The sequence below is a fragment of the Nelumbo nucifera genome, chromosome 3, assembly GCF_055504915.1.
Source record: "Nelumbo nucifera cultivar China Antique chromosome 3, China Antique-T2T, whole genome shotgun sequence".
In the NCBI taxonomy this organism is placed as follows: Eukaryota; Viridiplantae; Streptophyta; class Magnoliopsida; order Proteales; family Nelumbonaceae; genus Nelumbo; species Nelumbo nucifera.
Window position 1 is genome coordinate 83,100,038 of NC_142651.1, and position 72,089 is coordinate 83,172,126.

A 72,089-nucleotide genomic window follows, 5' to 3' on the forward strand; every position below is an offset into this window, starting at 1 on the left:
AAACACACCAGACATATCACAACAATCTACAGAGTTCTTCCTTGTTCTTGCTGCCCCTACCTAGTTCGATTTCCACTTGTGGGAGTGATCAAGAATTGTTCTTGGTATTGCTTTTTGGTAGAAGAAGCAATCTGAAGTTGTGTTCACCAGCCCTCTACTCTATTCTTGCTGAAGAATTCGGTTCTTGCTGAAGAGCCATCTTGCTAATTCTACTTCACCACACACTGTGTCATCTTCAGTGGAAGCGGGTTTTGGTTATCTCCTTGGGCGTGAACAGCTTCATTGGGAGTTACTATTACTTTTTATCAGGTATATCCCGCTCCTCCCTTTTGATTTCAGATCTGGTCCGGTATGGTTCAAGATTGATCCTTGAAAATGCAGTTTTCTAAAATAGGGATTGTGTTTCCCAAATGGGAGAGAGAAATGTTTGAAATTTCGCCCAACCTTCCTATAGGGTTCGGCCATCCATATGATGGATCTCTCATCCCTTCAAAGGTATCAGAGCTAGGTTCAAATCTTGAACCGAATTGAACCAGATCTGAATCTGCGCAAATGGGCAGAAGGCGTTCTACTCGATTTGCCCAGTTAGCATTTTTCTGGGAAATCGGTTCCTAGTTTTTGGGCAAATGATCTGAAATTAAATCTTTACTAATCTGATTTATATTTAGAATTGTTCTATATATTTTTCTTGGATTTTGGGCTATTCATATGGTGGAGATCAAATTCTTTTATTGGTCCAAGAAATCTGTGATTTCTTCTATTCATTCTTGGACTGTAATTAATTTTATTTTTTTTAATTTTAGACAAAATGTATAGGAATTCGAATCTAATGTAATATTAATAGAAAAAATAGGTTTTCTATTTTTATTTCATTCAAAGACGAAGCAAAAAGCGCAAAGGAGAAAATTTAGCAGATTTGGGTTCAGCGATCTGCAATTTACAGTTTTGAAAACTGCATACTACGAACTGATCTTTGTTTTGCATGGTAGCAGTCTTACAAACAACCCTCTTACTGATTCTTGATTGCCATGTATCAGTTATTTAATTTTAGATCATCTTCTTGAATTGAATCTTGAATTAATGATCAAACCCTAGACCCATTCAAACCAGATTGGACCGAACCTATGGTTCGATGGGGGCTGTACTTAGCCCTAAAATTTCCTATATGGGCCGAGGGATTGATGGTTAATTGCAAGATGCAATTCGGCCCACATCTGTAAAACCCAGTTTTAATCAGTTAAAACTACTTTAGCCCAATTCAGCATAAATGCTATATGGGCCGAACTACTCTTTGTAGTTCGGCCCATATACCTATATGATATTAATTGGTAATATTATGGAATTAAATGGGCTTTATTTATGGGTTCTACAGTTATTTAATTGATTGGATCAATTATGGATTTCATGCATGTGATGTATGGATGTGTGGTGTCCTACGTTCATGGGCCATAAGCACTTGGCCCATGCTGATTCGGTAGTGGCTCTTTCCCACACCATGGCTGAATGCACATCATTTCCATGGTTTCCTTAAGATCATTAGATGATCTCTCTACATGGTGGGCCCCACACCAGCTTCCTCCCCAAGAGGAACCGTGCAGAACCCTAGCCGTTAATGGCCCATCTAAATCTGGCTTTATGAAAGTCACTAGGAGCCACATTGGTTTGACCAAAATTAAACTAGGGCGTAATTATTCGTTCTCTCCTGAAAATATAAGTGCATGTGATAGGGAGATTTGTATGATGAAATTCTCTAAAGGCCTTCCACCATTAGTATGAAGGTTGGCTGTAATGGTGGGTGGAGATGCACCATAAAATTGGGCTATCCATCTGCTAATGCAGTTGGCTGGATTGCTTCATGAGATGATAGGGGCGTCACAAACCGATGTGGGAGGGGCCTATCCTAAAATGAAAGACTCTCTCACGGTACCTTGGCATGAAAGGTTTAACCTTAAATGGCTATGAATCTTGTCTGACAGAGGCCAAAGGGAAAGCTCATAAGATGAGTGGATGAGATCCTTCACAGAAGGTAGTGGGGTTTTACAGCTGAAACAGTTGGCTCCATGCACCCCATGTGGTTTCCCACATTTCCAGAGACACAACTGTCTTCGTCAATGAGATTGGAGGGAATCTCAGAGATGCCCAAAATGGAAATGGAACATAGATTAAAAGTCATATCTATGTGAATCAATTAGGTTGTGGACTTACAAATCTGCCTTGCCTTTACCAGAAATGGCAAATGGAAACTTCACCAAACTGTTGGATGATAACAAACTCAAGGGCCCTAATTATGCTGGCTGGTTCTGAAACCTTATGCTGGTTCTGACATCCGAGAAATTGGACAAAATTGCTAAGAACCCTGCTCCAGATCGTCCGGGTGACCGGGCTTCTGAGGATTGAAGAAGAGAGTATCAAGAATGCGAAGAGAAAAACTCTATTGCCCGGTGTTATATTATAGCATCTTTGGACAATTCGATAAGATCGAAGTGTCCAAGGATATATTGGATAGTCTAAAGACTATGTATGAAGAGCAGAACCGTTCTACTTTACAAAAGGTCTTAAACGGCACAGATGACTGAGAACCAACAGGTTCATGACCATTATCTAAAGATGATGGGTTATATTAATGAACTGGAGGCTCTCGGGTCAGGGCTAGATCATGACACCAAAATTGATGTTGTCCTCAATTCCTTACCTCCGTCCATCAATTAGTTTATCATGAATTACAACATGGATAAGCTAAACGTTAGCATTTAGGAACTCACCAATATGTTGTAGAGGGATGAAGAACTAATTAAGAAGGATAAGCCGATAGCCAAGCTTGTTGAAGGTGGAAAATCGGGTCAGAAAAATTGGAAGGCTAAAAGGAAGGCTTAGAAGAGGATAGCAAAGCTAAAAAGCAGAAGAAAGATAAGGCATTGGATTCTTGTGACTTCTGCAAACAGACCGACCACTCGAAGAGGAATTGTCCTCAATATCTGGAGACTAAGAAGCAAGGTAATTTCAAATCTTTTATGATAGAGACCAATTTGTTGGTCACTTCTACTTCCTAGTGTATTGACTCCGGGGCTTCAACTCATGCATGTAACTCACTACAGGGGTTCAAGATAACTAGAAGACTGAGTGACGGAGAAGTGACGCTCTACTTGGGGACTTCTGCAATAGTTGCAGCTACAATCATAGGAACTGTAGAACTAGTTTTTAGAGAAGGAAACAAGATGTGTGCGCAGACTACACATTATTTTTATTGCTTTATACATGGTTTCGATGATGATTTTCAATGGTTTTTACCCTAATTGAGCAGAATTTTAGGAAACTAGGAGTTTGGGACAGTCTAGGGTGAAGAGAGTGTGAAGACATGTTGATATGGTAGAAAGGGAAGCACTTCGGCCCATCAAGAAGAAAGGCCCAGCCAAAACCCTATGGGAGAACACTTCGGCCCACCAAGGAGAGAGGCCCAACAGTAGCCCAACGCAGCCCTAAGGGAGGCTCCAAAAGGCGGCTGACTTTAGAGAATTGAAAAAGGAGAGAGGAAGAGTATAAAAAGAAAAGAAAGAGAGGAAATTAGGGTTCGGACCCCTGAAGACAAAATCAAAGAGGAGAAGTGCTAGAGAAGGAGAGAAGGCTGCTGGATGCGAATTGAAGAGGAGATCGAAGATTGATGCAGAAATCTTAGGTTGTCTTCTTCTTTGATTCTGCAAATTCGGTAACCTAGATTCAATTAGGGTTTCATGGTTTTTCTTTGTTGAATCTTTCCTTCTTTCTCTTCTTAGAACCATGGTGGATGTTAATTCCAATATGCAATTAATATTTTAAGCAGATCCGATTGATTGTGATTCATTCTTGGGATTTCTTGATTAGGGTTTTCGATTAATAGAGTAATCTTGGCTGAATTATTCTTGTTTCTTGGATTACTTGAATTGCTTGAGAAAGGGTTTAGGTAATCAGATCAACTAATCATGAAAACAGATTGAATGTATCTTAGAGATAATATGCATGATTTGTTTGGCATTCATTCAACAATAACTGATTTCCTTCGAATTCTTTGTCCTTAATGCATGACGATTAAATTCTTGATAGTAATATAGGAATTGTTGCTCATAGATAGAGTGGGTTGTGCTCGAGAGAGGCTGCTCATACAATTAGGAATTAGCCAACCCATGACTGAATTCTCTTCGGTTGGACAACTTAATGATTTAATTGCTAAACCGGTTCTGCTAGTATTTGCATGTAGTAATTCTTCTCATCATTAAAGGTAGTTTGATCCGAGAATACTTAGGGTAGTTTTCTAATTAGGAGTTAAGTTTTTCTTTGTTTAATCTTTCGGATTATCAGATAACAAAAGGCTGATTCAGTACTAGTAGTTGTTGGATAAATCCCCATGGGAACAATACTCTACTCGTCATTATATTACTTTATCGGCTAGTGCACTTGCTAGTGTCTTCTAAACGCATCAAGTTTTTGGCGTCGTTGCCGGGGATTATCACAACAATATTAGGAACCATCTACTTGTTAGACAGTTTTTGTATGCCCTTAGCTTCAATCAGAATGATGTACATTATGGGTTTATTGTAAATGAATAAAGTACATATTTGAATCATGTTCCTGTGGTGTGTTTCTGTGCAATACCCTTAAACTAGACACTTAAAGAGACTCGTGTTAGTTTAGAATGTTCACAGCTAGTGGGTCGGTCTGCGGAGACCTATCCTGATAAGGCTGACACTGATGTGCCACCAAGTCAGTTGGGGTGGCCTGTCTCAGCCACTAGGGTGAGACCCAAGGCACATGTAGTGTAGGATTGATTGAATCTTTGAACCGAACCAGATTTTCAGTATTGCCCTGTACCTTGGAGATTGATGGGAAAAATTGGAAAGTTACACCTGACCCCTAGACTCGATTATGATATTGCACTAGGTGTCGGATTGGGCTACCTTTGATATGCCAATCAGTGAGATCTTTAGCGGGGGTCAAAATTGGGTATGTTGGGACAGTCTGAGAATTCATCTGAGTGGGTGATCATAGTGACAGGATCAGCCCCTTTGTCGAACAAAGGTAATGATCAGGGATGCACTCTCTCTGATGGAAACCAAGACTGCCGACAGCCGATTTCAATCGTTGAGATTTGTTTTGCAAAATATATTTTATATGAGATATAAAAGTATATATATTATGGTTTCTAAAATATTTGCAAAAGGTTTTAATTTCAGGGATCCATATAAGAAGAGAGTGCAACACTGTTCCTTGCAGCCGAGGGAGAGGTCCTCTCTTGTCAGGCAGTGTTTGATCATTATGGGCTGAGAGGTTAAGTTTAAGACCATTGAGGGTAATACCTGATAGGCTAATCTTGCATCTGCCCACAGTCCCTGGGTGTTACAAGGTGGCTTGGCCTAGGGACCACTTAGGGTAAGTGTTGGGCCCATAAAGCCCATGTGATGGGTTTCAGGGGGTGCACTATCCATAACAGTGTATTCGGCCAGGCCTTGTAACAAAGGCTGGGCTGAACCCATGTGGCTGATGTGTAGATCAATGTTTGGGTCCCACGCTATACAAGGAAGCCCAACTGGGCAGCAGTTTGGAAGGCAAAGTGAGCACATAACCTTAATGGGCCTAAAGCCCATTTCGAACTGGGCTGATTTGATCAGTTAAATAAGGGGCGAGTTCTGGGATTGGATAGGCAGATAGGATAGGGTCTTAACCCTATCCACTCAGAGAGTCCAGATCTGAATGTGATTCAGATCTAGAAACCTCCTAATGAGATTAGGAGAAGGCTGATCCAATCTGCAGATAAGAAAAGGGTTTACCCTTATCACTTAAAGGGATGTCTGATCCAAATATGATTTGGATTAGCAACTCCTAATGGGATTAGGAGCTGATCCCTTTAAGGTTACAAAAGAAGGAGGGGGCGGCAGCCTTTAGAAAAAAAAACATATTCACATCCTCTTCAGAGCTGAAATCACAGAAGGAAGAATTAAGCAACCCTGCGAAATTCTTTCTTGCCGCCTCCTTCCTGCCGCCGCCTCACCTGCCAGTTTGACCTCCAGTTCAATGGGAGAAATTCAAGATTCGATCTTGACATTAGTTCCTTGTGAAGGGACTGATAGGAAGCTGTGCTCATGTGCCATCCTGCTATTTCTTGCGAAGGATTAGGTTCTTGGAGAAAACATTGCTGATTCTGCTCCATCCTACACTGCGCCATCTTCAGTGGGTGCAGTCTTTGGATCCTTCCTTGGGCATGAACACCTTCGTTGGGGGATATTATTTCTCCATATCAGGTATAATCCACTCCTACTGCTTTTGTTCAGATCTGGTTCGATTCATGGTTCAAGATTAATCCTAGAAAAATATGATTTTTCTAAAATAGGGAATGCGATTCCTAGTTGAAGGGAGAGAAATTTTTGAAATTCGCCCACCTTATTCCGCAAGATTTGGGCGTCCATACGATGGATCTCTCATCCCTTCACTACTGTTGTTAATCTGATTTTGTGCAATATGTTCATGATATGTGTGTATTAGTATCTTTATGACTTTGACTTGTACAGTTTATGACACGCAGAAGTGAAAAGGAGAGCATCACATACGATCCAGAGATTGAACGAATTCTTTGCCGTCACATTAGAGCTTCTAGGCAAGAGAAAGCTGAAAGTACAAAGATGGCCGAGCAAAGGATCATGATGGACTATGCCAAACCAACCCTCACTGGGGCAGCCTCGAGCATTGTGAGACCAGCAATAGCTGCTAGCAACTTCGAGATCAAACCAGCAATCATTCAGATGATCCAGAACATAGTTCAGTTCTATGGCTTAGCTAATGAAGATCCAAACACTCACATCACCAACTTCTTGGAGATATGTGACACATTCAAGCACAACGGAGTTAGTGATGATGTTGTGAGGCTCAAATTATTTCCGTTCTCATTGAAGGACAAGGCTAACACTTGGCTGAACTCTCTACCAGCTGGATCGATCGCCACTTGGGATGAAATGGCCAGCCGCTTCCTATCCAAGTATTTCCCTCTGTCCAAGACTGCAAAGATGCGGAATGATATCACCACCTTCTCTCAGCAGGACGGGGAGTCATTGTATGAGTCATGGGAGCGTTACAAGGAATTACTAAGGAAGGTCCCTCATCATGGACTTCCCATATGGTTCCAAGTTTAGATGTTCTACAACGGATTGACCGAACAAATAAGACTATTATGGATGCTACAGCTGGAGGATCCATTAATAACATGACCCATGAAGTTACCCATGCACTCATTGAGGAGATGGCTGCAAACAACTACTAGTGGCATTCCGAGAGAGCCCAAGTTAGGAGACAACCCAGTCTTCACAATGTAGACACCTATACAACACTATCTGCACAAATCGGCACCCTCAGCAAGAAGATAGATGAAATGCAGTTGGCAGCCATGCATGTTCAAACCGTAGTCTGTGAATGGTGTGGGGGAGGTCATATCAGCACTGAATGTCAAGTTGGAAATTAGTTCATGCAGTCCCCCGAGCAAGTAGATTTCGTAGGGAATTTGCAAAGGTAGCAAGGTAATCAGTACCCTTGTGCATTCAACCTCGGATGGAGGAATCACCCCAATCTGACTTGGTCAAATCAAAATGCGATGAAACCCTTCCCTCAAAATTTCACTCAGCCAGAAAAAAAATCTAATCTAGAGGAGCTGATGACCAAGCTCATATCAAGTGCGGAAATGAGATTTCAGAACCAAGAGGCATCGATCAAGAACTTGGAAACTCAAGTGGGGTAGTTGGCACGAATGATATCTTCTAGAGTCCAAGGTACCTTACCTAGCAATACCGAAGCAAATCCAAGAGAGCAGGTGCAAGCCATTACCATGATGAGTGGTAAGGAGCTGCAAGAGGTGGAGAAGAAAGCAAAGGAAGAAGGTAAGATGGGAGCAACCCTAGAAACCAAAAAGGAGGAAGAGCAGTCTGATTCAAAGAAAGAGACAAGTCAACAGCTGCAAGTACCATTTCCCAATAGGCTTAAGCGACACAAAATGGAAAAGGAATTTGGTAAGTTTCTTGAAATTTTCAAGAGTTTACATATTAACATTCCTTTTGCAGATGCCTTAGCCCAGATGCCACACTATGCAAAGTTCCTGAAGGAAATATTGGTGAACAAAAAGAAACTGGGAGATGTGGCTACAGTTGCACTGAATGAAGAATGCTCAGCTATCCTCCTCAACAAGCTGCCTCAGAAACTGAAAGATCCAAAGAGTTTTACTATTCCTTGCACAATAGGCAGTTTAAAGATTAATAAGGCTTTGTGTGATTTAGGAGCTCTGATGCCCTATTCGGTTTTTAAGAAATTAGGGTTGGGTGAACCCCAACCCACTAGAGTTGCATTGCAATTAGCTAATAGGTCCATAAAGCATCCTAGGGGAATCATAGAAGATGTGCTTGTTAAGGTTGACAAATTCATTTTTCCAGTAGATTTCATAGTGTTAGACATGCAAGAGGACGTTGATGTCCCACTTATCCTAGGGCGACCCTTCCTAGCTACATGAAAGGCAATGATTGATGTCCAACAAGGGCAACTCAGCCTTAGGATTCAAGATGAGGAAGTAATTTTTAAAATGTCTGATGCTATGAAACATGCACCTTCTAGTGATGATTCATGTTATATGATATATGTCATTGATTATGCGATTGGTGGCTGTTTTCAGGTAAACAGGTCGGCTGATCCCCTTGAGCTATGCATACAAGAAGGAGAAGCCATAATGGGAGAAAACGAAGAAATTCAAAGCATGGTGGTGTACCTGAATTCCAATCCACAGTTTCAAGGGAAGGGGTTCATCAAGTTGGAGAACTTGGACAGACCCTCGATGCTAGAAAGCAAGCCTTCAATTGAAGAGCCGCCCACCCTTGAGCTGAAGCAACTCCCACCACACCTGGAATATGCCTTTTTAGAAGCACCTTCAGCCCTACCAGTGATCATATCAACAGACTTGACCTCTTTGTAGAAGGAAAAACTGTTACTAGTGCTACAGGAACACAAGACAACTTTGGCTTGAAAGATAGTAGACATCAAGGGTATCAACCCATCCTTATGCACTCATAAAATTCTGATGGAAGATGGAAGCAAGCTCACAGTTCAGCCCCAAAGACGCCTGAACCCAAACATGAAGGATGTGGTGAAGGCAGAAATCATCAAGTTGTTAGACGCAGGTATCATTTATCCGATCTCCGACAACTCATGGGTGAGCCCCGTACAAGTAGTTCCGAAGAAAGGTGGCATGACTGTGGTACCAAATGCGAAGAATGAACTCATACCGACAAGGACGGTTACCGGGTGGCGAGTGTGCATTGATTACAGAAGACTAAACAAAGCCACATGCAAGGATCATTTCCCTCTACCCTTCATCGATCAAATGCTAGAGAGGCTAGCCGGAAATGAGTTCTATTGTTTCTTAGATGGGTACTCGGGCTATAATCAGATTCCGATATCACCGGAAGATCAGGAGAAGACCACCTTCACATGTCTCTACGGTACCTTTGCTTATAGGATGATGCCATTCGGTTTATGCAATGCTCCAGCAACATTCCAGAGCTGCATGATGGCTATATTTTTTGATATGGTTGAGAAGTTCATGGTGATTTTCATGGATGACTTTTCAGTCTTTGGTTCTTCCTTCGACGCATGTTTACATAACTTGGAAAAGGTACTCAAGCGTTGCAAGGAAACCCATCTAGTGCTGAACTGGGAGAAGTGTCACTTCATGGTGCGAGAAGGTATTGTGCTTGGGCATAAGGTTTCACAAAGAGGGATTGAGGTCGACAGAGCCAAGGTGGAGACAATTGAGAAGTTGCCACCACCAACATCCGCTCGGTCTGTGAGAAGCTTCTTGGGACATGCAGGATTCTATAGAAGGTTCATCAAGGATTTCTCCAAGATAGCTAAGCCATTGTCTAATTTGCTACAAATGAATGTGCCCTTCGAGTTCACAAAGGAATGCCTAGAAGGGTTCACCATCTTGAAGGACAAGCTGATTAATGCCCCGATCATAATAGCACCGGATTGGACACTCCCTTTTCAGTTGAATTGCGATGCGAGTGACTCAGCAGTTGGAGCTGTTCTAGGACAAAGAGTGAACAAACATTTTCAGCCAATTTACTATGCTAGCAGGACCTTGAATGGAGCTCAACAAAATTACACTGAAGGGATGAGAGATCCATCATATGGATGCCCAGATCTTGTGGAATAAGGGGGCGAATTTCAAAAATTTTTCTCTCCCTTCAACTGGGAATCACATTCCCTATTTTAGAAAAACATATTTTTCAAGGATCAATCTTGAACCATGAACCAAACCAGATCTGAACCAAAAGGAGTAGGAGGGAGGATGTACCTGATACAGAGAAACAGTATCTCCCAATGGAGGTGTTCACGCCCAAGGAAGGATCCAAAATCTGCTCCCACTGAAGATGGCGCAGTGCAGGATGGAGTAGAATTAGCAATGTTCTTCCAAAAGAACTTGACCCTTCGCAAGAATCAACGGGATGGCTTGTGAGTACAGCTCCAATCAATCTTTTCCCAAAAGATTGGTATCAAGATCAGATCTTGATTTCTCTCAAGAACTGGAGATCGAACTGAAGGTAATGGCGGCGGCAGTAAGGAGGCGGCAAGAGAGTATTCGCAGGGTGCAGAATTCTCTCTTCTTGTCATTTCAGCACTCAAGAGGATTTTTGATTATTTTCTTCTAAAAGCTGCCGCCCCCTCCTTCTTTGTTAACCTAAAAGATCAGCTTCTAATCCAATTAGGAGTTGCTTATCCAAATCATATTTGGATGAACCCTATCTTTAGGTGATAAGGATAAACCCTTATCTTATCTACAGATTAGATTAACTTTCTCCTAATCCTATTAGGAGGTTTCTAGATCTGAATCACATTCAGATCTGGACTCTCTGAGTGGATAGGGTCAAGACCCTATCCTATCTGCTAATCCATCTCAGAATTCGCCCCATGATTAACTAATCAAATAGCCCAGTTCGAAATGGGCTTTAGGCCCATTAAGCTTATGTACTCACTTAACCTTCCTAACTACTGCCCAGTTGGGCTTCCTTGTATGGCGTGGGACCCAAACATTGATTACACATCAGCCACATGGGTTCAGCCCAGCCTTTGTTACAAGGCTTGGCCGAATACACTGTTATGGACAGTGCACCCCCTGAAACCCATCTTATGGGCTCTATGGGCCCAACACTTACCCTAAGTGGTCCCTAGGCCAAGCCACCTTGTAACACCCAGGGACTGTGGGCAGATGCAAGATTAGCCCATTAGGTATTAACCTCAATGGTCTTACACTTAACCTCTCAGCCCATAATGATCATACACTGCCCGACAAGAGAGGACCTCTTCCTCGGCCCAACGAATAATGTTGCACTCTCTACTTATATGGATCATAGGAATTAAAACCTTCTTGCAAACATTTTAGAAACCATAATATATATACTTTTATATCTCATATAAAATATACTTTGCAAAAAAAATCTCAACGGTTGAAATCGGCTGCCGGCAGTCTTGGTTTCCATCAATGAGAGTGCATCCCCGATCATTACCTTTGTCCGATAAAGGGGCAGATCCTGTCACTATGATCACCCACTCAGATGAATTCTCAGACTGTCCCAACATACCCAGGTTTTGACCCCCGCTAAGAATCTCACTGATTGATACATCAAAGACAGCCCCATCCGACACCTAGTGCAGTATCATAATCGAGTCTAGGGGTCGGGTGTAACTTTCCAGTTTTGCCCATCAATCTCCAAGGTCCAGGGCAATACTGGAAATCTGGTCCAGTTCAAAGATTCAATTAATCCTACACTGTATGTGCCTAGGGTCTCACCCTGGTAGCTGAGACAGGCCACCCCAACCGACTTGGTGGCACCACAGTGTCAACCTTATCAGGATAGGTCTCTCCAGACCGACCCATTGGCTTTGAACATTCTAAACTAACACGAGTCTCATTAAGTGTCCAGTTTAAGGGTATTACACAAAAACATACCAAGGGAACACGAATCAAATATGCACTTTTATTCATTTACAATAGACTCATAAAGTACATCATTCTGATTAAAGCTAAGGGCATACAAAACTGTCTAACAGCTCCAACTTGCACTTAGGTCTAATCAGGTACTAGCCAGAGTCCCATGCTTTCCACGTGTTTCTCAAACACTTTCTATGATAGTGGCTTCATCAATGGGTCTGCTACATTTTCCGCTGACGCTACCTTCTGAATCAAGACGTCCCCTCTACCAACAATCTCCCGCAGTACGTGGTACTTCCTCTCGATGTGCTTCGACTTCGAGTGGGCTCGTGGCTCCTTAGCCTGAGCAATGGCTCCATTGTTGTCACACAACAATGGGATGGGTGATGTGCTGGACGGAACTACTCCCAACTTGTGAATGAATTTCTTCATCCAGACGGCTTCTTTGGTAGCGTCACTTGCGGCAATGTACTCGGCCTCGGTCGTGGAGTCTGCAGTGGACCCTTGTTTGCTGCTTTTCTAGCAAACAGCACACAATCCTATTGTGAAAACATATATAAATGTAGACTTTCTATCATATGGATCCGTCTGGAAATCGACATCTATATACCCTTGGATCTGTAGTGAGCTATCGTTGAATACTAGACAAAACTCTTTTGTCCTTCGAAGGTACTTAAGTATGTTTTTCACAGCGGTCCAGTGCTCCTGCCCTGGGTTGGCCTGAAATCTGCTTACTACACTCACTGCTTGAGCAATGTCAGGATGAGTACACAGCATGGCATACATGATGCTCCCTACGGCAGAGGCATAGGGAACGTCTTTCATGCCATCAATCTCCTCAGAAGTCTTGGGAGACATCTTCTTGCAGAGAGTGACTCTGTGCCTGAAAAGAACATTTCCTTTCTTAGAGTTTTCCATGCTGTATCTTTTGACTATTTTGTCAATGTAAGCAGATTGGGATAATCCTATTATCTACTTCGATCTATCTCTATAGAGTCGAAGACCCAGTGTATAGGAGGCTTCTCCAAGATCTTTCATAGAGAATTGCTGTGAAAGCCATACTTTCACCGTAGTTAACATTCTTACATCATTCCCAATGAGTAGAATGTCATCTACATACAGAACCAAGAAGGTAACCTTATCTCCACTATATTTCCTGTAGACACAGGGATCATCCAGATTCTGCTTGAAGTCAAACGATTTGACAGCAGAGTCAAAACGGATGTTCCAACTTCTAGAAGTTTTCTTATATCCATAAATGGATCTATTAAGTTTACATACCATGTTTTCCCGACTTGCAGCAATGAAGCCTTGCGGCTGCTGCATATAGATATCTTCAGTAAGATCTCCATTCAGGAATGCAGTTTTGACATACATCTACCAAATTTCATGGAATGCTGCTACAGCTAGCAGGATCCTAATAGACTTAAGCATGGCCCACAGTCGAAAAGGTTTCCTCATAATCGATGCCCTCTTTTTGAGTGTACCCTTTCACCACCAGACGAGCTTTGAAGGTCTCAACCTTACCATCGGGGCCCTTCTTCCTCTTGTAAATCCATTTGCAATCGATTGCTTTTTCCCCAGAGGGCGGATCTACTGGAGTCCAGACTCCATTGGTCTCTATTGAGTCCATCTCTGCTCTCATGGCCTCCACCCACTTCTGGGAGTCTATGTCCAACATAGCTTCCGTGTAAGTCACGGGGTCCTCTTCACTAGTCAAGGTTTCCACCAGGTAACTATCCTGGTCATAACCATAACAGACTGGTGGCCTGGATACCCGAGTGGATCTTCTAGGTTGGTCACTACCTGGAACTTGTGGGACATCTCCCACTGCTCCTGAGCTCTCCTCATCAAGAACAATTTCCTAACGATGGGTGTCCAGGATGTAATCGGTTTCCAAGAATTGCGCATTTCGACTACAAAACACTTTCTGCTCACTTGGGTCATAGAATAGATAACCTACAGAGCCATTTGGGTAGCCTACAAATAGGCAATGGCTGGTCTTGGATTCCAACTTGTCTGCACTCGTTCTTTTAACGTGTGCTGGACAACCCCAAATCTTCAATTATTCGACACTTGGTTTCTTTCCGGTTCAAAGTTCATATGGAGTATTCGGAACTCGATTCAGCACATAAATTGCAGTCTCTAATGCGTAACCCCAAAAGGATGTGGGTAACTCTGAGTGTATGAGAAGCGACCGGACCATATCCAATAAGGTCCTATTCCTCCTCCCTAAAACACCATTAAGTTGTGGTGTAGCAAGAGGAGCTAACTGTGATACTATCCCATTGTCCTTTAAGTAGTCTCTGAATTCGTTAGAGAGATATTCGCCACCTCGATCTGATCGAAGGGCTTTAATTTCTGTCCCCAACTATTTCTCGACCTCTTGTCTGAACTCCTTGAACTTTTCAAAGGATTAAGACTTGTGTCTCATTAGGTACACGTAACCATATCGTGAAAAATCATCTATGAAGGTGATGAAATACACGTGTTGATTCCGTGTCCTAACACTCAGGGGACCACATACATCAGTATGTATTAGGTCAAGTGTGCCTGTACATCTTTCAGGCTTACCGTTAAATGGCCGTTTCGTCATCTTGCCTTGTAGGCAAGGCTCACAGGTGGGAAGATCTTCTACAGTTAGAAAATCCAAAGGACCATCCTTTACCAACATTGTGATTCGGTCAACACCGATGTGGCCAAGTCGTAATGCCACAGACACGTGGGATTAACTGTATCACGAACTCTCTTCTTGGGGATTTCAGCCGACGTAGTTTCGGTTATGTTAGTTTCTAGAGAAGGATGTAGAACATAGAGACCGTTCTCCAGTTCACCGTATGCGATGAATCTGTTCTTTCTTTTAATAGTAATCGTATTACTAAAGAAGACAGAATAACCATCTGCACACAGTTTTGAAATAGAAATCAAATTTCTCCGTAAATTCTGTACATAAAGACAATCTTTCAGTACAATTGTTCCTTCTCTAAAAAGTAACTCCATGGTTCCTATGGCCGCGGCTGCTACAGTTGCAGTAGTCCCCAAGTAGAGTGTGACTTCTCCTTCACTCAGCCTTCTGCTTACCTTGAACCCCTATAGTGATTTACACGCATGAGTTGAAGCCCCGGAGTCAATACACCAGGACGCAGAAGCTACCAATAAATTGGTTTCTATAACACAAGTTTCAAAATTACCTTTCTTGGATTCCAGGTAGGCAGGACAGTTCCTTTTCCAGTGGCCGGTCTTCTTGCAAAAATGACAGGCATCTGATGCCTTGTCCTTCCTCTGTTTCTTGGGTTTGGCAGCCTTCTTCTGGGGCTTTTTCTTTGCCTTCCTTTTCTTGCCCAATTTGCCAGTTTCAACAAGCATGGCAATGGGCTCATCCTTTTTAATCAATTCTTCGGCCCTCTGCAACATGTTGCTGAGTTCCTGCAAGCTAACGTTCAGCTTGTTCATGTTGTAGTTCATGATGAATGGATTAAAGGATGGAGGCAGAGAATTGAGAATAGCATCGATCTGTGTGAAGGGAAGGAGAGATCCATCCTATGGACGCCCAAAGATTGCGGAATAAGGGGCGAATTTCAAAAATTTTTCTCTCCCTTCAACTGGGAATCGTATTCCCTATTTAGAAAATCGTATTTTCAAGGATCAATCTTGAACCATAAACTGAACCAGATCTGAACCAAAAATAATGGGGGAGGATTATACCTGATACAGAGAAGTAATATCTCCCAATGGAGGTGTTCACGCCCAAGGAAGGATCCAAAGACTGCTCCCACTGAAGATGGCGCAGTGCAGGGTGGAGCAGAATCAGCAACGTTCTTCAAAAGAACTTGACCCTTCGTAAGGATCAACTGGACGACTTGAGTACAGCTCCAACCAATCTTTTCACAAAAGATTGAAATCAAGATCCAATCTTGATTGCTCCCTAGAACTGGAGATCGAACTGAAGGAATGGCAATAGCAGGAAGGTGGCGGCAGGAGAGAATTCGCAGTATATAAAAATCTCTCAATCTCTCTTTCTTCAAAGAGAAGAATGCTGTTGATCTTGTTGTGTTCTTTCAAGGCTGCCGCCCCCTTCCCCTTTTATAATCTTAAAAGGATCAGCTCCTAATCAGATTAGGAGTTGCTTATCCAAATCATATTTGGGTTAGAAGTCCCTTAGTGATAAGGGATAATCCTTATCTTATCTGCAGATCAGATCAGCTGTCTCCTAATCTAATTAGGAGGTTTCCATATCTAAATCTTATTTAGATCTTGGACTCTCTGAGTGGATAGGGTCTAAGCCCAATCCTTTTAGCTGACCCACTTCAGAATTCGCCCCCTTTAGATGACTGATCAAATCAGCCCAGTTCGAAATGGGCTTAAGGCCCATTAAGGTTATGTACTCAAAAACCTTCCAAATTGCTGCCCAGTTGGGCTTCCTTGTATGGCGTGGGACCCAAGCATTGATCTACACATCAGCCACATGGGTTCAGCCCAGCCTTTGTTACAAGGCCTGGCCGAATGCACTGCTGAAGACAGTGTACCCCCTGAAACCCATCAAATGAGCTCTATGGGCCCAACACTTACACTAAGTGGTCCCTGGGCCAAGCCACCTTGTAACACCCAGGGACTGTGGGCAGATGCAAGATTAGCCCATCAGGCATTAACCTCAATGGTCTTACACTTAACCTCTCAGCCCATAATGATCATACACTGCCCGACAAGAGAGGACCTCTCCCTCGGCTGCAAGGAACAGTGTTGCACTCTCCACTCATATGGATCCTGGGAATTAAAACCTTCTTGCAAACAATTTAGAAACCATATATATATACCTTTATATCTTTTATAAAATATATTTTGCAAAACAAATCTCAACGGTTGAAATCGGCTGCCGGCAGTCTTGGTTTCCATCAGTGAGAGTGCATCCCCGATCATTACCTTTGTCCGACAAAGGGGCTGATCCTGTCACTATGATCACCCACTCAGATGAATTCTCGGACTGTCCCAACATACCCAGGTTTTGACCCCCGCTAAGGATCTCACTGATTGGTACATCAAAGATAGCCCAATCCGACACCTAGTGCAGTATCATAATCGAGTCTAGGGGTCGGGTGTAACTTTCCAGTTTTGCCCATCAATCTCCAAGGTCCAGGGCAATACTGGAAATCTGGTCCAGTTCAAAGATTCAATTAATCCTACACTGTATGTGCCTAGGGTCTCACCCTGGCAGCTGAGACAAGCCACCCCAACCGACTTGGTGGCACTACAGTGTCAGCCTTGTCAGGATAGGTCTCCCCAGACCGACCCACTGGCTGTGAACATTCTAAACTAACACGAGTCTCATTAAGTGTCCAGTTTAAGGGTATTACACAGAAACATACCAAGGGAACATGAATCAAATATGTATCTTTATTCATTTACAATAAACTCATAAAGTACATCATTCTAATTGAAGCTAAGGGCATACAAATACTGTCTAACACTGTGTTACCAGATCCAGCCCGGATCCAAGAGCATCCAGTTCGTTGATATAGCCCATCATCCGAAGACAATGGTCGTGAACTTGTTGGCCCTTGGACATCGCGCGGTCATGAACTGTTTCAAGACCTTTTGCCGAGTAGAACGATTCTGCTCTTCGTACATTGTCTTCAGACTATCCAGTACGTCCTTAGCAAGTTTGATCTGATCGAACTGCCTCTGAATTGGATTGTCTAAAGAGGCAATGATATAGCAGCGGGCAAGGGAGTTTTTCTCCTCCCATTCTTGGTATTCTCTTCTCCGGGCCTCGGAAGCCCTATCTCCCGGACGATCTGGGGCAAGATTCTTGGCAACCTTATCCAACTTTTCAGAGGTTAAGACCAACATAAGGTTCCTGTACCAGTCGGCATAGTTTGGGCCCTTCAACTTGTTGTCATCAAGCAATTTTGCAAATGATCCGTTTGCCATTTTCTAATAAAAGAGCAAACATCAATCCACAACCTAATTTGATTCATGTTCATTTCATAGATATGGATTTTAATCTACGTTCTATTTCCATTTATTCATCTCTGAGATTTCCCTCCTTTCTCAGTGATGGAGACTACAGGTCGTCTCTGGAAATGTGGGATATCACATAGGGTGCATGGAGCCAACTGTTTCAGCTGCATAACCCCACCACCTTTCTGTGAAGGATCATATCCACTCATCATATGAGTTTTCCCTTTGGCCTCTGTCAGACAAGGTTCAGAGCCATTTTCAGGTAAACCTTTCTGTCCAGTGAGTGCTTACCCATCATATTCGTGAACGCCAAGGTACCGTGAGAGAGTTCCCATTTTCTGGTGAAGCCCCTCGTACATCAGTCTATGACGCCCCTATCATTTTATGAAACACTCAAACAAGCCCAACAGCAAATGGATAGCCCATTTTCTAGTGCATTTCCTCATTACTGAAGGACCCATCCTCATGCTAATGATGGAAGGGCTTTAGAGAGTTCATCATATGAATCTCCCTATCACATGCACTCATATTAGCTGGAGGGAACAGTTAATTACGCCCTAGTTTGATCTAGGTCAAACCAAAGTGGCTTCCACTAACTTTCATAAAGTCAGATTTCGGTGGGCCTAATTCAGCTAGGGTTCCGCACATAACCTCTTGATGAGGTGTGGGGCCCACCACTGAGGGAGGTCATCCAATGACCAAAAAGGACACCATGGCAATGATGTACATTCAGCCATGGTGTGCGCAAGAGCCACTGTCGATTGAGCATGGGCCAAGCACTTATGGCCCATGTACGTAGCACATCACACATCCATACATCTAATGCAGGGATAAATTGATCCAATCAATTAATCATCTATAAGGCCCAATTGAAGCCCATTTTAAATCCATAATATTAACCATTAATATTATCTAGGTATATGGGTCGAATGGTTCAGTCCATACAACTTTATGTGTTAAGTGGACTCTTAGCAGTTTTAACTATTTAAAACTGGTCCTTTACAGGTTGGGCCGAATTAACCATTTAATTAAACATCAATCCTCAGGCCCATTAGTGGGAAAATTAGGGCTGACTTTCAGCCTTGATTAAACCCTAGATTCGGTCCAAACAGTTTGAACCAATCTTGGTTCGAATGGGTCTAGGGTTTGATCCTTGATTAAATCTTTAATTCAGTAAAATAATCTGAAATTAAATACTGATAAAAGAAAAGCAAGAATCAGTCAATCCAGGGCTGTTCGTACAATCCAACCTGCAAAACAGAGGCTAGGTCACAGAATGTAGTTTCACAAACTGCAAATCGTAGATAGCGATTCTCCCATCTGCGAAATCTCCTTCTCTGCAAAATCTCCTTTTCTGCGCCGCCATCTTCGATCCAAAATAAAATAAATAGAAATCCTATTTCTATTAATAATTACATCAGATCGAATACCTAATACATTGAGTCTAGAAAATAAAAAAAATTATTTACAAACCAAATGTAATGAATAAATCAAGAAACTACAAATCTTGCAGGTTCCCTACGCAAACCAAGAATTCGATCTCCTCTTGTACGAACAGCCCATAAATCAAGAAAATCATAAAGAATAGTTCTATTTAATAATTAGATTTATATAAAATTAATTTTAGATTATTCGCCCATTTATTTTGGGAACAAATTTCCCAAAACCCATATCTGCGCAAATCGGGTAGAACACCTTCTGCCCATTTGCGCAGGTTCAGATCTGAAACAAAATGGTTCAAGATTTGAACCTGGCTCTGATACCACTGAAGGGATGAGAGATCCATCGTATGGACGCCCAGATCTTGTAGAATAAGGGGGCGAATTTCAAAAATTTTTCTCTCCCTTTAACTAGGAATCGCATTCCCTATTTTTGAAAAACATATTTTTCAAGGATCAATGTTGAACCATGAACCAAACCAGATCTGAACCAAAAGGAGTAGGAGGGAGGATGTACCTGATACGGAGAAACAGTATCTCCCAATGGAGGTGTTCACGCCCATGGAAGGATCCAAAATCTGCTCCCACTGAAGATGGCGCAGTGCAGGATGGAGCAGAATCAGCAATGTTCTTCCAAAAGAACTTGACCCTTCGCAAGAATTAACTGGATGGCTTGTGAGTACAGCTCCAATCAATCTTTTCCCAAAAGATTGGTATCAATATCAGATCTTGATTTCTGCCAGGAACTGGAGATCGAACTGAAGGTAATGGCGGCGGTAGTAAGGAGGCAGCAAGAGAGTATTCGCAGGGTGCAGAATTCTCTCTTCTTGTCATTTCAGCACTCAAGAGGATTTTTTATTATTTTCTTCTAAAAGCTGCCGCCCCCTCCTTCTTTGTTAACCTAAAAGATCAGCTCCTAATCCAATTAGGAGTTGCTTATCCAAATCATATTTGGATGAGCCCTATCTTTAGGTGATAAGGATAAACCCTTATCTTATCTGCAGATTAGATTAGCTTTCTGATGAGAATAAAATTTGTCATATCTTTACCCCTCAATATTTAGTATTTTTCACTTAATTGGTACCTAATTGGACTCATTACTCTTGTATTTCGATTCAGGGCAAGCAGATAGGCGATTGGAAGAAAACAAGGCCAATCGGATGTTTTTGCACAGTTTCGGCACCGATCAGTGATATGGGCATAACTTTCAATTCAGGACTCCGATTTATACATTTCAAGAAGCACCGGAAATATAAAGAAAAGGCCCACAACTTTTATGTTTTGGGTTTTGGCAGAACCGATCCGCATCAAAGACAAATTTGGGCCCAAAGTCGGAGCAATTTCGCAGCAAGGCCTATTTCACAAGCTGAATCCCATTTCGCAGAAGAGTCTTGAAGCAAACCCGAATTGTTAGAGAAGCCCAGTTCGAATTCAAGATCCAAGAGTCCCATTAGAATAGAAGTTGAATGTGATCTCAATAAAAGAGTTTTATCAGATTTAAATTCTCAAATTGTAAACCAAAAAAGATAAGAGATAAGAGTTAGGTAGGATAAGTTCAAATTAGACTAGGACATTCCAGTTTGAGGATAATCTCCTTAAGGGAGTTGGAGAGCAGCCCTCTCCCCAAATCTATATAAAGGGGGGGGGGGCAGACCAGCACCCAAGGCATCAATTCCTCCAAGAGAGCTTCAGTCTTCAGAGAGGGAAATCAGCAACCAAGGAGGAAGAAGCAAGAGTTCGCCCCCCTTTCTCATCTAGAAGCTGCATTTTCATCATGAAGTGTCTGTAAGTTTTTATTTCTGGTTGAAGGGTTAGGGAAGCCTTGATTCTGTAACATTGTGAGATCTAATTGATTTTTATTTCAGTTCATTGTTTATGGGTATTCATATGTTTTCTGCTAATTAACTGTGAGGATTATTTTTGTTGATTAAGCAAGAAGGGCCCCTTGCTCATTCAATGGAAATAATCCATGGCCGATTGAATCTCCAGTTTCGTATATGATTAGTAGGTTCGATCATGGTGGCAACTAACATGAATTGATTGCAAAAAAGTTTTTCGATCTATGTTAGAAAAATATATGATTTGGTTTAAATGATCCAAGCTTGTGAGATCGCTGACCAGAATTGGGTCTCTCCCCTCTTAATGCTATTAATAGGTTAAATCGTAAGAGCTTGTTTAGGACTGCCTATTAATAAGGGAAGCAATCAAAGAGCTTGTTTTGGTTGTCAAATAATAAGAGTAGATGCTGGCTGTTAGAGCTTGTTAATAGCTATAACCAATTTATTCATAAACATATGATTCTATCTTTGCATCAAGGATCAATGCTACGAATCAAAGCTGAACTGATCCCTTCAATCGAAAGTTTTCTCCCATCGATTTAATCTTTTGTTTTCTGTTATTTTCTGCTATTTACTCATTTTTCTTAGCTTTACAAATCCCCCTTAATCCATCTACTTGGAAATAAATCCACCCAATCCCTGTGGAGAACGACCTTGCTCATCACTATCTGCAAATTATTAACCCAGAGCAAGACTATTTATCTTTGGTTGGGTTTGACACCCACCAAATTTTGGTGCTATTGCCGGGGATTGGCGTCCTAAGTAGATTTATTTCTTTTTTCTTGGTTTATGCCTCACTCTTCTCATGTAGGTGAACTCCACTACGACCCTGAGATCGAGAACACAATTCGCCTTTTGAGGAAAGAAGCCATGCAACGCCGCAACCAATCAGCATCACTCCCCACTTCCGGAGTAAAGTCGGCTGCAGAAATCGTTGAGCCATCCAACCATTCTGAAGAAGAAGTCATGGCCAACAACGAAGAAAGAACCCTTAGAGAGCTAGCTGCATCGGATCTGCACCAATAACCTCTCTGCATCGAATATGCAGATCTAGCGGTACCCTTTGAACTTAAATCAGGTCTTATACACTTACTCCCTACTTTTCATGGACTTACAGGCGAAGACCCTCACAAGCACCTAAAAGAATTCCACGTAGTATGCTAAAGCATGAAGCCTCAAGGTGTTACCGAGGAACAGATCAAACTGCGTGCCTTTCCTTTCTCACTAGCTGATAAGGCTAAGGATTGGCTGTACTACCTACCCTCCGGTTCCATCACCACATGGAATGATATGAAAAGGCAATTCCTTGAGAAGTTCTTCCCTGCTTCCCGAGCGACTAACATCAGAAAGGAGATCTGTGGCATAAGACAATTAAGTGGGGAAACTCACTACGAATACTGGGAGAGATTCAAGCAACTATGCGCTAGCTATTTGCAACATCAAATTCCAGACCAGCTCCTTATCCAATATTTTTATGAAGGGTTACTACCAATGGATAGGAGTATGATCGATGCAGCAAGCGGAGGAGTGTTGGGGAACAAAACTCCTACACAAGTAAGAGAGTTGATCTCAAATATGGCAGCCAACTTTCAACAGTTTGGCTATAGGCTCAACCCTCCAACAACTCATGCTAACGAGGTAAACATCTCCTCCCTAGAACAGAAAATTGCAAGCCTGATCTCTCTTGTCTGTCAAATGGCCACAAGTAATACACAAACAGTGAAGGCTTGCGGGATTTGCTCAACTCCGGGACATCCAACTAACATGTGCCCTACGCTTCAAGATGAACCTTACGAACAAGCTAATGCTGTTGGAGGATTCCCGCAAAAGAGATACGATCCCTACTCGAACACCTACAATGTAGGATGGAGGGATCATCCCAACCTGAACTATGGAACCAAGCCCTTCGGCTTCCAACATCAGCATCAAACCAGGCCGCCGGCTCCACCATATTCAGCCTCTCCCAACTCAGGTATGTCTCTCGATGAAATTGTGAAAGCCCTTGCAACTAATACTCAACAATTTCAACAGGAGACGAGGACAAGTATCCGAAACCTGGAGAATCAGGTCAGCCAGCTAGCGACAGCTATGAGTAGAATGGAATCTCAATCATCAGGGAGGCTACCTTCTCAGACCACGACCAACCCGAAACAAAATGCTAGCACTATCACATTGAGAAGCAGGAAGGAACTGAATGAACCCTATCAAGAAGCATCCAAAGATACAACCAGAAAGGAGACACCATCCCAAATGGATTCAAGCGGAAAACCACCCCAATCCATAGTCATCGCTCCACCTTTCCCTAGCCGATTCGCAAAATCCAAGAAGGAGGAGCAAGACAAAGACATTCTCAAGACCTTCTGCATAGTTGAGGTAAACATCCCCCTCCTTGATGCAATTAAGCAAGTACCCCGCTATGCCAAATTTCTTAAGGAGCTGTGCACTACTAAGAGAAGGCTGAAAGGCGATGAGAAGGTCCATATAGGAGAAAATGTTTCAGCCATTCTCCAGAAAAGACTACCCCCTAAATGCAAGGATCCAGGTATGTTTACCATTCCCTGTAAGATAGGAAATGTCCAGATCGAAAAAGCTATGCTAGACCTAGGAGCTTCAATAAATGTCATGCCCCATTCTATTTATACAACCATGAATCTCGGACCATTAAAAGAAACGGGCGTGATCTTACAACTTGCTGATCAGTCTACTACATACCCGAAGGGAGTCTTAGAGGACGTCCTAGTCCAAGTTAATAATTTGGTCTTTCCCGCCGATTTTTATGTGATCGACACGGAAGAAGATAACTCTTCCAACTCGACCCCAATTTTGCTAGGAAGACCCTTTCTTAAGACGTCCAAAACAAAAATCGATGTGCATAAGGGGACGCTTACCATGGAATTCGATGGTGAGATCATTAATTTTAATATCTATGATGCCATGAGATACCCTAATGATGTGCATTCTATTTTCTCTATAGATGTTATTGACTCCTTAGTGCAGCAGACTTTTGAGCTAGAAGATGAAGACACACTGAGAGTTGCACTTAACGATGGGCCTGATCAATTGCAACGAGCAAAGCAGAAGTTTATGCTGAATTCAGAACTACAAACTTTGACTTCTAAACTGAACTCTTTTGAATTGCTCATAATTCTTCTTTCATTAGTTTGCCCCTATCTCACACAAGGCTCCTTCCATCTATTATGCAGGCACCCCAGCTGGAGCTGAAATCATTACCAAAGCACCTAAAGTACATGTTCCTAGGCAAGGGGGAGACACTACCTGTGATAGTTTCCTCCAAACTCGACGCATTGGAAGAAAGGAAACTAATTCAAGCACTTACGGAATGCAAGGAAGCGATCGGATGGACTATAGCTGATATCAAGGGGATAAGCCCATCTACCTGCATGCACAAAATACTCTTGGAAGAAGACTCCAAACCTGCAATCGGAGCCCAACGCCGATTAAACCCACCACTGATGGAGGTAGTGAAGAAAGAAGTTTTAAAACTTCTAGATGCCGGGATAATCTATCCCATTTCAGACAGTAAGTGGGTAAGTCCGGTACAAGTAGTCCCGAAGAAAACAGGTATGACGGTGGTCGAAAATCAAGACGGTGAGCTAGTGCCTACCTGAATTCAAAATGGGTGGCGGGTGTGTATAGATTACCGGAAGCTGAATTCATTAACCCGAAAAGACCACTTCCCGCTCCCTTTTATCGATCAAATGCTTGAAAGACTAGCTGGAAAATCTCATTATTGTTGTCTTGATGGTTATTCAGGGTTTCATCAAATTCCAGTTGCACCTGAGGACCAAGAAAAGACTACCTTCACCTGCCCCTTTGGTACCTTTGCTTATCGGCGCATGCCATTCGGTCTCTGCAATGCTCCTGCCACATTCCAAAGATGTATGGTTAGTATATTTTCAGATTATGTGGAAAGCATTATAGAGGTATTTATGGACGACTTCACAGTGTATGGGGATTCTTTTGATTCATGCTTATCTAACCTTACAAAGGTACTTGAAAGGTGTATAGAAAAGAATCTCATGCTGAATTATGAAAAATGCCATTTCATGGTCGACCAGGGCATCATTCTAGGGCATGTAGTCTCTTCTAAGGGAATCGAAGTTGATAAAGCAAAAGTAGATGTTATTAAATCCCTGCCCTATCCCACGAACATTCGAGAAGTTCGCTCTTTCCTTGGACATGCAGGATTCTATCGAAGATTCATCAAGGATTTCTCCAAGATAACTCACCCCTTATGTAATTTACTCCAGAAGGATGTGATGTTTGATTTTGATGAAGGGTGCAGGGCAGCCTTTGATAAGCTGAAAGAATCGTTGACTTCAGCCCCAGTCATCCAGCCACCGAATTGGGATCTTCCCTTCGAGATTATGTACGACACAAGCAATTATGCCATTAGTGCTGTTCTGGGACAGAAGGTTGGAAGAGCTGCTCATGCAATATATTATGCTTCGAGGACCCTTGATGCTGCCCAATGCAATTATTCAACAACAGAGAAGGAACTCTTGGCTATAGTTTTTTCCTTAGAAAAATTCCGTTCATATTTATTCGGTACTAAGGTGATTGTTTATTCTGATCATGCAGCCCTAAAATATTTGTTCGCCAAGAAAGAAGCAAAGCCGAGGCTTATCCGTTGGATTCTCCTGCTACAAGAATTTAACCTCGAAATCCGCAACAAGAAGGGTGCAGAAAATTTGGTTGCAGACTATCTTAGTAGGCTGACTACAAGTGAAGAGGCAACACCCTTGAAAGACGAGTTCCCAAACGAGCACCTTTTCACGATTCAAGAAGGAACTCCATGGTATGTAGATATAGTTAATTATTTGGTTACTAGAACCATACCAGGAGAATTAACAAGAGCTCAAAGGGATAAGGTAAGAAGCGATGCCAAGTACTACATCTGGGATGACCCATATCTGTGGAAGCAATGCTCCGATCAGGTCCTTCGAAGGTGCGTGCCCGACCCCGAAATCCCCTCCATTCTTCACTTCTACTATTCATATGCCTGTGGGGGCCATTTTGGCCCAAAGAGGACAGCACGTAAGATACTAGAGCGCGGATTATTTTGGCCTACCCTATTTCGTGATGCTTATATGTTCTGCAAGGCCTGTGAACAATGCCAAAAGACAAGTAATTTAAGCCATAAAGACCAAATGCCACTTACCCCTATACTGATATGTAAAATATTTGATGTATGGGGTATAGATTTCATGGGCCCATTCCCTTCCTCTTTCGGTAATGTTTACATCCTACTAGTTGTGGACTATGTTTCGAAATGGGTAGAAGCTAAAGCTACCCGGACTGATCATGCTAAGGTTGTTGTAGATTTTGTCAAGTCCCACATTTTCTCCAGGTTCGGAATGCCCAGGGCGATATAAGTGACCGAGGCACTCACTTCTGCAACCGAGTGGTGGAAGCTCTATTCAAGAAATACAATATCACCAATTGAATTTCCACTGCATACCACCCACAAACAAGTGGACAAGCCGAAGTGTCCAATAGGGAGATAAAATCCATACTTGAAAAAACGGTTGACCCTAGAAGGAAGAATTGGAGTCTGAGACTCAACGATGCACTATGGGCCTACCGCACAGCCTATAAAACTCCTATAGGTATGTCTCCCTACCATTTGGTATTCGTTAAGCCATGTCATCTCCCTATGGAACTGGAACATAAAGCATACTGGGCAGTCAAACAATGCAACATGCGAATGGATGAGGCAAGAGAACAGAGGAAGTTGCAGCTACAAGAACTAGAAGAGATCCGCAATGACGCTTATGAGAGCTCTCGAATCTACAAGGAAAAGACAAAAGCCTTCCATGACAAGACGATCACAAGGAAAGAATTTGCAGTTGGCCAGAAAGTTCTTCTTTTCCATTCTAGGCTTAAACTCTTTCCTGGTAAGTTGCGATCTCGATGGGTTGGACCTTTCACTATTACTAACGTCTTACCTTATGGAGCAGTTGAGATTCAGAGTCCGACCACAGACAAGAGGTTCAAGGTAAATGGGCACCGTCTAAAACCCTTCTATGAAGGATTTCAGGTATACAATGCGGAAGAGGTACCCCTCGAAAGTCCGACCTATGCAGAGTAGGGCATGAAATTCTGTCTCCCCACCCACCTTCCACCGCATCAGGGAATTTTGTTCCTTTTTTTTTTTTTCTCTCTACTTATTTTCCTTTTAGTTTCCACCTTTTATTAAGTTTTAAGTGTGTGTGTGTGTGTGGGGGGGTACAGGCTTTAACCGTTTCATTTCAAAAAAAAAAAAAAAAAAAAAAACACTCAACTCTTTTGAAATCAATTGAAACAATATTTTGGGAAAATTCTTGTGGACCCAGTAATGAGGCACAATTAAGGAGTACATGACCTTTCTGAAGCCATTCCCTTTTTAGCTAGTCCTAAATTCAGGTTTAAGTAAACAGGGCAAATACTTTTACCTATGCTACAAATGGTAGGATGGAGCATAAAATGCACCTACCAGCCAAGTCATCTGATAGTAGGATGGAGCATAAAATGCACCTACTGACCAAGTAATTCAAACAGTAGGATGGAGCATAAAATGCACCTACTGACCAAGTAATTCAAACAGTAGGATGGAGCATAAAATGCACCTACTAATCAAGTAATCCAAAAGTGAGATGGAGCATAAAATGCACTCACTTCTTCAGAGGAGAGAAAAAGAAAATAAAAAGAGAGAGAAGATAAAAAGGTTTTCCCTGATTTACTACCTGGTTGCAGTAGCAAAAATTGGATTGACTGATGAATGAGTCATGTATGACTTGGTTGTGTTGATTTAATGGTTCGCAATAATTAACCTAGAATATTTGTAGAGAAAGACGAAGGAGAGTTGAGTTTAAAAATTGGTAGATAGTATTGTTCTCTTTTTTTTACTTGAATTCTGACTTGCCCGGGGACGGGCAAGGTTTAAGTGTGGGGGGATTTGATGAGAATAAAATTTATCATATCTTTACCCCTCAATATTTAGTATTTTGCACTTAATTGGTACCTAATTGGACTCATTACTCTTGTATTTCGATTCAGGGCAAGCAGATAGGCGATTGGAAGAAAACAAGGCTAATCGGATGTTTTTGCACAGTTTCGGCACCGATCAGTGATATGGGCATAACTTTCAATTCCGGACTCCGATTTAGACATTTCAAGAAGCACTGGAAAGATAAGGAAAAGATACACAACATTTATGTTTTGGGTTTTGGCAGAATCGATCCACATCGAAGATGAATTCGGGCCCAACGTCGGAGCAATTTCGTAGCAAGGTCCATTTCACAAGCTGAAGCCCATTTCGCAGAAGAGTCTTGAAACAAGCCCGAATTGTTAGAGAAGCCCAGTTCGAATTCAAGATCCAAGAGTCTCATTAGAATAGAAGTTGAATGTGATCTCAATAAAAGAGTTTTATCAGATTTAAATTCTCAAATTGTAATCCTAAAAAGATAAGAGATAAGAGTTAGGTAGGATAAGTTCAAATTAGCCTAGGACTTTCCAGTTTGAGGATAATCTCCTTAAGGGAGTTGGAGAGCAGCCCTCTACCCAAATCTATATAAAGGGAGGGCAGACCAGCACCCAAGGCATCAATTCCTCCAAGAGAGCTTCAGTCTTCAGAGAGGGAAATCAGCAACCAAGGAGGAAGAAGCAAGAGTTCGCCCCCCTTTCTCATCTAGAAGCTGTTTTTTTCATCATGAAGTGTCTGTAAGTTTTTATTTCTGGTTGAAGGGTTAGGGAAGCCTTGATTCTGTAACATTGTGAGATCTAATTGATTTTTATTTCAGTTCATTGTTTATGGGTATTCATATGTTTTCTGCTAATTAACTGTGAGGATTATTTTTGTTGATTAAGCAAGAAGGGCCCCTTGCTCATTCAATGGAAATAATCCATGGCCGATTGAATCTCCAGTTTCGTATATGATTGGTAGGTTCGATCATGGTGGCAACTAACATGAATTGATTGAAAAAAAGTTTTCGATCTATGTTAGGAAAATATATGATCTGGTTTAAACGATCCGAGCTTGTGAGATCGCTGACCAGAATTGGGTCTCTCCCCTCTTAATGCTATTAATAGGTTAAATCCTAAGAGCTTGTTTAGGATTGCCTATTAATAAGGGAAGCAATCAAAGAGCTTGTTTTGGTTGTCGAATAATAAGAGTAGAGGCTGGCTATTAGAGCTTGTTAATAGCTATAACCAATTTATTCATAAACAAATGAATCTATCTTTGCATCAAAGATCAATGCTACGAATCAAAGCTGAACTTATCCTTTCAATCGGAAGTTTTCTCCCATCGATTTAATCTTTTGTTTTTTGTTATTTTCTGCTATTTACTCATTTTCCTTAGCTTTACAAATCCCCCTTAATCCATCTACTTGGAAATAAATCCACCCAATCCCTGTGGAGAACGACCTTGCTCATCACTATCTGCAAATTATTAACCCAGAGCAAAACTATTTATCTTTGGTTGGGTTCGGCACCCACCACTTTCTCCTAATCTTATTAGGAGGTTTCTAGATCTGAATCACATTCAGATCTGGACTCTCTGTGTGGATAGGGTCAAGACCCTATCCTATATGCTAATCCATCTCAGAATTCGCCCCATGATTAACTAATCAAATAGCCCAGTTTGAAATGGGCTTTAGGCCCATTAAGCTTATGTACTCACTTAACCTTCCTAACTACTGCCTAGTTGGGCTTCCTTGTATGGTGTGGGACCCAAACATTGATCTACACATCAGCCACATGGGTTCAGCCCAACTTTTGTTACAAGGCCTGGCCGAATACACTGTTATGGACAGTGCACCCCCTGAAACCCATCTTATGGGCTCTATGGGCCCAACACTTATCCTAAGTGGTCTCTGGGCCAAGCCACCTTGTAACACTCAAGGACTGTGGGCAGATGCAAGATTAGCCCATCAGGTATTTTCCTCAATGGTCTTACACTTAACCTCTCAGCCCATAATGATCATACACTGCCTGACAAGAGATGACCTCTCCCTCAGCTACAAGGAACAGTGTTGCACTCTCTACTTATATGGATCTCGGGAATTAAAACCTACTTGCAAACATTTTAGAAACCATAATATATATACTTTTATATCTCATATAAAATATACTTTGCGAAACAAATCTCAATGGTTGAAATCGGCTGCCGGCAGTCTTGGTTTCCATTAGTGAGAGTGCATCCCCGATCATTACCTTTGTTCGACAAAGGGGCTGATCTTGTCACTTTGATCACCCACTCAGATGAATTCTCAGACTGTCCCAACATACCCAGGTTTTGACCCCCGCTAAGGATCTCACTGATTGGTACATCAAAGATAGCCCAATCCGACACCTAGTGCAGTATCATAATCGAGTCTAGGGGTCGGGTGTAACTTTCCAGTTTTGCCCATCAATCTCCAAGGTCCAGGGCAATACTGGAAATCTGGTCCAGTTCAAAGATTCAATTAATCCTACACTGTATGTGCCTAGGGTCTCACCCTGGCAGCTGAGACAAGCCACCCCAACCGACTTGGTGGCACCACAGTGTCAACCTTATCGGGATAGGTCTCCCCAGACCGACCCACTAGCTGTGAACATTCTAAACTAACACGAGTCTCATTAAGTGTCCAGTTTAAGGGTATTACACAGAAACATACCAAGGGAACATGAATCAAATATGCACTTTTATTCATTTACAATAAACTCATAAAGTACATCATTCTGATTGAAGCTAAGGGCATACAAAACTGTCAAACATACACCACGACAGAAAAGGAACTATTAGCGGTAATTTTTTCTTTTGATAAATTTTGTTCATATCTGATTTTGTCCAAGGTTATTGTGTATACAGATCACTCGGCACTCAACCATCTACTTGGAAAGAAGGATGCAAAGCCAAGGCTGATTAGGTGGATCCTGTTGCTGCAAGAGTTTGATGTTGAAATCCATTACAAAAAGGGTACTGAGAACCTAGCTGCAGATCATCTTTCCCGGTTTGAAAATGCAGATTTGGAAGGGAAGATAACTAGCACCCTCCAAGATGATTTTCCGGACGAGCAGCTCTATTCCATTCAGGTAGATACATCCCATTGGTATGCTGATTTTTCCAATTATCTTGTTGGAAATGTTCTCCCTCCTAATCTTTCATATCAGTAGAGGAAGAAATTCTTCTCTGATGTGAAACACTATTTGTGGGAGGATCAGATCAATTGGAGGTATGTCCCCGAGGAGGAGATGGAGTCGGTACTCCGATATTGCAATGATCGGGAAGCAGGAGGCCATTTTGGAGCCAACCGCACTGCAGCCAAGGTCCGCATGTGACCAATGCCAGAGGACAGGTAACATCTCTTGACAGAATGAAATGCCTTTCACTAATATATTAATCTATGAAATCTTTGATGTATGGGGTATTGACTTCATGGGACCCTTCCCAAATTCTTTTTGATGAACATACAATTTATCTATAATTGCCGAGGTTTTTGCATGGATTCTTATAACGGTTTTATTGAATTTTGCCCTAATTTAGCTTAATGACAAGAAAGATTTCAGGGGTAATCAATTCAAGAAAAAGAAGGCAAAAGGTAAGAAAAGAAGGGCAAAAATTACCAAATTCATCCCAGCTCAGCCATGGAAGCAAGAGAGCATAATTCGGCCCATGTAGTGCAAGTTAATTCCTTGGGAAAACCTAAGAAAAAGAAGCCTAGCAAGGAGAAAATTTTGGCCCAATAAGAGGAGGCCCATTCTCAACCCAAAGAACAAGTTAGAGTATAGCTAACATGTGCTAAGAATGAGCTTAATTGCAGCCCAAATAGCAGCCCAAAGGAGCTAGGGGCGGCAACCCTTAGAAGGTTCTTGAGAGAGAGCTCTAGAAGGTTAAAAGGGGGTGTAATACACCCCATTCTTTCTAGAGGCTTCAAGAAGGGGCAAGAGCTCCCTTGAAAATCTATATAACGAGGCCTCTAGAGGGGGGAGAGGTGTTTAATTGCTTGAGATCAAGGCTCTCCCACTCCTAGAGGTTCAAACACCTTGAAGAGAAGAGAAGAAGGGCTAGGCACAAGGAGGAGAAGAAGAAGGGCTAATGGAGTTCAAGTCAAGCTAGCAAGAAGAGAAGGTGAGTTCAAAATTGGGGGTTTTTGATTCAGAGATCTATTGTAATAATTCCATTATAGTTTCATTTTCCTTTGATTCGAATCTAGCTTCCTTGTTGTAATTTTTTTTTTCTTTGTCCCTCTTCCATTCTTTCTTGATGTAATTAAGTTTGTAAAATTTCAGATCAGCAATCAATTTCTTTTTGATTCATTCGAATGGGTGTAAAGTGTTCTTGAAGTTTCTTGAATAGGGCTTAATTGTAGATCAAATTAGCCAATTAAACATTCAAAACTCAGATCTGAATTCTCAGATCTGAGATTGCAAGATCTGAATTGCTTGGAAGAGAATTCAGATCTGCAAATTTTCAGATTGGCCGAATTGATCTAAGCTTGGAATTCTTAGAGTGCTTGAGAAAGACTCTAGGAATTCAGATCTACTATTCAATAACTGAATTGCATGCAAGGTTAGAGATAACTTGCACAATTCAGTTGGTGATCAATTCAGATTTGAATTGATGCCTTAGATGTGTTTGAAAAAATGCATGCATGAATGATTAGATTCTTATTAGAGATAGAAGAACCGTCATTCATGCATAGGATGAACATGCGCTTGAGAGAGGCTGTTCATGACCTTGGGGTTATACCAAACCAATGCTCAATCACAATCTATTCGAATGATTCAATTTGATTGATTGCTGAATTCTGAGATTAACATTTACTGCTTACTCTTTTAACTTGAATTTAAGGGAATTGGTCCAATAATTTAGATAGATTTTAGTTTAGGATTTTTAGCTCTTGAATAAAGTTTTGATTTATTGTTGATCAGATAAGAAGTGCCCAATTTAGTATTGGTAATTGTTTCCTAAATCCTCGTGGGAATGATACTTTATTCACTACTTTACTAATTGAATAGCTAGTGCACTTGCTAGTGTCACAATGAGCCACATCAAGTTTTTTGGCGCCGTTGCCGGGGATTTAGGGAAACAATGTTAGGAAACATTGAGCATTCTTATTCTGGTCTCATTCAACATTGCATTCGTAGTTGGTTTAATTTGATTAATTTTACATTTTAGCTTTGAATGCAACTGCTGTACTACTGTAGTTATGTTTCTTCTTTCTTTAGTAGATTACTTTCTTTTTCTTGTTTTAGTTTCATTTTAATAAAGGTAGACCTGATTTCCTTTCTATGTTGAAGTTATTACCTTCTAAGAGAAAAGATAAAAAAATTCACAAAAACATGAGTGTTGCAGATCTAAGTTGCATTCGGCACTCAGATCAACAGAACTCAGATCTGCAGCACTCAACCGAAAAGAAATGCTTGTGTTTTAGCCTTTTATTTTTTTTCCATTACAAAAAGAAAAAAACTATATATATATAAAATGAAAAGAATAAAAAGGGGGGGACTTTTGAACAACAAGAGGGCCAATTGAGAATTCGGATCCGGATCAGAACTCAGATCTGAGTTCAGATCTGAATTCTGTTGTTGTAGACCTACAACAGTTTAGATCTGAGTTTCTCTGAACACAGATCTGAACTGATGCAAATTTGAGGTGACACTTCTGCTATTCCCCAAAAGCAATTTGGTAGCAATAACTGAAGGTAAGGCAATTGAGAATTCAGATCCGACTTGAGTTCAGACCTGAATTCTGCTGTTGCAGAACTGCTCAGTTCAGGTCTGAGTTCAGATGAACTCAGACCTGAACTGATACAAGTTTGAGGTGAATAGGGTGTCATCACAACCCCAATTCACCCTAGGATACATCTGCCAGACCCCAAAAATAGTTGGATAGCAAAGGCTTGAGGAAATTCAGATCTGAACTGATACAAATCTGAACTACAGTTGAGGACTAAACCAATACTTTGAATTTTTGATGAACTATTTACTCTGCTCTATTCACTTGTAACCGAGCTAATGTAGCTGAGGGGATGTATGTTTGGATTGAAAATTTGTGATGCCTCAGATATTTAATGAAAAGCAACACTTTCTAAGTGTTTCTATTAGAATTCAGACTTGTAGTAGGGCTGCTATAGCAGATCTGATTTGAGGACAGGTTTGTGCTTTCAAACACCCGCACATTCTTGGATGTTCCTTGAAAATTTTCAAAAAAATTTTCTTCTATGATGTCTAGCTTTGATTTCTATTGTGAATGAACAAAAGGTCTAAAATTTTAGATTCAATTCTGCTCTGCAACCTGCAGTAGTAGCAATACAGCAGACCTGAAATCAAAAGTTGGATGGAATGAATGGTTTATTTTTCATATACTTGAAAGCTATAGGTTGATTTAGATGATGTTAGCTTATGGGCATTTGTATGGATTTATAAGAAGTCTGAACCAACAAATTGACTATGTTAAATGTGAACTGAACCACTTTCAATCCGAATTGCAACAGCATATACAGGTTGTATGCATTGCAGACCTGATTTCAGGTTTGAGATTATGAGCTATACAATTGCATAGCTTAAAACCCTGAAGCCCTACAGTTAGCAGACCTGATCTCAGCCTGATTATTTATGATAGGTGTGAGTACTTTGAATAAGATGTGAATATTGGAACTTTGATTTGGACCCCAACCCTAATTCAATTCAGATCTGATTCCAGCCCTAATTGATATATCCTTGAGTGCAGCATATTGCAGATCCACTGACCTGGCATCAAGTAGCTGCTATATTTGATTGAATAATTAGCTTTGTATTTGGTTTCCGCTACTGTAAAAACTCACAATTCCCACTAATTTCAATATCAGTGGCTACTGTAATTTCAGATCTGAACTCAGATCAAAAGGTGGCTGTTCTCAGTAGGTAAGTTTGCAGATCTGATTTCAGGTCTCTGCAATCAATTGAGGCATACAAGACATATAAGTTGGGACTTGAAAGAGAAGTCTTAAGCTCTTGAGTTCAGACTTATTTCAGACCTAATTGCATTAGATTTCAGACCCACTTAGTGATATTAGGTTTTTTTTTGTAAGTAACTGTTCTCAAAAGCTAAGATTTCAGGTCTGATTCTATAAGGTTAGAGCCTGAAAAGCAGCCTAAAGATCCTAAATTCAGCAATGATTTCAGATCTATTTACAGTAGATCTTAGATATGTTTACTTCTATTCATTTATGTTTAGAACAGTGTGTAATAAACTCCATTGCTAATTTAGCTAGTTCTCTTTTCCATTGATGGTCTACTTCACACTTGAAGGCTGGTCTAAGTTTCAGTAATGGAGCAATGTTTTTCTAGTTTGAAATTTTCAAAAAAAAAAGCAAATAACTTTGGTTGTGTGCTATTCTATACATCAACAATCTTTTTATTGCTTGGTTTTTGATACTTATTCTTGAAATTTTTCTTATGGATAGAATTTAGACTTCTTAGCTTTGTAATTTTCCCTTTAACTTGTAAATTGCTGCTACATTAGGATTACTTATTGGTTAAATTATTTACATTCTTTTGGATTGTGTATAGTATCTTTTTATTGCTTGGCTCAGATTATTTAGAACAAAGCTCCTAATCTCTCAAGTTTGAATTTATTTCTAGCAAGAAGAGGCTTCCCACCAAAGTATCCATTTTATTATCCAGGGAGTCCTCTATTCACCCTTCTCTTTACTTGATATTGCTCTTGTTGGTTTTATTGTGATTCCCTAACACTAGGAACATTGAGGACAATGTTCATCTTAAGTGTGGCGGAGTGAGCCTGAGGCTAGGGTGTGGGGGCTGAAACCATGCACCTCATTCACCCCAACACACATATGCAGGCAATGACATATCCAAGTAGACTGAAACCCCTCAAGTTCATTGCTATTTATTGGGTGATTTTTAAGAAAGAATACAATGAGTTTAGGGAGACCAATGTATTTATTAAGTTTTTATTCTTGTGAATAAGCCAACTTAGTATATGCATGAGAAAAAAAGGGGAGCTGAATATGTTTTCAGCATAACTAGCCTTAACTACCTTCATGTGTATGAAAGCACTTGATTTCATTGTTAATGGTCAAGAAAGCTAGTGCACATTTGAATTTTTGATACATGAGATTCAATAAGGACAAAGCCCAAATTGACTCCGCTATTTTGAGCTGAATAGTAAAACTAGAAGCTCAGAACATGAGACTTGTTATCTACCTCAAGCATGTGACCAGTGTGAGATGGAGCATAAAATGCACTCACACCAAAAGAAAAAGAAAAGGGTGAGACGGAACATAAAATGCACTCACCCCTAGAAATAATTAATTATGGTGACAGCTGAGATTCAAAGAGGCATACTAAAGTTGAACTCTCATTAAGATATAGTTACAGATGTGAAACTTAGTTCAATTTGATTATTAACTTTGACAATTAAGGAGCTGATTTATATATTGATTGGGAGTGAAGGCTGAACTTTGAAGAAATTCATATTCTCCTTTCCATGGATCTTGTACATGTGTTAAATGGTAATTTACAAGAATAAGAGCTGAACACTTACAAAAGTTCCCCGACCACTCAATGCATTTTTATCTTAAAAATTCACCTGATGAATGGTGAGAATAGAGGGGGGGGGGGGAATGCTCAGTTTATGGCTGATGTCTTTTCTTGAAGACAAGAAAAAGCTTAAGTGTGGGGGTATTTGATGAACATACAATTTATCTATAATTGCCAAGGTTTTTGCATGGATTCTTATGCCGGTTTTATTAAATTTTGCCCAAATTTAGCTTAATGACTAGAAAGAGAGCAACTCAGCCATGGAAGCAAGAGAGCATAATTCGGCTCAAGTAGTGCAAGTTAATTCCTTGGGAAAACCTATGGAAAAGAAGTCTAGCAAGGAAAAAATTTCGGCCCAGCAAGAGGAGGCCCAATCTCAGCCCAAAGAACAGCCTAGAGTATAGCTAACATGTGCTAAGAAGGAGCTTAATTGCAGCCCAAATAGCAGCTCAAAGGAGCTAGGGGCAGCAACCCTTAGAAGGTTCTTGAGAGAGAGCTCTAGAAGGTTCAAAGGGGGTGTAATACACCCCATTCTAGAGGCTTGAAGAAGGGGCAAGAACTCCCTTGAAAATCAATATAAGGAGGCCTCTAGAGGGGGGAGAGGTGTTCAATTGCTTGAGATCAAGGCTCTCCCACTCCTAGAGGTTCGAACACTTTGAAGAGAAGAGAAGAGAAGAAGGGCTAGGCGCAAGGAGGAGAAGAAGGGCTGAAGCAGTTCAAGTCAAGCTAGCAAGAAGAGAAGGTGAGTTCGAAATTGAGGGTTTTTGATTCAGAGATCTATTGTAATAATTCCACTCTAGTTTTATTTTCCTTTGATTTGAATTCAGCTTTTTTGTTGTATTTTTTTTTCTTTCTCCCTCTTCCATTCTTTCTTGATGTAATTAAGTTTGTAAAATTTCAGATCAGCAATCGATTTCTTTTTGATTCATTTGAATGGGTGTGAATTGTTCTTGAAGTTTCTTGAATAGGGGTAAATTGTACATCAATTTAACCAATTAAACTTTCAAAACTCAGATCTGAATTCTCAGATCTGAGATTGCAAGATCTGAATTGCTTGGAAGAGAATTCAGATCTGCTAATTTTCAGATAGGCTGAATTGATCTAAGCTTGAAATTCTTAGAGTGCTTGAGAAAGACTCTAGGAATTCAGATCTACTATTCAAGAACTGAATAGCATGCAAGGTTAGAAATAACTTGCACAATTCAGTTGGTGATCAATTCAGATTTGAATTGATGCCTTAGATGTGTTTGAAGAAATGCATGCATGAATGATTAGATTTTTACTAGAGATAGAAGAACCATCACTCATGCATAGGATGAACATGCGCTTGAGAGAGGCTGTTCATGACCTTGGGGTTATACCAAACCAATTTTCAATCACAATCTATTTGAATGATTCAATTTGATTGATTGCTGAATTCTGAGATTAACATTTACTACTTACTCTTTTAACCTGAATTGAAGGCAATTGGGCCAATAATTTAGATAGATTTTAGTTTTGGATTTTTAGCTCTTGAATAAAGTTTTGATTTATTGTTGATTAGATAAGAAGTGCGCAATTTAGTATTGGTAATTGTTTCCTAAATCCTCATGGGAACGATACTTTATTCACTACTTTACTACTTGAACGGCTAGTGCACTTGCTAGTGTCACAATGAGCCACATCACTTTTGGAAATAAATACATCCTAGTTGCTATTGACTATGTGTCCAAATGGGTGGAAGCCATGGCTTTACCCACAAATGACTCTAGGAGAGTAGTGCACTTCCTCAAAAATCTATTCACTCGATTCGGCACACCTCACGCCATAATTAGTGATAGGGGAACTCATTTCTGCAACACCCAATTTGAGCGGCTGATGCAAAAATATGGTGTCATGCATAAATTAGCAACTCCATATCACCCTCAAACCAGTGGCCAAGTCGAATTAGCTAATAGGGAACTAAAAAGAATTTTGGAGAAGACGGTAGACTCGTCTAAGAAGGACTGGTCAGTCAAGCTAGATGATGCATTGTGGGCATATAGGACTGCATACAAAACACCTATCGGCATGTCCCCATATAGGTTGGTCTTTGGAAAACCATGTCATTTACCTTTTGAACTTAAGCATAAGGCATATTGGGCCCTGAAGCTATTAATTTTTGATTTGCAGGCCGCAGGAGCACAGAGACGAATGCAGCTAAATGAGATGGATGAATTCAGACTTGTAGCCTATGAGAATGCCAAGATTTACAAGGAAAGAACCAAGCGATGGCATGATAAGAACTTATTGAGGCATGACTTTCAGGTAGGACAGCAAGTATTATTGTATAATTCACGCCTCCGCTTGTTCCCAAGCAAGCTGAAATCGAGGTGGTCTAGACCTTTCACTATTTCACAAGTTTTCCCTCATGGAGCTGTCGAGGTCACTCACCCGACACAAGGCACATTTAATGTCAATGGTCAATGCCTCAAACCATATATAGTGGATGGAACGTTGCCTACCCCATCCACTGTATACCTAGATGATCATTGATCCAACTGGAAGGTCAAGCTTCAGACAGAAAACAAGCACTTATTGGGAGGCAACCCAATGTTGATAAGTAGCTTCTTTATTATTTATTTGTTCTTCTGCTTTTATTTTCCGTACCATTCGAGTTTTCTTTTCTAGGGTCTTAATTTCATAGATTGCTGATCACCCCTAGTGTTTCTCATTCTTGAAGGGATGAGAGATCCATCCTATGGACGCCCAAAGATTGCGGAATAAGGGGCGAATTTCAAAAATTTTATCTCTCCCTTCAACTGGGAATCGTATTCCCTATTTAGAAAATCATATTTTCAAGGATCAATCTTGAACCATAAACTGAACCAGATCTGAACCAAAAGGAGTGGGAGAGGATTATACCTGATACGGAGAAATACTATCTCCCAATGGAGGTGTTCACGCCCAAGGAAGGATCCAAAATCTGCTCCCACTGAAGATGGCGCAGTGAAGGAAGGAGCAGAATCAGCAATGTTCTTCAAAAGAACTTGACCCTTCGCAAGAATCAACAGGACGGCTTGTGAGTACAGCTCCAATCAATCTTTTCCCAAAAGATTGAAATCAAGATCCAATCTTGATTGCTCCCAAGAACTGGAGATCGAACTGAAGGAATGGCAATGGCAGGAAGGTGGCGGCAGAAGAGAATTCGCAGTATGCAGGAAATCCCTTAATCTCTCTTTCTTAAAGAGAAGAATGCTATTGATGTTATTATGTTCTTCAAGGCTGCCGCCCCCTTCCCCTTTTATAATCTTAAAGGGTTCAGCTCCTAATCAGATTAGGAGTTGCTAATCCAAATCATATTTGGGTTAGATGTCCCTTAGTGATAAGGGATAATCCTTATCTTATCTGCAGATCAGATCAGCTGTCTCCTAATCTAATTAGGAGGTTTCCAGATCTAAATCTTTATTTAGATCTTGGACTCTCTGAGTGGATAGGGTCTAAGCCCAATCCTTTTAGCTGACCCACTTCAGAATTCGCCCCCTTTTAAATGACTGATCAAATCAGCCCAGTTCGAAATGGGCTTAAGGCCCATTAAGGTTATGTACTCAAAAAACCTTCCAAATTGCTGCCCAGTTGGGCTTCCTTGTATGGCGTGGGACCCAAGCATTGATCTACACATCAGCCACATGGGTTCAGCCTAGCCTTCGTTACAAGAACTGGCCGAATGCACTGCTGAAGACAGTGTACCCCTGAAAACCCATCAAATGAGCTCTATGGGCCCAACACTTACACTAAGTGGTCCCTGGGCCAAGCCACTTTGTAACACCCAGGGACTGTGGGCAGATGCAAGATTAGCCCATCAGGTGTTATCCTCAATGGTCTTACACTTAACCTCTCAGCCCATAATGATCATACACTGCCCGACAAGAGAGGACCTCTCCCTCGGCTGCAAGGAACAGTGTTGCACTCTCCACTCATATGGATCCCGGGAATTAAAACCTTCTTGCAAACAATTTAGAAACCATATATATATACTTTTATATCTTATATAAAATATATTTTGCAAAACAAATCTCAACGGTTGAAATCGGCTGCCGGCAGTCTTGGTTTCCATCAGTGAGAGGGCATCCCCGATTATTACCTTTGTCCGACAAAGGGGCTGATCCTGTCACTATGATCACCCACTCAGATGAATTCTCGGACTGTCCCAACATACCCAGGTTTTGACCCCCGCTAAGGATCTCACTGATTGGTACATCAAAGACAGCCTAATCCGACACCTAGTGCAATATCATAATCGAGTCTAGGGGTTGGGTGTAACTTTCCAGTTTTGCCCATCAATCTCCAAGGTCCAGGGCAATACTGGAAATCTGGTCCAGTTCAAAGATTCAATTAATCCTACACTGTATGTGCCTAGGGTCTCACCCTGGCAGCTGAGACAAGCCACCCCAACCGACTTGGTGGCACTACAGTGTCAGCCTTGTCAGGATAGGTCTCCCCAGACTGACCCACTGGCTGTGAACATTCTAAACTAACACGAGTCTCATTAAGTGTCCAGTTTAAGGGTATTACACAGAAACATACCAAGGGAACATGAATCAAATATGTATCTTTATTCATTTACAATACTCATAAAGTACATCATTCTGATTGAAGCTAAGGGCATACAAAAACTGTCTAACAGCTCCCACTTGCACTTAGGTCCAATCAGGTACTAGTCGGAGTCCCATGCTTTCCACGTGTTTCTCAAACACTTTCTGTGATAGTGGCTTTGTCAATGGGTCTACCACATTCTCCGCTGATGCTACCTCTTTACCCTATCCTCCCGTAGGTCCAGCGTTGTTATACAATAGTGGAATGGGTGATGTGCTGAATTCCAAATTCAGGAATGAACACCTTCATTCATAAGGCAGCCTCACTTACGACAATGCTTTCGGCTTGGGTTGTGGACTATTAATTTGCTACTTAGGACCCCTGTTTGCTGACATTCAGCAAACAGCACACGATCCTATCGTGAAAACATATCCAGATGTAGACTTTCTATCATTTGGGTCTGACTGGAAATCGGCATCTGTAAACCCTTGGATCTGTAGTGAGCTACCGTCGAACACCAGACAAAACTCTTTTGTCCTTCGAAGGTACTTAAGTATGTTTTTCACAGCAGTCCAATGCTCCTGCCCTAGGTTGGCATGAAATCTGCTTACTACACTCACTGCCTGAGCAATGTCAGGATGAGTGCACAGCATGGCATACATGATGCTCCCTACGGCAGAGGTATAGGGAACGTTTTTCATGCCATCAATCTCCTCAGAAGTCTTGGGAGACATCTTCTTGGAGAGAGTGACTCCGTGCCTAAAAGGAACATTTCCTTTCTTGGAGTTTTCCATGCTGTATCTTTTGACTATTTTGTCAATGTAAGCAGATTGGGATAATCCTATTATCCGCTTCGATCTATCTTTATAGAGTCGAAGACCTAGTATATAGGAGGCTTCTCCAAGATCTTTCATGGAGAATTGCTGCGAAAGCCATACTTTCACCGTAGTTAACTTTCCTACATCATTCCCAATGAGTAGAATGTCATCTACATACAGAACCAAGAAGGTAACCTTATCCCCACTGTACTTCCTGTAGACACAGGGTTCATCCGGATTCTGCTCGAAGTCAAATGATTTGACAGCAGAGTTAAAACGGATGTTCCAACTTCTAGAAGCTTGCTTAAGCCCATATATGGATCTGTTAAGTTTACATACCATGTTTTCCTGACCTGCAGCAATGAAGCCTTGCGGCTGCTGCATATAGATATCTTCAGTAAGATCTCCATTCAGGAATGCAGTTTTGACATCCATCTGCCAAATCTCATAATCATGGTATGCTGCTACAGCTAGTAGGATCCTAATGGATTTAAGCATGGCCACAGGCGAAAAGGTTTCCTCATAATCGATGCCTTCTTTCTGAGTGTACCCTTTCGCCACTAGACGAGCCTTGAAGGTCTCAATCCTACCATCGGGGCCCTTCTTCCTCTTGTAAATCCATTTGCAACCGATTGCCTTTACCCTGGAGGGCGGATCTGCTAGAGTCCAGACTCCATTGGTCTCCATTGGGTCCATCTCTGCTCTCATGGCCTCCACCCACTTCTGGGAATCTATGTCCAACATAGCTTCCGCGTAAGTCATGGGATCCTCCTCACTAGTCAAGGTTTCCACCAGGTAACTATCCTGGTCATAACCATAACGGACTGGTGGCCTGGATGCCCGAGTGGATCTTCTAAGTTGGTCACTACCTGGAACTTGTGGGACATCTCCCACTGCTCCTGAGCTCTCCTCATCAAGAACAGCTTCCTGACGATGGGTGTCCAGGATATAGTCGGTTTCCAAGAATTGTGCATTTTGACTGCAGAACACTTTCTGCTCACTTGGGTCATAGAAAAGGTAACCTACAGAGCCTTTTGGGTAGCCTACAAATAGGCAACGACTGGTCTTAGATTCCAACTTGTCTGCATTTGTTCTTTTAACGTGTGCTGGACAACCCCAAATCTTCAAGTGTCTGACACTTGGTTTCTTTCCGGTCCAAAGTTCATATGGAGTATTTGGAACCGATTTGGTTGGAACCTGATTCAGCACGTAAATCGCAGTCTCTAATGCGTAACCCCAAAAGGATGTGGGTAACTCTGAGTGTATGAGAAGCGACCGGACCATATCTAATAAGGTCCTATTCCTCCTCTCTGAAACACCGTTAACTTGTGGTGTAGCAGGAGGAGCTAATTGTGATACTATCCCATTGTCCTTTAAGTAGTCCCTGAATTCGTCAGAGAGATATTCGCCACCTTGATCTGATCGAAGGGCTTTAACTTCTCTCCCTAACTGTTTCTCGACCTCTTGTCTAAACTCTTTGAACTTTTCAAAGGATTCAGACTTGTGTCTCATTAGGTACACGTAACCATATCTTGAAAAATCATCTGTGAAGGTGATGAAATACACGTGTTGATTTCGTGTCCTAACACTCAGGGGACCACATACATCAGTATGTATTAGGTCAAGTGTGCCTGTACATCTTTCAGGCTTACCGTTAAATGGCCGTTTCGTCATCTTGCCTTGTAGGCAAGGCTCACAAGTGGGAAGATCTTCTACAGCTAGAAAATCCAAAGGACCATCCTTTACCAACCTTGTGATTCGGTCAACACCGATGTGGCCAAGTCGGTAATGCCACAGACACGTGGGATTAACTGTATCACGGGCTCTCTTCTTGGGGTTTTCAACCGACGTAGTTTCGGTTATGTTAGTTTCTAGAGAAGGATGTAGAACATAGAGACCGTTCTCCAGTTCCCCGTATGCGATGAATCTGTTATTTCTTTTAATAGTAATCGTATTACTAAAGAAGACAGAATAACCATCTGCACACAGTTTTGAGACAGAAATCAAATTTCTTCTTAAATTTTGTACATAAAGACAATCTTTCAGTACAATTATTCCTTCTCTAAAATATAGTTCCACGGTTCCTATGGCCGCGGCTGCAACAGTTGCAGTAGTCCCCAAGTAGAGTGTGACTTCTCCTTCACTCAGCCTTCTGCTTACCTTGAACCCCTGCAGTGAGTTACACGCATGAGTTGAAGCCCCGGAGTCAATACACCCGGACGCAGAACCTACCAATAAATTGGTTTCTATAACACAAGTTTCGAAGTTACCTTTCTTGGATTCCAGGTAGGCAGGACAATTCTTTTTCCAGTGGCCGGTCTTCTTGCAGAAGTGACAGGCATCCGATGCTTTGTCTTTCTTTTGTTTCTTGCTTTTAGTTGCTTTCTTCTGAGGCTTCTTTGCCTTCCTCTTTCTCTTGCCTGTGTTGCCAGCTTCAACAAGCATGGCTACAGGCTCATCCTTTTTAATTAGTTCTTCAGCTCTTTGCAACATATTGCTGAGCTCCTGTAAGCTGACATTCAGCTTGTTCATGTTATAGTTCATGATGAATGGATTAAAGGAAGGAGGCAAAGAGTTAAGGATAGCATCTATCTGGGTTGCAAGGTCCAGCCCGGATCCAAGAGCCTCCAGTTCGTTGATGTATCCCATCATCCGAAGACAATGGTCGTGAAATTGTTGACCCTTGGACATTTGTGTGGTCATGAACTGTTTCAAGACCTTTTGTCGAGTAGAATGATTCTGCTCTTCATACATTGTCCTGAGACTATCCAATATGTCTTTGGCAAGTTCGATCTGATCGAATTGCCTCTGTATCGGATTGTCCAAGGAGGCAATGATGTAACACCGGGCAAGGGATTTTTTCTCCTCCCATTCTTGATAGTCTCTCCTTCGGGCCTCAGAAGCCCTATCTCCCGGACGCTCCGGGGCAGGATTCTTTGCCACTTTGTCAAGTTTTTCAGAAGCAAGGACCAGCATAAGGTTCCTATACCAGTTAGCATAGTTTGGGCCTTTCAACTTGTTGTCATCAAGTAGCTTTGCAAATGATCCGTTTGCCATTTTCTGATAAAAGAGCAAACATCAGTCCACAACCTAATTTGATTCATGTTCATTTCATAGATATGGATTTTAATCCACGATCCATTTCCATTTATTTGTCTCTGAGATTTCCCTCCTTTCTCAGCGACGGAGACTACGGGTTGTCTCTGGAAATGTGGGAAATCACATAGGGTTCATGAGGCCAACTGTTTCAGCTGCATAACCCCACCACCTTTCTGTGAAGGATCATATCCACTCATCATATGAGTTTTCCCTTTGGCCTCTGTCAGACAAGGTTCAAAGCCGTTTTCAGGTAAACCTTTCTGTCCAGTGAGTGCTTACCCATCATATTCGTGAACGCCAAGGTACCGTGAGAGAGTTCCCATTTTCTGGTGAAGCCCCTCCCACATCGGTCTATGACGCCCCTATCATCTTATGAAACACTTAGACAAGCCCAACAGCAAATGGATAGCCCATTTTCTGGTGCGTTTCCTCATTACTGAAGGACCCTTTAGAGAGCTCATCATATGAATCTCCCTATCACATGCACTCATATTATCTGGAGGGAACAGATAATTACGCCCTAGTTCTATCTTTAGGTCAAACCAAAGTGGCTCCTACTGACTTTCATAAAGCCAGATTTTGGTGGGCCTAAATCGGCTAGGGTTCCGCACGAGACCTCATGATGAGGTGTGGGGCCCACCACTGAGGGAGGTCATCCAATGACCAAAAGGGACACCATGGCAATGATGTGCATTCAGCCATGGTGTGCGCAAGAGCCACTGTCGATTGAGCATGGGCCAAGTACTTATGGCCCATGTACGTAGCACATCACACATCCATACATCACATGCAGGGATAAATTGATCCAATCAATTAATTATCTGTAAAGCCCATTTGAAGCCCATTTTAAATCCATAATATTAACCATTAACATTATCTAGGTATATGGGCCGAACGGTTCAACCCATATAGCTTTAAAGGGTTAGGTGGGCTTTTAGCAGTTTTAACTGTTTAAAACTGGGCCTTTACAGGTTGGGCCGAATTAACCATTTAATTAAATATCAATCCTTAGGCCCATTAGTGGGAAAATTAGGGCTGACTTTCAGCCTTGATTAAACCCTAGATTCGGTCCAAACAGTTTGAACCAATCTTGGTTCGAATGGGTCTAGGGTTTGATCTTTAATTAAATCTTTAATTCAAGAAAATAATCTGAAATTAATTACTGATAAAAGAAAAACAGCAATCAGTAAATCAGGGCTGTTCGCACAATCCATCCTACAAAACAGAGGTTAGATCACAGAATGCAGTTTCACAAATTGCAAATCGTAGATAGCGATTCTCCCATCTGCGAAATCTTCTTCTCTGCGAAATCTCCCTTTCTGCGCCGCCATCTTCGATCCAAAATTAAAATAAATAGAAATCCTATTTCTATTAATAATTACATCAGATCAAATACCTATACATTGAGTCTAGAAAAATAAAAAAAATTATTTACAGACCAAATGTAATAAATCAAGAAACTGCAAATCTTGCAGGTTCCCCGCACAAACCAAGATTTCGATCTCCTCTTGTACGAACAGCCCATAAATCAAGAAAATCATAAAGAACAACTCTAAATAATAATCAGATTTATATAAAATTAATTTCAGATTATTCGCCCATTAATTTTGGGAACAAAATTTCCCAAAACCCATATCTGCGCAAATCGGGTAGAACACCTTCCGCCCATTTGCGCAGGTTCAGATCTGAAACAAACTGATTCAAGATTTGAACCATGGCTCTGATACCACTGAAGGGTTGAGAGATCCATCCTATGGACGCCCAAAGATTGCGGAATAAGGGGCGAATTTCAAAAATTTTATCTCTCCCTTCAACTGGGAATCGTATTCCCTATTTAGAAAATCATATTTTCAAGGATCAATCTTGAACCATAAACTGAACCAGATCTGAACCAAAAGGAGTGGGAGAGGATTATACCTGATACGGAGAAATACTATCTCCCAATGGAGGTGTTCACGCCCAAGGAAGGATCCAAAATCTGCTCCCACTGAAGATGGCACAATGAAGGATGGAGCAGAATCAGCAATGTTCTTCAAAAGAACTTGACCCTTTGCAAGAATCAACTGGACGGCTTGTGAGTACAGCTCCAATCAATCTTTTCCCAAAAGATTGAAATCAAGATCCAATCTTGATTGCTCCCAAGAACTGGAGATCGAACTGAAGGAATGGCAATGGCAGGAAGGTGGCGGCAGAAGAGAATTCGTAGTATGCAGGAAATCTCTTAATCTCTCTTTCTTAAAGAGAAGAATGCTATTGATGTTATTCTGTTCTTCATGGCTGCCGCCCCCTTCCCCTTTTATAATCTTAAAGGGTTCAGCTCCTAATCAGATTAGGAGTTGCTAATCCAAATCATATTTGGGTTAGAAGTCCCTTAGTGATAAGGGATAATCCTTATCTTATCTGCAGATCAGATCAGCTGTCTCCTAATCTAATTAGGAGGTTTCCAGATCTAAATCTTTATTTAGATCTTGGACTCTCTGAGTGGATAGGGTCTAAGCCCAATCCTTTTAGCTGACCCACTTCAGAATTCACCCCCTTTTTAAATGACTGATCAAATCAGCCCAGTTCAAAATGGGCTTAAGGCCCATTAAGGTTATGTACTCAAAAAACCTTCCAAATTGCTGCCCAGTTGGGCTTCCTTGTATGGCGTGGGACCCAAGCATTGATCTACACATCAGCCACATGGGTTCAGCCCAGCCTTTGTTACAAGGCCTGACCGAATGCACTGCTGAAGACAGTGTACCCCTGAAAACCCATCAAATGAGCTCTATGGGCCCAACACTTACACTAAGTGGTCCCTGGGCCAAGCCACCTTGTAACACCCAGGGACTGTGGGCAGATGCAAGATTAGCCCATCAGGTGTTATCCTCAATGGTCTTACACTTAACCTCTCAGCCCATAATGATCATACACTGCCCGACAAGAGAGGACCTCTTCCTCGGCTGCAAGGAACAGTGTTGCACTCTCCACTCATATGGATCCCGGGAATTAAAACCTTCTTGCAAACAATTTAGAAACCATATATATATACTTTTATATCTTATATAAAATATATTTTGCAAAACAAATCTCAACGGTTGAAATCGGCTGCCGGCAGTCTTGGTTTCCATCAGTGAGAGTGCATCCCCGATCATTACCTTTGTCCAACAAAGGGGCTGATCCTATCACTATGATCACCCACTCAGATGAATTCTCGGACTGTCCCAACATACCCAGGTTTTGACCCCCGCTAAGGATCTCACTGATTGGTACATCAAAGACAGCCTAATCCGACACCTAGTGCAATATCATAATCGAGTCTAGGGGTTGGGTGTAACTTTCCAGTTTTGCCCATCAATCTCCAAGGTCCAGGGCAATACTGGAAATCTGGTCCAGTTCAAAGATTCAATTAATCCTACACTGTATGTGCCTAGGGTCTCACCCTGGCAGCTGAGACAAGCCACCCCAACCGACTTGGTGGCACTACAGTGTCAGCCTTGTCAGAATAGGTCTCCCCAGACCGACCCACTGGCTGTGAACATTCTAAACTAACACGAGTCTCATTAAGTGTCCAGTTTAAGGGTATTACACAGAAACATACCAAGGGAACATGAATCAAATATGTATCTTTATTCATTTACAATAAACTCATAAAGTACATCATTCTGATTGTAGCTAAGGGCATACAAAAACTGTCTAACAATTCTCTCCTCCTAGTTTTTTTTTATCCTTAGTAGGTAGAGGGTCCAAACGAAGGAGCCATTCCAGATTCCAGAATGCTCTTCTGGGAAGTTCTCTAAACCCCTTCAAATGCTTGAAGTACCACTGCTCACATCGCTGAATTCATCTTCAAACTCTATCTATATGAACATTGAGGACAATGTTCATGATAAGTGTGGGGGAGGCTATAGCTATGCACCTCAATCACCCCAATACATAAATACATTGATAGACTGCATAAACTGGAAATCGCCTCAAAATTATTGTTGTCTATAAGGTGAATTCCAAGAGGGAATACGATGAAGTCGAAGGAAATCACTGTAAGTGCTAGAATGTGTTCCTGTGAATTATCCAATTTTATTACAATACATGAGGATGAGGAAGTCGAATAGGACTTTCATCATGGCCAGCTCTAACTCTATTCTTGTGTATAGTGTGCTTGGTTGAAGTCTTAATGAACATTCGAGCTACTAGTGAACATCATGAACTGTTGTAATGAACTGAATAGTAAAACTAGCGGTTCATGATATGAGTTCAGTCCCAACTCTGCTATTCCAAGTTGAATAGTAAAACTAGCAACTTGGAATATGAGTATTGTTATCTGCTTCTAGCCTGTGACCCGTGTGAGATGGAGCATAAAATGCACTCATACAAAAAAAAAAAGAAACAAAAGAAAGAAAAGAATTCAGTGACGGCTGAGGTTCAAAGGGCCAAAAATATAGTTGGAAATTCAATTTAGTACATTGACAGGATTTGAGACCAAGCTCGAGGGATGGTTAATTATGGTAGTCAAGGAGCTGCTATACATATTGAACGGAATTAAATGATGGAGCATGAAGAATCTCATGTTCTCCTTTCCTTTGTTCTTATGTATGTGGTAAGAGTAGCCAATCATGGGGATGAATTAGAATGTTTATGCAGGATTCCTGACCACTTAATGCATTCTCATCCTAAAATTCATTCGGTAGATGGTAATAATCTAGGGAATGATCAGTTTATGGGTAATATCTTTGCTTGAGGACAAGCAAAAGCTTAAGTGTGGGGGTGTTTTATGTGTGTGCATGCTACACATTATTTTTATTGCTTTTTACATGGTTTTGATGATATTTTTCAATGGTTTTTACCATAAATGAGCAGAATTTTAGGAAACTAGGAGTTTAGGACAGTCTAGGGTGAAGAGAGCGTGAAGACATGTTGATATGGCAGAAAGGGAAGCACTTCGGCCCATCAAGAAGAAAGGCCCAGCCGAAACCCTATGGGAGAACACTTCGGCCCACCAAGGAGAGAGGCCCAACAGCAGCCCAACTGCAGCCCTAAGGGAGGCTCCAAAAGGCGGCTGGCATTAGTGAATTGAAAAAGGAGAAAGGAAGAGTATAAAAAGAAAAGAAATAGAGGAAATTAGGGATCAGACCCCTGAAGACAAAATCAAAGAGGAGAAGTGCTAGAGAAGGAGAGAAGGCTGCTGAATGCGAATTGAAGAGGAGATCGAAGATTGATGCAGAAATCTTAGGTTGTCTTCTTCTTTGATTCTGCGAATTCGGTAACCTAGATTCAATTAGGGTTTCATGGTTTTTCTTTGTTGAATCTTTCCTTCTTTCTCTTCTTTGAACCATGGTGGATGTTATTTTCGATATGTAATTAATATTTTAAGTAGATCCGATTGATTGTGATTTCTTGATTAGGGTTTTCGATTAATAGAGTAATCTTGGCTGAATTATTCTATCTTATTCAGAAATGTGATTAATATTAAATGGAATAACAAATTCCTTGCATACAAAAAAATTGAGAATGGTCTCTATGTTCTCCATCCTTCTCTAGAAACAAACATTACCGAAACTACATTGGAAATAATCCCCAAGAAGAGGACTCGTGATACAATTAATCCCACGTGCCTGTGGCATTACCAACTTGGCCACATAAATATAGATCGTATCACAAGGTTAATAAAAGATGGTCCTTTTGATTTTCTAACTATAGTAGATCTTCCAACCTGTGAACCTTGCCTTCAGGGTAAGATGATGAAGCGGCCATTTATCGGTAAGCCTGAAAGATCTATAGGCAAACTTGACCTTATACAAACTGATGTATGTGGTCCCCTGAATGTTAGGACACGTAACCAGCATGTTTATTTTATAACCTTTACTGATGATTACTCACAGTATGGTTATATATACCTAATGAGACATAAGTTTGAATCTTTTGAAAAGTTCAAAGAATTCAAACAAGAAGTTGAGAAACAGTTAGGGAGAGAAATTAAGATCCTTCGATCAGATCGAGGCGATGAGTATCTCTCTGATGAATTTAGGGACTACTTAAAGGAAAATGGGATTGTATCACAACTAGCTCCCCTTGCTACACCACAACTAAACGGTGTGTCGGAGAGGAGAAATTGGACTCGATTAGATATGGTCCGATGACTTCTTGTCCACTCAGAGTTACCTACATCATTTTGGTGTTTCGCATTAGAGACTACGATTTACGTACTGAACCGGGTCCTAACCAAATCACTTTCTAAGACTCCATATGAGCTATGGATTGGTAAGAAACCAAGTGTAAGACACTTAAAAATTTGGGGTTGTTCAGCACATGTTAAAAGAACTAGTGCTGACAAATTGGAATCCAAGACCAGCTGTTGCCTATTTGTAGGTTACCCCAAAGGCTATGTAGGTTACTTATTCTATGATCCAAAAAAGCAAAAGATGTTTTACAGTCGAAATGCCCACTTCCTAGAAGAAGATTACATCCTGTATAATCATCATCAGGAAGTTGTTCTTGATGAGTTGAGCCTACGGGTTATGGGAGATGTTCCACTAGCTCCAGAAAATAACCAACCTAGAAGATCTACCCGGGTTTCCAGGCCTCCAGCTTGTTACGGCTATGACCAAGAAAGTTACTTGGTGGAAGCCACGACCAGTGAGGAAGATCCCATGACTTATTCGGAAGCATTGTTGGACATAGATTCCTTGAAGTGGGTAGATGCCATGAGAGCTGAGATGGACTCAATGGAGACCAATGGAGTCTGGACTCTAGTAGATCCGCCCCCTAGGGTAAAGGCAATTGGTTGCAAATGGATCTATAAGAGGAAGAAGGGCCCCGATGGTAAAGTTGAGACCTACAAGGTTTATCTTGTGGCGAAAGGGTACACTCAGAAAGAGGGAATCGATTATGAGGAAACCTTTTCGCCTGTGGCCATGCTTAAATCCATTAGGATCCTACTAGCTGTAGCAGCGTACCACGATTATGAGATTTGGCAAATGGATGTCAAAACTGCGTTCCTGAATGGAGATCATAATGAAGATATCTATATCCAACAACCGCAAGGTTTCATAGCTATAGGTCAGGAACACATGGTATGTTAACTCAACTGATCCATATATGGACTTAAGCAAGCTTCTAAGAGTTGGAACATCTGGTTTGATTCTACCATCATACAACTTGACTTTGAGCAAAATCCAGATGAGCCCTGTGTTTACAAGAAGACCAGTGGGGATAAGGTTACGTTCTTGGATCTGTATGTAGATGACATTCTACTCATTGGGAATGATGTAGGAATGTTAACTATGGTGAAAGTGTGGCTTTCACAGCAATTCTCCATGAAACATCTTGGAGAAGCCTCCTACATATTGGGTCTTCGACTCTATAGAGATAGATCAAAGAGGATAATAGGATTATCCCAGTTTGCTTACATTGACAAGATAGTCAAGAGATACAGTATGGAGAACTCCAAGAAAGGAAATGTTCCTTTTAGGCATGGAGTCACTCTCTCCAAGGGTATGCCTCCCAAGACTCCCAAAGAGATTGAAGGCATGAAAGAGATTCCCTATGCCTCAACCGTAGGAAGCATCATGTATGGCATGCTATGCACTCGTCCTAACATTTCTCAGGTAATGTGTGTGGTAAGAAGATACCAATCTAACCCAGGGCAGGAGCATTGGACCGCTGTGAAAAACAAACTAAATACCTTCAAAGGACAAAAGAGTTTTGTCTGGTATTTGATGGTAGTTCACTTCAGATCTAGGGGTATATTAATGATGATTGAAAGTCTACATCTGCTTATATCTTCCCAATAGGATCATGTGTTGTTACTTGGAAAAGCAGCAAATAGGGGTCCACCACAGATTCCACAACCGAGGCCGGATACATTGCCGCATGTAAAGCTGCCAAGGAAGCCGTTTGGATGAAGAAGTCCATTCAGGAATTAAGAGTAGTTCCATCTAGCACATCACCCATTCCATTGTTGTGTGACAACATTGGAGTCACTGCTCAGGCTAAGGAGCCACGAGCCCACTCAAAGTCAAAGCACATCGAGAGGAAGTACCATGTACTGTGGTAGATAGTTGGAAGAGGGGACGTCCTGATTCAGAAGGTAGCATCAGCGGAAAATGTAGCAGACACATTAACTAAGCCACTGACACATAAAGTGTTTGAGAAGCACGTGGAAAGTATGAGATTCCGACTTGTACCCGATTGGACCTAAGTGCAAGTGGGAGCTGTTGGATAGTTATGCCCTTAGCTCCAAATAGATTGATGTACCTTTTGACATTTATTGTAAATGAATAAAGTACATAATTGATTCATGTCATTCTGGTGTGTTTCTACGTAATACCCTTAAACTGGATACTTATGAGACTCATGTTAGTTTAGAATCTTCACAGCCGTTGGACAGATCTGGGGAGATTTATCCTGCCAAGGCTGACACTAAAGTGCTGCCAAGTTGGTTGGGGTGGCTTGTCTCAGCTGCTAGGGTGAGACCTGAGGTACATGTAGTGTGGGTTTTCTTGAAACCCTGAACCAGACCAGAATTCCAGTATTGCCCTGGACCTTGGAGATTGATGGGCAAAACTGGAATGTTACACCTAACCCGTAGACTCGATTATGATACTGCACTAGGTGTCGGATTGGGCTGTCTTTGAAGTGCCAATCAGTGAGATCCTTAGAGGGGGTCAAAACCTGGGTATGTTGGGACAGTTCGAGAATTCATCTGAGTGGGTGATCATAGTGACAGGATCAGCCCCTTTGTCGGACAAAGTGAATGATCGGGGATGCACTCTCTCTGATGGAAACCAAAGCTGTCGACAACCGATTTCAACCATTGAAATTTGTTTTGCAAAATATATTTATATAGAGATATACATATATATATATTATGGTTTCAAAATGTTTGCAAAAGGTTCTAATTCCCGGGATCCATGTGAGTAGAGAGTGCAACACTATTCCTTGCAGCCGAGGGAGAGGTTTTCTCTTGTCAGGCAATGTTTGATCATTATGGGCTGAGAGGTTAAGTGTAAGACCATTGAAGGTAATGCCTGATGGCCTAATCTTGCATCTGGCCACAGTCCTTGGGTTTTTATAAGGTGGCTTGACCCAGGGACCATTTAGTGTAAATGTTGGGCCCATTAAGAACCCATGGTGATGGACTCAGGGGTTCACTCTCTCCTATAGTGAATTCGGCCATGCCTTATAACAGAGGCTGGGCTGAACCCATGTGGCTGATGTGTAGATCAATGTTTGGGTCCCACGCCATACAAGGATACCCAACTGGGCAGTAGTTTGGAGGATAAGAGAGCACATGGACTTAATGGGCCTAAAGCCCAAATCGAACTGGTTTAATATGATTAATTAAAGAGGGGCGATTCTAGGAATTTGATTAGAAGATGGGATAAGGGATTGTCCCTATCCACTCAGAGAGTCTATATCCAAATAGAGATTTGGATCAGGAAACTCCTAATCAGATTAGGAGGGCTGATCTTTATCTACAGATAAGATAAGGGATTATCCTTATCTCTTAAAGAGAGTCCAGATCCAAATACAAGATTCAGATTAGGACACTCCTGATGGGATTAGGAGAAGCTCTCTTTAAGGCTATAAATAGAGGAGAAGGGCGAACCCCAGTTCACCCAATCAGATTACTGATACAAGAGAGAAGACAACTACAGTTGGACTGACGCCATCTTCTGCTCTTGCCTTCTCCTATTGCTGCCGCCATTGCCAATTCGATCTCCACCTGTAGGAGCGATCAAGAGAGGTTCTTGATATCAGTTTTTGGTGAAAAACTGATCTGAAGTCGTGCTCACTCACCCTCCATCGAATTCTTGTTGAAGAGTTCGGTTCTTGCTGAAGAACCACCTGCTGATTCTGCTCCACCCTACGCTGTGTCATCTTCAGTGGGAGCAGTCTTTGGCATTTTCCTTGGGCGTGAACACTTTTGTTGGGAGTTACTGCTACTCCGTATCAGGTACATCCCTCTCCTACCTTTTGGTTTTAGATCTGGTCTAGTTTAGGGTTCAAGATTGATCCTTGAAAATGCAGTTTTCTAAAATAGGGAATGTGATTCCCACATGGGAGAGAGAGAAATTTTTGAAATTTCGCCCAACCTACCTGTAGGGTTCGGCTATCCATATGATGGATCTCTCATCCCTTCAGTGGTATCACAGCTAGGTTCAAATCTTGAACAAAAAATTGACCAGATCTGAAATTGTGCAAATGGGCAGAAGGCGTTCTACCCGATTTGCGCAGATTAATGATTTTTTGGGAAATCGGTTCCTAGGTTAAGGGCTGTTGATCTAAAATTAAGTGTTTATAAATCTGCATTATATTTAGAATAGTTCTTTATATTTTTCTTGATTTATGGGCTGTTCGTATAGTGGAGATCACATTCTTTAATGGCGCAGGGAAACTGCAATTTGCAGTTCTTTACATTCTGGTTTGTAATTAATTTTTTTAATTTTTCTAGAATGAATGTATAGGAATTCGATTTGATGTAATATTAATAGAAAATTAGGGTTTTTCTATGGGCCGAATTGCTCACTGCTATTCTGCCCATATACCTTGATAATATTAATCAATAATATTATGAATTATCATGGGCTTCAATAACAGGTTTTACAGATATTAATTGATTGGATCAATTTTATCCCTGCATGTGATGTATGGATGTGTGATGTGCAACGTTCATGGGCCATAAGTACTTGGCCCATGCAGATACGATAATGGCTCTTGCGCACACCATGGCTGAATGCACATCATTGCCATGGTGTCCCTAAAGATCATTGGATGACCTCCCTCCGTGGTGGGCCCCACACCTCCTCAAGAGGAATCGTGCGGAACCCTAGCCGTTTAGGGCCCACCGAAATCTGGTTTTGTGAAAATTAGTGGGAGCCACTTTGGTTTGACCTAAACTAAACTAGGGTGTAACTTGTGTTCCCTCCTGAAATATGGGTGAATGTGATAGGGAGATTCATATGATGAACTCTCTAAAGGCCTTCCATCATTAGCATGAAGATGGGTCATTCAGTAATGAGGAAATGCGCCATAAAATTGGGCTATCCATTTGTTGCTGGATCTGTTGGAATGTTTCATAAGATGATAGGGGCATCATAGGCCGATGTGGGAGGGGCCTATCCTAAAATGGAAGACTCTCTCACGGTACCTTGGCGTTCACGAATATGATGGGTGAGCACTCACTGGATAGAAAGGTTTAACCTAAAATGGCAATGAACCTTGTTTGACAAAGGCCAAAGGGAAAGCTCATACGATGAGTGGAATTGATCCTTCATAGAAAGGTGGTGGGGTTATGCAGCTGAAACAGTTGGGTCCATGCACCCTATGTGATTTCCCACATTTCCAGAGACATAATTCGCAGTCTCTGTCACTGAGATAGGAGGGAAGTCTTAGAGATGAACAAATGGGAATGGAACATAGATTAAAAGCCATATCTATGTGGATAACATGAATCAAATTAGGTTGTGGACTAATGTTTTCTTTTTACTAGAAATGGCAAACGGACAATTCGTTCAGTTGTTGGACGATAACAAACTAAAAGGCCCAAACTATGCTAACTGGTACCATAACCTTATGCTGGTCCTCACTTCAGAAAAGCAGGACAAAATAGCTAAGAATCCTGCCCTAGAGCGTTCGGGTGATAGGGCTTCTGAGGCCCAAATGAGGGACTACCAGGAATGGGAAGAAAAAAAATTCCCTAGCCCGCTGCTACATCATTGCCTCCTTGGATAATCCGATACAGCGACAATTCGATCAGATTGAATTGTCCAAGGATATCTTAGATAGTCTAAGGATGATGTACGAAGAGTAGAACCATTCTACTCAGCAGAAGGTCTTGAGCTAGTTCATGACCGCGTAGATGTCCAAGAACCAGCAGGTTCATGACCATTGTCTAAAGATGATGGGTTACATTAATGAACTTGAGGCTCTTGGATCCGGGCTTGACCATGTCACGAATGTGGATGCCATCCTAAATTCTTTGCCTCCTTCCTTCAATATGTTCATCATGAATTATAACATGAACAAGCTAAATGTTAGCATCCAGGAACTCAACAATATGTTGTAGAGGGCTGAGGAACTGATAAAGAAGGATGAGCCCATTGCTATGCTTGTTGAATCCGACAAATCGGGCAAGAAGAAGAGGAAGGCAAAGAGAAAGCCTCAGAAGAAAGCTACTAAGTCTAAGAAGTAGAAGAAGGACAAAGCATCAAATGCTTGTCACTTCTACAAGCAAGCCAGCCACTGGAAGAGGAACTGTCCTCAGTACCTGGAATCCAAAAGACAAGGTAATTTCGAATCCTGTGTCATAGAAACCAATTTGTTGGTAACTTCTGCTTCCTGGTGTATTGACTCCGGGGCTTCGACTCATGCGTGTAACTCACTGCAGGGGTTCAGGATAAGAGAAGACTGAGTGACAGAGAAGTGACTCTTTACTTAGGGACTTCTGCAAGTGTTGCAGCTACAGCTATTGGAACTGTAGAGTTAATTTTCAGAGAAGGAACTATTGTACTAAAAGATTGTCTTTATGTACAGAATTTGAGAAGAAATTTGATTTCTGTTTCAAAATTATGTGCGTATGGATATTTTGTTCTTTTTAGTAATACGATCACTATTAAAAGAAATAACAAATTCCTCACATATGGAGAACTTGAGAATGGTCTCTATATTTTCCATCCTTCTCTAGAAACTAACATAACCAAAACTACGTTAATCCCAAGAAAAGAACCCATGATACAGTTAATCCCACGTGCCTGTGGCATTACCGACTTGGCCATATTAACATAGATCGTATCACAAGGTTGGTAAATGATGGTCCTTTGGATTTTGATGCGTATTTGCTTACACTAGCAAGTGCACTAGCCGCACAAGTAATAGAGTGATGAATAGAGTATCATTCCCATGAGGACTTATGTAGCAACTACTAGTAGTACATCAGCCAACTCTTATCTGATTAGCCAAAATTTAAATCTAATTCAAATCTGAAATCCTAACTACAAAACTAGCTCTAACAAGTTTGATCAAACACCTTGCAAGAAAATTGAGAAGACAAGCTAACTATGCATAGAATTGATTCAGCAATTAGATCTCCAGGTCATTCGATTAGATTAGGGTTTAGCCTTGGTTTGGTGAAACCCCAAGGCAATGAACAACCTCTCTCAAGCGCATGTTCATTCTATGCATGAGTGATGATTCTTCTATCTCTAGCAAGAATCTAATCCCCATGCATGCATTAAGATCTAGAAATTCTAGGGCATCATTTCAGATTTAAATGATCACCAACCAAATTGTGCAAGTTACCTCTAACCTTGCACTCAATTCGGTTCTTGATTAGCAAATCTGAAATCTTAGAGTCTTTCTCAAGCACTCTTAAATTTCCAAGGAAAAAATCGGCCAAATTGAGTTAAAGTTACCTGAATTCTCTCTCAAGTAATTTAGATATTACAAGCTCATGATCTGAAATTATAGATCTGAGATTACAGAATAGCAGTTCGGATATCACAATTGCATGAACTGAAATTTCAAATATGAGATTACAAGATAGCAGCTCGGCTAACAGTTCTACAATTGAAATTCTAATCAAGAAACATCAAAATTAAATCTAATTCATTCGAATAACCCTAGAGAACTAATTACAGATCTGAATTTACATGAAACATCATTCAATTACAACAAGAAAGATTGAATTAATGGAGAAAATAAACATAAAAGCCCTCGCTGAATTCGATTACCACTTGTGCAGAAAATCAAGGAAGAAGACAACCTAGATTGATCTCCTTCAACGGCTTCTTCTCCAAATTCGAAATCAGCTTCTTCTTCTCTTGAATATTCTTGAATCTTCTCTTCTCTTCTCTTCTCCTCTCTTGCGCCTATCTTTCTCTTCTCCCCAAAAGGAATTCGCCCAAAAGGTTTTTGACCCCTTTTCCCCTAGCTCTCTTTTCCTTTTATAGCCTTCTCTTCAGCCCCTTTCTCTCATCTAGAAAGTTTGGCGCCTTTAGCCTCTTGAACCTTCTAGAAGTTGCTGCCCTTAGCTCTCTTAAACTCTTTAGAAGCTGCCTCCCCTAGCCTCTCTTGGCTGCATTTTGGGCTGCTTTTGAGCTGCAATTCGGGCTGTTCTTGAGCTACAATTTGGACTGCTCTTGAGCTGCAAATGGGCCCCCTCCTTGCTGGGCCAAATAGGCTCCCTTGGAAGGTTGCGGTTGGGCTCTCTCTTTGGGCTCTCCGAAAGAGTGTTGCATGGGCTTTAAGGGACAAATAGCCATCTTTTGACCTCTCGGCTGGGCCTTGCTCCCAGCTGGGCTGTATCACCTTCAATTTGGCCTCCTTTAGCATGGTTTTATGCTCTTTTTCCCTAGACTTGTCCCCTTTGAAAATTTCCTAAAATCAAGCTCAATTGTGGTAAGAATTCGCACAAATCGGCATCAAAACCATGCTTAAACACCAGAATTTATATGTAAATTGTGCACACATCAAAACACCCCCACACTTAAGCTTTTGCTTGTCCTCTAGCAAAGACATCACCCATAAACAGATCATCCCCCCTTATTCTCACTATTTACTGGATGAATTTTTAAGAGGAAAATGCATTGAGTGGTCGGGAAACTTGTGTAAGTATTCTGCTCCATTCCTATGAACTACCATTCTTATCACATACATAAGAGCCAAGGAAGGGGAGAATATGAAATTCTTCATGCTCCCACATTCACTTCCATTCAATATGCAAATCAGCACCTTGGCCTCTAAGTGTGAGTGCATTTTATGCTCCCTATCACACGAGGTGTTTTCTTCTTTGTTCTTTTTCTTTTGGTGTGAGTGCATTTTATGCTCCACCTCACACAGGGTATTTTCTTCTTTCTTCTTTTTCTTTTGGTCTGAGTGCATTTTATGCTCCATCTCACACTCTCTTTTTTTTCAGTTATTTGAACCTCATGCATTAACAGTTCAGATGTGAACTAGCTCGAATGATCATGAATTATTTAATCAAGTGCGTTCTACACATGAAGGTAGCTAGGGTCAGTCATGCTGAAAGTCATATTCAGCTTCCTTAACCTCATGAATTGTGAAAAGTTTGGATCATTCACAAGAATAAACTCGGACACTTACAGTAGTCTCCCTCAACTCATTGTATTCCCTCTTTGAATTCACCTAATAAACAACAATGATCTTAAGGGGATTTCCAGTTTATTTGGCTTATCAATGCATGTATAAAAGTGTTGGGATGATTGAGATGCATAGCCTTAGCCTAACTCCCCCACACTTAAGATGAACATTGTCCTCAATGTTCCTAGTGTTAGGGAGTGAAAATGAATCCAGAAATGAGGGTAAGGGCATGAAGAGCAATATCAAGTAAGGAGTGGGGTTGAGGGGACTTCCCTGAAGATCATTCTGAATTTTATAATAGCTCCTTTGATGGGAAGCCCTTAGCTGCGAAAAATCACAAAAAACTAGAGAGAACAGTAGCCTACCAATTTAACATCCTAACAAAAAAAAACTAAACTCAAATGCTAAGAAAAATAAAAGCAGAAAGAAAACAAGAAAGTTTATGACAACTCATCCAAAACTCGACAGTCTAGTGAGATCACCGATCATCTAAGTATACAGTGGATGGAGTAGGCAACATTCCTCCCACTAAATATGGCTTGAGGCGCTGACCATTCACCTTAAATGTGCCCTATACCAGGTGGGTGATCACTACGGCCCCATGGGGAAAAACTTGTGTGATGGTGAAAGGCCCCGACCATCTGGATCTTAGTTTGCCCGGGAACAACCAGAGACGGGAATTATACAATAACACTTGCTGGCCTACATGAAAGTCATGTCTCAACAGGTTCTTATCACTCCATTGTTTAGTTCTCTCCTTGTAAACATTTGCATTCTCATAGGTGGCAAGTCTGAATTCATCCAACTCATTCAGTTGCAGCCGCCTCTTGGCTCCTGAGGCTTGTGAATCAAAATTCAAGAGCTTTAGTGCCCAATAAGCCTTATGTTCTAACTCGATAGGTAAAGGACATGCTTTACCAAAAACTAGCCTGTATGGGGACATGTCGATGGGTGTTTTGTATGCAGTTCTATAGGCCCATAATGCATCATCTAACCTGATTGCCCAGTCTCTCCTAGCAGAGTCTATAGTCTTCTTCAATATTCTTTTGAGCTCCCTGTTGGTTAATTCGACTTGGCCACTAGTTTGAGGGTGATATGGGGTCGCCAATTTGTGTGTAACACCATATTTCCACATCAGCCATTCAAACTGGGTGTTGCAGAAATGGGTTCCTCTATCACTTATGATAGCATGGGGTGTGCCAAATTGGGTGAATACCTTTTTCAGGAAATGTACTACCCTCCTAGAGTCATTTGTGGGTAAAGTCGTGGCTTCCACCCATTTAGACACATAATCAACGACAACTAGGATGTACTTATTCCCAAAAGAATTCGGGAAGAGTCCCATGAAGTCTATACCCCATACATAAAAAATTTCACAAATCAAGATATTTGTGAGGGGCATCTCATTTTGCCAGGAAATGTTACCTGTTCTCTGACATTGATCACATGAAGACACATACCTATGAGCATCCTTGAACAAGGGGGCCAATAGAAACCTGATTGCAAGACCTTGGCTGCAGTGTGGTTGGCTTCAAAGTGGCCTCCCGCTTCTCTATCATGGCAGTACCGAAGCACCGACTCCATCTCCTCCTCGGGAACACATCTCCTTATGATCTGATCTGCATATAGCTTGTACAAAAAGGGATCCTCCCACAAATAGTATTTCACATCAGAGAAGAACTTCTTCCTCTGCTGATATGAAAGGTTAGGGAGAATAACATGTGTAGCAAGATAGTTTGCAAAATCAGCGAACCAAGGTGATGAGTCTACCTGAATGGAGTAGAGCTGCTCACCCAGAAACTCCTCTCGGATGGTGCTGATTGTCTTCTCTTTTAAGTCTACATTCTCTAACCAGGAGAGATGATCAACAGCTAGGTTCTCGACACCTTTCTTATCACGGATTTCCACATCAAAGTCTTGCAGTAATAGGATCCACCTAAAAAGCCTTGGTTTTGCATCCTTCTTGGTGAGTAGGTGCCTCAATGCCGAGTGATCTGTATACATAATGACTTTGGACAAAATCAGATATAAATGAAACTTATCAAAAGCAATGATTACCGCTAGAAGTTACTTTTCTGTTGTGGTGTAATTCTATTGTGCTTCATTCAAGGTTCGGCTAGCATAGTAGATCGACTGAAAGTGTCTGTTCAATCTTTGTCCTAAAATAGCTCCTACAGATGAATCACTCGCATCACACATTAGCTCAAATGGAAGTGTCCAATCTGGTGCAATCATGATGGGTGCATTGATCAACTTGTCCTTCAAAATGTTGAAGGCTTGTAGGCATTTGACTGTGAAATCAAAGGCCACATCCTTCTGAAGCAAAGTAGACAATGGCTTGGCTATCTTGGAGAAGTCCTTGATAAATCTTCTATAGAACCCGACATGTCCCAAGAAGCTTCTTACAGAAGGGACTGATGTTGGTGGTGGCAACTTCTCAATTGTCTCCACCTTAGCTCTATCAACCTCTATACCTTTCTATGAAATTTTATGCCCAAGCACGATGCCTTCTTGCACCATGAAATGGCACTTCTCCCAATTCAGCACTAGATGTGTCTCCTTGCACCGCCTAAGCACCTTCTCCAAATTGTTCAAACATGCATCAAAGGAAGAACCAAAGACTGAAAAGTCATCCATGAAAACTTCCATGAACTTTTCAACCATATCAGAAAATATTGACATCATACACCATTGAAAAGTTGCTGGAGCGTTACACAGCCCAAATGGCATTCTCCTATAAGCAAAGGTACCGTAAGGGCAAGTGAAGGTGGTCTTCTCTTGGTCTTCCGGTGCAATTGGGATCTGATTGTAACCTGAATAACCATCCAAGAAATAGTAGTACTCATGTCTGGCCAGTCTCTCTAACATTTGGTCAATAAACAGGACAGGGAAGTGATCCTTGCGTGTGGCTTCATTCAACTTTCTGTAGTCAATGCATACTTGCCACCCGGTGATGGTTCTAGTCGGGATGAGTTCATTTCTTTCATTTGGAACAATGGTCATGCCACCTTTCATGGGTACTACTTGCACGGGGCTCACCCAAGAACTGTCAGAAATAGGATAAATAATTCTGGCATCTAAGAGCCTAATGATTTCAGCCTTCACCACCTCCTTCATGTTCGGGTTCAGGCGTCTTTGGGGCTGAATTGAAAGCTTGCTGCCATCTTCCATCAGAATTCTATGCGTGCATACCAATGGATTGATGCCCTTGATCTCGGCTACCTTCCAAGCCAAGGCTGTCTTGTGTTCCTGTAACACTCTTAACAATTTTTCTTTTTGCAACGGGCTCAAGGCTGCTGATATGATTACCAGTAAAGCTGACGATGCCTTTAAGAAAGCATACTCCAAATGAGGTAGGAGTTACTTCAGTTCAAGGGTGGGTGGTTCTTGAGTTGAAGGCTTGCTTATTGGCATTGGTGGTCTGCCCAAGCTCTCCAACTTGAGAAATCCTTTCCCATGGAACTGTGGCTTGGCATTCAGGTATGCTGTCATGCGGTTAACCTCTTCATTTTCTTCCTTTGCAACTCCTCCTTCTTGTTGGCAAAGTTCAAGAGGATCTTCCATTTTGCTTACCTGAAAGCAATCATCATTTGCATAATCAATAACATCAACCATGTAACAAGAATCATCACTAAAGGGTGCATGTTTCATAGCATCAGACATTTTAAAAATTATTTCCTCATCTTGAATCCTAAGGCTGAGTTGTCCTTGTTGGACATCAATCATTGCCTTCCCCATAGCTAGGAAAGGTCTCCCTAGGATGAGAGGAACATCAACATCTTCTTGCATGTCTAATACAATGAAATCAACTGGAAAGATGAATTTATCTACATTAACAAGCACATCTTATATAATTCCCCTAGGATGCTTGATGGACCTATCAGCCAATTGCAATGCAACTCTTGTGGGTTGGGGTTCTCCCAATCCCAATTTTTTGAAGACCGAATATGACATTAAATTTATGCTAGCTCCTAAATCACGTAATGCCTTTTCAATTTTTAAACTGCCTATAGTACAAGGGATAGTGAAACTCCCTGGGTTTTTATGCTTTTGGGGCAGCTTGTTAAGAAGGATTGCCAAGCATTCTTCATTTAGAGCAACCGTAGCCACATCTCCCAATTTCCTTTTGTTTGCCAATATCTCCTTCAAAAATTTTGCATAGTGTGGCATCTGGGCTAAAGCATTAGCAAAAGGAATATTAATATGTAAACTTTTAAACACTTCAAGAAACTTACCAAATTCCTTTTCCAACCTGTGTTGCTTCAGCCTATTGGGAATGGGAACTTGCGGTTGTTGGTGTCTTTCTTGCAGCGGTTCAGATTGCTCCTCCTTCTTGTTTTCGGTTTCAAGGGTTGCATCTGCCTTGTTTTCAGCCCTTGCTTTCTTCTCTACTTCCGGCAGCTCCTTACCACTTCTTAAAGTGATAGCTTGCACTTGTTCTCGTGGATTCACTTCTATATTGCTTGGTAGAGTGCCCGGTATTCTTGCAGAAATCATTTGCGCCAACTGCCCAACCTGATTTTCCAAGTTCTTTATTGAGGCCTCTTGGTTCTGAAATATGGTTTCAGCACTGTCTATGAACTTGGTCATCAGCTCCTCTAGGTTAGATTTCTTTTCTGGCTGATGTAAATTTTGGGGAAAGGGCTTCAGCCCATGCTGATTAGGCCATGACTGATTTGGGTAGCCCCTCCATCCGGGGTTGAATGCATGGTGGTTCTGACTGTATTGCTGCCTTGGAAAGTTGCCAACAATGTCAGCCTGTTCTGTGGACTGCCTAAACTGATTGCCAACTTGGCATTTAGTGCTGATGTGGCCTCCCCCACACCAATCACATGTCACGGACTGCACATGCAAGGCTGCCATCTGCATCTCCTCAATTTTTTTGCTAAGTGCTCTTATTTGCATAGATAGAGCTGTGTATGTGTCCACATTGTGAAGACCAAGCTGCTTTTTCACTTGTGCTCTCTCTGAATGCCATTGGTAGTTGTTGGCTGCCATCTCCTCTATGTGGGCATGGACCACTTCAGGGGTCTTATTGTTGATGGAGTCCCCGGCTGCCGCATCTTGGATGGTCTTGATGGCTTCGGTTAGACCATTGTAGAAGATTTGCACTAGCAGCCATATAGGAAGTCCATGGTGAGGGACCTTCCTTAACAGCTCCTTATAACGCTCCCATGACTCATATAAAGATTCTCCATCTTGTTGGAAGAAAGTGGTGATGTCATTTCTCATCTTTGCTATCTTGGATGGAGGGAAGTACTAGGAGAGGAATCGGCTAGCCATCTCATCCCAAGTGGCTATAGATCCAGCTGGCAATGAATTCAGCCAAACCTTGGCCTTGTCTTTCAATGAAAATGAGAATAACCTTAGCCTAACAGCATCATCACTCACTCCATTATGCTTGAATGTGTCACAAATCTCCAAGAAATTGGCTATGTGAGAGTTTGGATCTTCATGAGCCATTCCACAAAACTGAACTGTGTTTTGGATCATCTGAATTATGGCTGGTTTGATCTCAAAATTATTAGCAGCAATGGCTGGTCTTACAATGCTTGAAGCAGCTTCGGTTAGAGTTGGTTTGGCATAGTCCATCATAGTCCTTGGTTCGGCCATTTCTTCAATTTCAGCTCTAATTTGTCTAGCAGCTCGTAAGCAAATGCAGAGGGTTCTTTCAATCTTTGGGTCGTAAGGGACTTCTTCTGGTTTAGGTCTGCTTGTCATAAACTATACAAGTCAAAGCAAGAAAAAGACTAATGTATTCAAATCAGAAATGTAAATAATTAAACAATTAGCAATCCTAATCTAGCAGCAATTTACAAGGCAAAGACTGAATGTTATCTAAGAAGACAAAGCTTTAAACACAATAACAATTAGCAGGCTGAATATGGACAGATCTGAACTCTGATATACTAGCTTGAAATCAGAGAAGTAGCCTATCAACTCTAGCAGATTGCACACTTGGAGCAAGAAAAGTAGCCTAACATAGAGACAATCGGCAAGAAATTCTGATTTCAGCAATGAAGATTAATATACACAGATCTGGATATCAGCCTAAGATTTTTCTGTGTGCTCAGATCTGATTTCTGCACTCAGCACTGAAAGCTAATGTGTACAGATCTGAACTCCACTGATTTTATGAGATATAAAGAACCAGAAATCAGTTCAACTGGCAATACTAGATCAGTAATCAAAACTAAACAAATCAACAATAGAAGGGAAACTACAGATATCAGAAAATACAGATCTGAATCCTACTTCCAATCAGAAATATATCAGATTTATTAAACCAGAAATGGAACAACAAGCTATTAAACCAGAAACTAGAATAGCAAACTGAGAAAGAGGCAATTATCACTAGGCAAGAAAACTACTCATATCAGCAAGGGAAGTTATTCTATCTACAGATCTGAACCTATCATACAGCACAAATAAAAATTAGATTACCTAGTACAGGACTATAAACATTCGGAAAGAAGAAAGAGATTACCTAAAACAATAGGTTAGTGTGTGCAGATCTAAACTGTAATGTATAGAACTAGACTATCTCTATTAGCTATACTACTGAATTAGAGCAGCTATAACTTTTTTTTCTGTGTGTTTGGATCTGAATTCTGATTTCAGCAATGAAAGTTAATGCAAACAGATCTATACCACTCATTTTATAAAACACAGATCTGAATCCTAATATGCAGAATTAGAAATCAGAATAACAGTGGCTAATATTTCCTAATATTGCAGCAATAAGTCCCCAACAATGGCGCCAAAAACTTTATGCGTATTTGCTTACACTAGCAAGTGCACTAACCGCACAAGTAATAGAGTGATGAATAGAGTATCGATCCCACAAGGACTTATGTAGCAACTACTAGTAGTACATCAGCCAACTCTTATCTGATTAGCCGAAATTTAAATCTAATTCAAATCTGAAATCCTAACTACAAAACTAGCTCTAACAAATTTGATCAAACACCTTGCAAGCAAATTGAGAAGACAAGCTAACTATGCATAGAATTGATTCAGCAATTAGATCTCTAGGTCATTCGATTAGATTAGGATTCAGCCTTGGTTTGGTGAAACCCCAAGGCAATGAACAACCTCTCTCAAGCGCATGTTCATTCTATGCATGAGTGATGATTCTTCTATCTCTAGCAAGATCTAGAAATTCTATGGCATCATTTCAGATTTAAATGATCACCAACCAAATTGTGCAAGTTACCTCTAAGCTTGCACTCAATTCGGTTCTTGATTAGCAAATCTGAAATCTTAGAGTCTTTCTCAAGCACTCTTGGATTTCCAAGGAACAAATCGGCCAAATTGAGTTAAAGTTACCTGAATTCTCTCTCAAGTAATTTAGATATTACAAGCTCATGATTTGAAATTATAGATCTGAGATTACAGAATAGTAGTTCGGATATCACAATTGCATGAACTGAAATTTCAAATATGAGATTACAAGATAGCAGCTCGGCTAACAGTTCTACAATTGAAATTCTAATCAAGAAACATCAAAATTAAATCCAATTCATTTGAATAACCCTAGAGAACTAATTACAGATCTGAATTTACATGAAACATCATTCAATTACAGCAAGAAAGATTGAATTAATGGAGAAAATAAACATAAAAGCCCTCGCTGAATTCGATTACCACTTGTGCAGAAAATCAAGGAAGAAGACAACCTAGATTGATCTCCTTCAATGGCTTCTTCTCCAAATTCGAAATCAGCTTCTTCTTCTCTTGAATATTCTTGAATCTTCTCCTCTCTTCTGCTCTCTTGTGCTTATCTTTCTCTTCTCCCCAAAAGGAATTCACCCAAAAGGTTTTTGACCCCTTTTCCCCTAGCTCTCTTCTCCTTTTATAGCCTTCTCTTCAGCCCCTTTCTCTTATCTAGAATGTTCTCCCATATAGAAAGTTCTCTCATCTAGAAAGTTTGGCGCCTTTAGCCTCTTGAACCTTCTAGAAGTTGCTGCCCTTAGCTCTCTTGAACTCTCTAGAAGCTGCCACCCCTAGCCTCTCTTGGCTGCACTTTGGGCTGATTTTGAGCTGCAATTTGGGCTATTTTTGAGCTGCAATTTGGGCTGCTCTTGAGCTACAAATGGGCCTCCTCCTTGCTGGGCCGAATAGGCTCCCTTGGAAGTTGCGGCTGGGCTCTCTCTTTGGGCTCTCCCAAAGAGTGTTGCATGGGCTTTAAGGGCCGAATAGCCCTCTTTTGACCTCTTGGCTGGGCCTTGCTCCCAGCTGGGCTGTATCATCTTCAATTTAGCCTCCTTTAGCATGGTTTTATGCTCTTTTTCCCTAGACTTGTCCCCTTTGACAATTTCCTAAAATAAAGCTCAATTGAGGTAAGAATTCACACAAATCAGCATCAAAACCATGCTTAAACACCAGAATTTATATGTAAATTATGCACACATCAGATTTTCTAACTATAGAAGATGTTTCAACTTGTGAACCTTGCCTTCAGGGTAAGATGACAAAACAGACTTTTAACGGTAAGCCTGAAAGATGTACAAGCACGCTTGACCTTATACATACTGATGTATGTGGTCCCATGAGTGTTAGGACACATAACCAACACGTGTATTTTATAACATTTACCGATGATTACTCTCGGTATGGCTACGTGTACCTAATGAGACACAAGTCTGAATCATTTGAAAAGTTCAAAGAGTTCAGACAAAAGGTCGAGAAGCAGTTAGGGAGAGAAATTAAGACCCTTTGATCGGATCGAGGTGGCGAGTATCTCTCTAATGAATTCAGGGACTACTTAAAGGTCAATGGGATAGTGTCACAGCTAGCTCCTCTTGCTACACCACAATTAAATGGTGTGTTAGAGAGAAGGAACCAGACTTTATTGGATATGGTCCGATAACTTCTCGTACACTCAGAGTTTCCTACATCCTTCTGCGGTTATGCAATGGAGACTGCGATATACGTGTTGAACTGGGTTCCAACCAAATCAGTTCTGAAGACTCCCTATGAGCTTTGGACCGATAAGAAACCAAGTGTGAGACACTTGAAGATTTGGGGTTGTCCAACACATGTTAAAAGAACAAGTGTGGACAAATTGGAATCCTAGACCAGCCATTTCTTATTCGTAGGCTACCCCAAGGGCTCTGTGGGTTACCTATTCTATGACCCAGGAGAACAGAAGGTGTTCTGTAGTCAAAATGCCCATTTCTTGGAGGATGATTACATCCTAAACAATCATCGTCAGGAAGTTGTTCTTGATGAGGACAGCTCAAGGGTAGTAGGAGGTGTCCCACAAGTTCCAGGTAATGACCAACCTAGAAGATCTACCCGGGTTTCCAGGCCTCCAATTCGTTTCGGCTATGACCAGGATAGTTACCTGGTGGAAGCTACGACTAGTGAGGAGGATACCATGACTTATACGAAATCTATGTTGGACATAGATTCCTTGAAGTGGGTAGATGCCATGAGAGCTAAGATGGACTCAATGGAGACTAATGGAGTCTGGACTCTAGTAGATCCACCCCTGAGGTAAAAGCAATTGGTTGCAAATGGATCTATAAGAGGAAGAAGGGCTCTGATGGCAAGGTTGAGACCTACAAGGCTCGTCTTGTTGCGAAAGGGTACACTTAGAAAGAGGGAATCAATTATGAGGAAACCTTTTCGCCAGTGGCCATGCTTAAATCCATTAGGATCCTGCTAGCTATAGCAGTATACCATGGTTATGAGATTTGGCAAATGGATGCCAAAACTGCATTCCTGAATGGAGATCTTAGTGAAGATATCTACATGCAGCAAACACAAGGTTTCATAGCTGTAGGTCAGGAACACATGGTATGTAAATTAAATAGATCCATATATGGACTTAAGCAAGCTTCTAGGAGTTGGAACATCCGGTTTGACTCTACCATCAAAAGGTTTGACTTTGAGCAAAACCCAGATGAGCCCTATGTTTATAGGAAATCCAGTGGGGATAATGTTACGTCCTTGGTTCTGTATGTAGATGACATTTTACTCATTGGGAATGAAGTAGGAATGTTGACTACGGTGAAAATGTGGCTTTCACAACAATTCTCCATGAAAGATCTTGGAGAAACCTCCTATATACTGAGTCTTCGACTCTATAGTGATAGATCGAAGCGGATAATAGGATTATCCCAATCTGCTTACATTGACAAGATAGTCAAGAGATACAGCATGGCGAACTCCAAGAAAGGAAATGTTCCTTTCAGGCATGGAATCACTCTTTCCAAGGGCATGTCTCCCAAGACACCCGAGGAGATTGAGGGCATGAAGGATGTTCCCTATGCCTCAGTCGTAGGGAGCATCATGTATGCCATGCTGTGCACTCGTCCTGACATCGCTCAGGTAGTGAGTGTGGTGAGCAGATTCCAGGCTAACCCAAGGCAAGAGCATTGGACTGCTGTGAAAAACATACTCAAATACGTTCGTAGGACAAAAGAGTTTTGTCTGGTATCCGATGGTAGTTTACTAAAGATCTAGGGGTATACTGATGCTGACTTCCAGTCAGATCCAGATGATAGAAAGTCTACATCTAGGTATGTTTTCATGATAGGATTGTGTGTTGTTTGCTCGAAAAGCAGCAAACAGGGGTCCACGGCAGATTCAACAACCGAAGCCGAATACATTGCTGAAAGTGAAGCTACCAAAGAAGTCGTATGGATGAAAAAGTTCATTCAGGAATTGGGAGTAGTCCCATCCAGCACATCACCCATTCCACTGTTGTGTGACAACACGTGGAAAGCATGGGACTCCGGCTTATACCAGATTGGACCTAAGTGCAAGTGGGAGTTGTTGGACAGTGTATGCTCTTAGCTCTAATCAGAATGATGTACCTTATGACATTTAATGAAAATGAATAAAGTACATATTTGATTCATGTTATTATGGTGTGTTTCTATGTAATACCCTTAAACTGGACACATATGAGACTCGTGTTAGTTTAGAATCTTCACAGTTGTTGGATAGATTTGGGGAGATTTATCCTGCCAAGGCTGACACAGATGTGCTGCCAAGTTGGTTGGGGTGGCTTGTCTCAACTGCCAGGGTGAGACCTGAGGTACATGTAGTGTGGGTTTTCTTGAAACCCTGAACCGGACCAGAATTCCAGTATTGCCCTGGACCTTGGAGATTGATGGGAAAAACTGGAATGTTACACCTGAACCCTAGACTCGATTATGATACTACAGTAGGTGTCGAATTGGGCTGTCTTTGACGTGTCAGTCAGTGAGATCCTTAGAGGGGGTCAAAACCTGGGTATGTTGGGACAGTCCGGGAATTCATCTGAGTGGGTGATGATAGTGACAGGATCAGCCCCTTTGTTAAACAAATTGAATGATTGGGGATGCCCTATCTCTGATGGAAACCAAAGTTGCTGGCAGCCGATTTCAACCGTTGAAATTTGTTTTGCAAAATATATTTATATAGAGATATACATATATATATGGACATTATGAATTTATTATAAATGAATAAAGTACATATTTGATTCATGTTTTTGTGTAATACCCTTAAACTGGACACTTATAAGACTCGTGTTAGTTTAGAATGTTCACCGCCGTTGGATAAGTCTAGGGAGATTTATCCGCCGTTGGATAAGTTTAGAATGTTCACCGCCGAGAATTCATCTAAGTGGGTGATCATAGTGACAAGATCAGCCCCTTTGTCGGACAAAGGTAATGATGGGGGATGCACTCTCTCTGATGGAAACCAAGACTGCCAGTAGCCGATTTTAATCGTTGAAATTTTGTTTTGCAAAATATATTTATATACTGATATACATATTATATTACGGTTT

The 72,089-nt window shown here is 41.4% G+C and overlaps 1 protein-coding gene, 2 non-coding genes and 2 pseudogenes across 3 annotated transcripts; 3 read left to right on the forward strand and 2 right to left on the reverse strand.

The window, feature by feature from the left end:
* Nucleotides 1–7,025: 7,025 nt before the first annotated feature.
* Nucleotides 7,026–7,132, reverse strand: LOC148801417 (small nucleolar RNA R71). The gene has a single exon (XR_016084883.1). It is a non-coding gene; the product is annotated as a small nucleolar RNA R71 (small nucleolar RNA).
* Nucleotides 7,133–22,253: 15,121 nt separating this feature from the next.
* On the forward strand, nucleotides 22,254–23,320 carry LOC148801418 (uncharacterized; annotated as a pseudogene).
* Nucleotides 23,321–23,474: 154 nt separating this feature from the next.
* On the forward strand, nucleotides 23,475–31,547 carry LOC148801419 (uncharacterized; annotated as a pseudogene).
* Nucleotides 31,548–65,429: 33,882 nt separating this feature from the next.
* LOC148801420 (small nucleolar RNA R71) lies at nucleotides 65,430–65,536 on the forward strand. Its single transcript, XR_016084862.1, has one exon. It is a non-coding gene; the product is annotated as a small nucleolar RNA R71 (small nucleolar RNA).
* Nucleotides 65,537–65,560: 24 nt separating this feature from the next.
* LOC109114250 (uncharacterized) lies at nucleotides 65,561–66,022 on the reverse strand. The gene has a single exon (XM_019196584.1). It carries the CDS (start codon nucleotides 66,020–66,022, stop codon nucleotides 65,561–65,563), a length of 462 nt encoding a protein of 153 aa, XP_019052129.1.
* Nucleotides 66,023–72,089: the final 6,067 nt, after the last annotated feature.

Excerpts from the sequence above, each read along its gene's own strand:
- LOC109114250 (XM_019196584.1), bottom strand. The coding sequence starts at position 66,022 with ATGACAAGCAGACCTAAACCAGAAGAAGTCCCTTACGACCCAAAGATT.